Source organism: Silene latifolia, chromosome 1, assembly GCF_048544455.1.
Source record: "Silene latifolia isolate original U9 population chromosome 1, ASM4854445v1, whole genome shotgun sequence".
Classification (NCBI taxonomy): domain Eukaryota; kingdom Viridiplantae; phylum Streptophyta; class Magnoliopsida; order Caryophyllales; family Caryophyllaceae; genus Silene; species Silene latifolia.
In genome coordinates this window covers 139,011,370-139,083,458 of record NC_133526.1, presented here as the reverse complement: position 1 = coordinate 139,083,458, position 72,089 = coordinate 139,011,370, and positions in this window count along the sequence as shown.

Genomic DNA, 72,089 nt, shown 5'->3' with positions numbered 1-72,089 from the left:
CCTTTGTTCTTACTTTTTGGCGTCTACGTGCTTGAACATTCGACCACGTAAGCTCGGATCCTTCTGAGTACCAGCCTCGTTTGCATGACCGACCAATTTTACCAACTCCACAATCAATCAACTTAATTAATCTTAATCGTTTTCCTCTTACGAGGGCACTTTCGTCTACATTCGAGTCGAGCATCACTAATCGTAAACTTAGTTCATCTCGTTTCGTCAAACATGTAAGTCTGAGGGTGTAAATCTCTCTTTTATTATTGTTATTTACCTTTTTTGTATCATTAATGTAAGGTTTATGTCGAAAACACCTCTTAAAACCGATTTCTAAAACCTCGTTTAAAACCCCTTTTTTACGGATTTTCAGGAGACAAAGCGTCGAGAAAGGACGCAGCAACTGTTGTGCCTCTTCGAAGGAGCGCAGCGCCTGCTGCGCCTCTTCGTGAGGCTGCCGCAGTTCCTGCTTCCTTTCTTCTTCCTTCGTCCTCTGTAATTCGTCAACTTTTACTCGTTTTCATTTGTTTTCTTTAATTCTTTGATACAATAGCATAGTAATTTCACATGTATATAAATCATCATCACTAACACGTTCAATTCGTCATTAAAATTCGGCTTAAATCCCTTATAATCCAATATTTACGGGTTTTTGTCATTAAAATCAATCCGGGTTGTAGGAATTCGATTCGTTCATATCGGGTTTCTGGAATTCGATCTTTGATATATTTTCATCTGTCTATTGTCATATTCGTCATTAATTTGTCATTAATTCGTCATGTTTAACCTATTTTGTTCACCCATGTCACTAATCAATCGTTCGTTCATGTAAATAATTCGTCTTAAATCCGTCTCATCCATGTTTTATTGCTTTTATGACCATCACTCACATGTAAATAACCTGATAATCACTTCCATCCGAGTAAATATATTAATCAATCATTTAAATTCACCAATTAATAATTAACGATTTGCAGTTCCGGCTTCACAGCCAGAACTCACCTTGGAACAGACGCAGCAACTGTTGCGTCTCTTCCAAAGGGCGCAGTCCTGCTGCGCCTGTTCCAGGTTGATTTCTGCCTCTGAACTTCCGTTCTGCCTTGACTTAATTAATTAGTTTACGTATAATTGACTATTAACCGTATTATCGCCTACTGATCTGTTCGTTAATTCTTTCTTTTATTCTTTTTCTCAAATTATCCGTTTTAAAGGTATTTTAGACATAAATCAATGAACCCAATGTAATTATTGTAATTTTCATTATTGTAACTTTATTTATTGTATCATTTATATGCCTTCACATGTAATTGAGCCTTAAATCCTACTTCGACATTAATTGTATGCTAAATTACGTGTTAACCGACTTAGTCTAATTCTCACATGTTAGGATTAAAACTAGGATGTCGCATTGCATGCATATAATCGATGATATATCGAGTATAGATGATGTCCCTAATCATTAGTAGAGGTCGCTATCGAGGCGGGCGGGATTAGGTGTTCGATCAAAAGAGCTTCCTAATACGTACCCTCACCCCTTACTCAAGATCTCTGTGAACATCCGTGTTCATTGGCATCCACAAGAGTCATTCTAGACATAGAATGCTAAGGGTAACGATTGCTTGGTGTTCATGTCTCTACTTTGTGTCTTGACATGGCACGAGGTATTCGAACGGTTTCCAATTTTCCACAATAAATTGGTGGCGACTCCACAAAATACAAAAGCTTGTTCCTCCCCAAGCGCCCCCGTGGGCCCATTGTCCACAGTTTGGCGACTCCGCTGGGGATAATACACTTACGTGTAGCCAAAAGGGTGAAACTTGAACAAGGTTAGGGAATAGTTTGTACAAGACAATTGTCGGTTTTCATAACTCGGTCTTCCTAGACCGTTTTATTCGGCCTTCCTAGGCCCAACCCAACCCATTCGACCAATCGTCCCGTCTAAACGGTCCTAATTCATATTTGGGCCTAAGGATGGATAGCGATTGATGTCATGCATACCATGATGCTTACTCTTGTTTGTATCAAAGACCTTCACTACTTGAGGAAATGGACTAGGAATCGGCCTTACTCTTGTTTGGTACGAGCCTCTCCACAGACTTCGGGTTTGATTGTTCAGTATGGCAACCCACCCTTTAAGCCAAAACCTTTTTAAATGCACTCAGCATCCCGTTATAATGCTTGTATAAATGTTTGTACCTTACGTGATCACCATTTCTAAACGAAACCATGACGATTTTTGTAAAAATCAAAACCCATTTTTAAATGAAAATTTCGAAAAGGCCATCGATTAGCGCAAAACCCAGTCAAAACTCTGTCCGTTTGTCGAGTCAAATTTCGGGCCCAAGCCCATTTCAAAACCTCACTTCGAGTCCACTCCTACAACTACACTATAGTTGACTAGGATACACATTTTCAAAAACTTTGTCTTTTCTTCAAAACTCACTCAACACAAGTGGCACACACCCACTTTACGAGTCAAAAAATTTCTTCTCTTAGCAAGTGTGTTAGAATGGTCGATCTTGTTTTGATTCGTCATCGATCTCTTATCCAGTTTTTCAAGATGCCTGAAACAAGCGACGTGAAATTCAATCAACTTCAAGATGGTAATGATCGAATCCTAGCCGCGCTAGCCCAAATCCAAGTTACCCAAGACCAAGTGTATGATCGCCTTGACACCATCGAGGGACAGAGCTACGCCATAGAGGGGAGGTTGCCTCCTCAAGAAAGTGAAGTAGTGGGTGACTTCGCGAGTGACCTCAAGGACGAAAATCCTCCCATAGGAATGACTGTAGCCGAGAAGAGACTCCAATACTTGGAGGAGCAATTGATGTATCTTAAAGGGGATGACATTTATAGGGATAATAACCGCAAGTATGAGGCCGTAAATTCCAAATTGCCAACCAACTTCAACATGACGGATATCCCTAAATTCAAGGGGCACGAAAACCCCTTGAACCACATCCTTGCTTTTAAGGATTACATGTCTATCAAAGGCATCAAACCTGAGATGTTCTTAAGGATCTTTCCTTCATCTCTTGACACCATCCCAAAGCAATGGTTCTACTATTTAGAACACAAGAAGATCGCTACTTGGGAAGATGCCGCGATCGAGTTTGCTAAGCAATATGCGGATAATGCTGAGATCCAAGTTAAACTGCGCACCCTAGAGGTTCTTACCCAAAATGACAAAGAAGGATTCACCGACTTCCTAAGTAGGTGGAGGAAGACTAGTACCCAACTAGTTGAACGCCCGGATGAGGCTACCCTTGTGGAGAAGTTCGTGGACAATCTCAAACCCATCTATGCCAATCATTTGAGATACCAAAACATCAAAACTTTCAAGGACTTAACCGTACTAGGAACAAGGATTGAAGATGACATCCGTAAAGGGCTCTTGTCCAAAACGGTAGGTCGAGGATATCAAGGCTCAACAAGTCGTTCATACGGCTCCACTAGCAAGCCCGATGAGGTTAACCTTCTCGAGCCATCCAAGAAAATTACCCCACCAAGGAAATTCACCAATCTTGGGGACACTTACTCCAACGCTCTAAAGAGGTTAATGAAGCAAGGCAAACCCAACCCATAGGACCTACTCCCGAACCCGAAAAGAAATCCAAATTCTGGGACGAGAACTCGTACTGTGAATACCATAGGGGCAAGGGGCATGACACAGAAAAATGCTAGAAATTGAAAAATGTGCTTCAAGACATGATCGAGGACGGTCGACTACTAATACCGCCGGGAGGTAAACCCAACAACACTCAGAACCCTCTTGGGATTCTAGTGATCACAAGTGAAGAATCTACCTTAGATTGTTGACACCTCATTTCTCCAATTGAAGATGAGATTTACGCGATCGAGAATGAAGGGTTCTACTCTACTATCTCTCCTACCATTTCTGACTTCATCACATGGGCAAGGAGTGTGGATAGGCAAGTTTGGGAATTGGAAAATGTGGTGACAACTTTACATGACCCCAACGCGACACCTAAAGATCATGTGCCATTAATCTTCTCTCAAAATGCTACTATGCAAGAAATAGTTGCCGTGGTTGATAAACTAGTCGACCAAATCACGCAATTAGAAAACGAAATCATGAGAAGGAGAGAACTAGCTACAATCAATGGAGTATGGGCCGATGATGATGAAGACGAGTATCTCATTGAACACTCCCTAGTCAAGGAAATAGTTCAAAATGGTGAAGACCAAGATGTGGATCACCTAACTCGTTCGGGGCGTCCATATCAAAACACTACTCAAAACGGTCCAACCAACGTTGTCACACCAAATGATAACGAAGATGACTCCACTGATCATTTGCTCAAGCAATTACAGAAGACAAAGGCTGATCTTTCAGTCTGGCAACTAGTAGCAAGCTCATTCCCACATCGCCAAGCTTTACTGCAAGCCTTGGCCAAACTAAATGTAGCACATAACTCCACACCCGAAGATGTAGTCAACTTGGTCTTCCAAGAATCACCAAAGCTAAGTAATCCTATTACTTTCTCAGATGAAGATTTGCCACCTTTTGGCGCTAGTCACAACTTGGCTCTTTACATCACTGTCATTTGTCTAAACAAGAATGTGCCAATGACCTTGGTTGATGATGGCTCCACGGTCAACGTCATACCCCTCAAAACGGCATACAAATTAGGCATGAAAGAGTCGGATTGGACCCCTACCAATCAAGGTGTTCGCGCATAAGATGGTACACGACGAAAGGTAGTAGGACTCGTTAACCTAACCATAGCCACAGGGCCAATCGAGCGAAAGGTTAACTTCTAAATAGTGGACATTGAAGCTTCCTTCAACATACTCCTAGGAAGACCTTGGATTCACGCTTCCAAAGCAGTGACATCCACCCTTCATCAAAAGATCAAGATCCCACTAAATGGCAAAGTGGTGACGATCACTTCGTCACCCATCAAGGCAATAATCGAAAAGAAGTCGAACAATCAAGTCCTTGCAGATCCAGTATATGAACTTGGGGCTTCCAAAGCATAAGTGTCATAGAAAGCGAATTGGCACCCTTATACTACAATCCCTACTCCAACTTAGTGGTCAACCACATACTCAAATCCTAGGGATACTTCCCTGGAATGCCTTTAAACCCCATCCGAAGAAACACCTTCGCACCATACAAGGAAGGCAACTAAAAAAGGATACCACTTGGACTAGGGTACAAACCCACCAAAGAGGAAGTTCTCGAGATGCTTGCTCAAGTTCAAAACCGTAAGTACGTAGGAGTCCAAATGCGACCCTATCTCCCTACACTAAATGGATACTTTGTTAAGGAAGAAAGTCTAGAACTCTTTCACGGATTTCCCGAGCCTTGGCATTATCTCGAAAGGAAGCTAGCCGGAATCGAGATCTTTCACGATTGCTACTTCATCCCTCCAGAAACGGTTCATACCGTCAAAACCCGTCAAGCACCTTGCATTAGACGAATAAGCTGTTAGTCTATTGTTTGGAGAAGATCGATTTGTTAGAGCCGCGCAGGATGAGATCATTACCATGATACTTCAAGACGATCACTTCAACCCCACCGCGTTAATCACAGAAGCTAACGCGAATCAGCAGAAAGGATGGAGAAAATCAATCAAGTGGACAAATAATCAAGGAAGACTCTTCAAGCTCACCACTGGAGAAGGAGAGATGTTCAAAGGAGAACCAGAAGACGATGAATTCGAGTCAGAGTCAGAGTCGGAGTCAGAGTCGGAGTCTAGAGAAGTCACTAAGGAGTCTCCTCCTGTCGTCATCCCCATTCCCTTTGATTCTCCTAGCTTAGCCTTGAATAGTAATAGTAGTTCGGGAAATGTCCCAACCACCGTCCCTTTACCGCCACTGACCACAGATCAGATGGCTTCTTTGTTTCAACTTTTCTCAAACTTTAATATGAATAAATCAGGTTATGCTTACTCTTGGTATTATCTTAAGTGCAATTCTGTTTACGATGATACTGAGGATGACCAAGACCCAGACTCAATTGAAATACCTCCCTACGTAGCCAAAGAAATACTACAGGAAGGGGAAGGGGGACCAGTAATAGAGAACACCGAACCCATCAATGTAGGAACCGAATTAGAACCCCAAGAACTTAGGATAGGTTCTACCTTGAGCTCTACCGAAAGGGCCGACTTCATAGACCTCCTACGCGAGTTCAAAGACGTTTTCGCGTGGTCCTACAAAGACATGCCAGGGATCGACAGGGATATCACCGAACATAGAATCCCAATTAAGCCGGGTTTCAAGCCTGCAAAACAGAAGCTTCGTCGAATGAGAACGGAATGGGCTCTCAAGATTAAGGAAGAAGTCGATAAGCAATTCAAAGCCGGGTTCATCAAAGTTTCCGAGTATTCTGACTGGGTAGTCAACATAGTACCTGTACCCAAAAAGGATGGGAGAATCCGTGTTTGTGTTGATTTTAGAGACTTAAACAAAGCAAGTCCTAAAGATGACTTCCCTCTACCACACATTGACATATTGGTGGACAATACTGCAGACCACGCATTACTATCCTTCATGGATGGGTATGCAGGTTATAACCAAATCAAGATGGCCATAGAAGACATAAGACCGCCTTTGTCACTCAATGGGGAACCTATTGCTATACGGTAATGCCGTTCGGGTTAATCAACGCCAGAGCTACATATCAACGCACCGCGACTACACTCTTACATGACATGATGCACAAAGAAGTTGAGGTATACGTAGACGACATGATTATCAAGTCCAAGGATAGAGAGGGGCATATTGCGAACCTTCGCAAATTTTTCGCAAGGCTACGAAAGTACAACATGAGGCTCAATCCTCAGAAGTGCGCATTCGGAGTAACATCGGGTAAACTCCTGGGATACGTCATTAGCCAACGAGGTATAGAAATAGACCCTTCCAAGATCAAGGCTCTGGTCGAAATGCCACAACCTCAAACAGAAAAAGAAGTCAGAGGATTCCTGGGAAAAGTGCAATATATAAGTCGATTCATATCGAAACTCACCATGATTTGTGAGCCTATCTTCAAGAAGCTCAAGAAAACGGACCACACCATGTGGGATGATGATTGTCAAAAGGCATTTGACCGAATCAAAGAGATATTGGCTAAACCACCAGTGCTCATGCCACCTCAACGGGATCAACCTCTTGGTTTATATCTCACAGTAACCGAAACAGCCATGGGTGCCATGCTAGCTCAAACCGTAGGAAAGAAAGAAAGGGCTATCTACTACCTTGGTAAGAAGTTCCTGGAGTACGAGTGCAAATACTCACAACTCGAAAAAACATGCCTCGCTCTTGTGTGGGCAACGAAGAAGCTACGCCATTACATGCTTAGCTACTCCGTCAAAATATACTCCAAAATGGATCCAGTCAAATACCTCTTCGAAAAACCCGTCCTCAACGGACGCCTAGCAAGATGGACTTTGATGCTCTCAGAGTTCGATCTCAAATACGTGCCCCTGAAAGTTATAAAAGGGCGCGCCGTTACCGAATTATTTGTAGAGAATCCCATCAACGATGCACAAGCGATAGACACTTGGTCATTTCCAGACGAGGATATACTCCAAACTGACGTAGACTCCTGGGACCTTTACTTTGATGGGGCATCAAACTTAAGAGGATTTGGAATAGTAGTGTTGCTCATTTCTCCTGAAGGCGAGCATACACCAATCTCGGTCAAACTCGACTTCGAGGTGACAAATAATGCTGCAGAATACGAAGCTTGTCTCATTGGACTACAAGCGGCAGTGAGCCTAGGCATTAAAAACCTCCGAGTACATGGGGATTCATCCCTGATCATCAATCAAGTTACGGGATCTTGGAAAATCCGAAGCGAAAGCTTAGCACCTTATCAAGCCAGAATAGACCAAGTTGCCCAATTCTTTGATCACGTGACCTATCTACACCTACCTCGGGAAGAAAATCAATTTGCAGATGCTCTTGCAAAACTTGAATCTTTGATTAATATGCCAGATGACATGGTGGAAATTCCTTTATGTATCGAATGACGGTCAGAGCCAGCTTATGTCCACCAAATCACCGACGAAGAGGAAATCGCACAGGAACCCTGGTTCCAAGCAATCCTAAATTTCAAGCTCAACGGTACCTATCCACCGGATATGGACAAAAGGGGACAACGTGCTATACGCCTACTAGCTTCCCAATACGTTCTCATGCAAGGGGAGTTGTACAAAAGAACACCTCTTGGTGTAATCCTACGTTGCCTTGATCATTCATAGGCACGGAAAGTGATGGAAGAAGTCCACGATGGAGAATGCGGTCCTCACATGAGTGGGCCCATGATGGCAAAGAAGATCATACGTTTGGGGTATTATTGGACCACAATGGAATCCGATTGCATCAAATACGTAAGACATTGCCAGAATTGCCAAATCTTCGGGAATGTACAACATGTCCCTCCTTCATTACTCTATACGATGACATCTCCTTAGCCATTTTCTGCCTGGGGAATTGATATAATCGGGAAGATAACCCCAGCCGGAACAAGAGGTCAGTGTTTCATCCTATGTGGCAATCAACTATTTCACCAAATGGGTAGAAGCAGCTTCCTACACTAGTCTTACGGCCAAAAACGTGGCAAAGTTCATACAAAACAACATCATCTGTCGATACGGTTGCCCACATGAGATCATTAGTGATAATGGATCACATTTCCAAGCTGAGACTGAGCAATTGCTAGCCAAGTACAAAATTAGGCATCACCACTCTTCGCCCTATAGACCACAGACTAATGGCGCGGTAGAGGCAGCAAACAAAAACGTTGTCACAATTCTCAAGAAAATGATTGACAACTATCGAGATTGGCCGAGCAAGATACCCTTTGCTTTGTGGGGATATCGCACATCTGTTAGGACGCCCACTGGGGCCACTCCTTTCTATCTGACCTACGACATGGAAGCTGTACAGCCAGTCGAGCTAGAGATATCATCCTTGCGTATTTTACTCGAAAGTCAAATCCCGGAAGCTGATTAGAAGAGGGATAGATATGAAGAACTCATCCTCCTGGATGAACGTAGGCTACGCGCCTTGCATAATGTCCAAACATATCAAGCACGTATCAAACGAGCTTTCAACAAAAGGGTTAAGCCAAGAAATATCAAGGAAGGAGACTTAGTACTCTAGTAGGTTAGAGCTCTTTTACCTGCCGACCCACGGGGAAAATTCAAACCTAATTGGGCCGGGCCATTTCTAGTCAAGTCCATACTTCCAGGGGGTGCGGTTAGAATCATGGACCTAGATGGGAATGAGTTTTTCAACCCGACAAACCTCGACCAACTAAAACGATATTATGCCTAGAATAGGAACAAAAACGCGCCTCGCGTAACCTCACGCGTCGCTCTTGTGGCACTAAATAAACGGCCCCTGGCCAAGCTGAAATAAGCTAATGTCACTCTGCTCTTGCATTTTGACAAATTTGTCATCCTCATATCATCGAATAAACTAAACTGCACCTTCAGAGTAAGGAAAAAGCTCATGCTTATTTTCTAAGTTCATTACAAGCTCTTGCTTAGAACAATTATTATTTTACATTTACCCGAACTACGCACAAGGGTTTGATTTCATTTTCTTAATGAATACGTAGGCAATCCATCACAGGATACAACCCATTATTTCAAAATATAAATAGAAGGACATTTGCATCGCATTTGGAATTCGACAAGAATAATAAATAGAAAAATCACAACGGTTTCATAACCAATTAACCTTTTTTATTTCATTCATTTTCTAATAATAATACGCTACATAATAAAAATAAAAATAGGCTAGGATTCTAAAAACCCCACCTTTTTATTACAATAATAATAATAATAAATAATAATAAAGACTTGGGCTATTCCTCCATCTTCCCTTTGCCCTTGTCATTCTTGTCATATTTCTTGTAACGACCTCGAGCCGGACGCTCCTGCGCCACTTCGGACCTAATCACCAACGGTCTTTCTCGTGGCCTAGCCTTCCCATTCTTGTCAATCACTTTGCACGACAGGAGAGGTCTTCGGTTTCTTCGAAGGATGCACAACTCGAAACCCGGCTTCCTCCTCTCCCTCAGTCAAATGCTTATCTTTCTCCTTTTCCACCTCGCGCACCTTGTAGTCAACAGGCTCGCGCTTCCTCAACCTCTCGCGCTCTTCCAGAGTAGTAGCTTTCCTCCATCACAGATAAGAATCCGACACCCATAAGGCATTAACAGAAGTGTTCAAGAACCACACGTTTCTTTGGGCCCATTTAATGGCCCACTCCCTTCGACTCTCAGTAGTAAGTGCCACGGCAGTCTGCGAGACGGTGTCAAGCTTCGGGATCGTCTGCTTTAGTCCAACCTGTATAATCAGCCTTTTCGGGATGATGCACACCATGAATTCCAAGCCAGGAATGCGCACAGATCGAGTAGGATCCAAGGAAGACACTCCAGTGACAGATTTGAGGTGCCACCATGGTACGATCCACCTAATCAAAGGGCCATCATCACTCTTCAATTTATTCTCCCAATAATTGCAAACTCGAGTGAAGTCCACCATGTAAAGCCTGGTCCTCATTGCAATCGAACGACCATGATAAGAAGGAACATTCGCAATCCTTCGAGGTCACTAAACGGTCCACCTCAATTCTAGTCAATCCAAGCAAGTCTCTAAATTTGCTCTTATACCCTTGCGAAGTAGAAGGAATGGCAGACAAGTGTTCTGGATCGCACCCACCGATCGCAGCAATTTCTTCCGGAAACGGGCAAATGTCGCCTCCAAGGAAAGCAAAAACATGATAATTCGGGTCCCAGTAATCAAGACAAGCATCCAAGAATGGTTTGACAACCTTGATAAGCTTCAAACTCAACAAAGATCCAAGATTATAGGCGCCCATGTCGTGTTTCTCCATGCTGGAAAACTCGTTGGTCCACTCTTTTAGGCGAATCTCCAAAGTATTCATGATGAGTGATTATATTAAGAATTTTATGTAATAAGACGAAGAAGAGACGGGAGAATTGTGTGAATAAAAAACTCTATCGACGTCTCTATTTATACTAAACTTTGTTTCCTAAAAATCTGGCAGAGCAGACACACCTGGGAACAGGCGCAACACCAGTTGCGCCTCTTCAAAGGGACGCAGCTCATGCTGCGCCTCTTCCTCAGCAAGGTCTCTGTGATTTTCCGCGTTGGATCTTTCCTAAATTCCTTGACGAATAATTTCCTATTCCTACATGTTATTATTTTGGTAAATACGTGGAAATTACCATATTCCATGTTTCCTAATTCCGTGCGCACGCATTTCGAGGCAATATCGGCATTCCCGTCATTCTAACACACTTGTATATTTTCGTTTTAGGAAATAATTTTCGTTTTAATATTCATAATTTTCATTGTAATTTAATTCATTTCAAAACTTGTATATTTCACTTATACATTTCTTTTATTTCTTTTTTTAATCATTTCATTTCTAACTTATAGGTTTCTATTTTTTTTTTTCTTTTTTTAGGGGTAACCCTCCCTACCGTCCAGTCATTTCCATTTCCGGCAAATTTTTTGCATTTTTGCATTCTCTCTTGCATTTTCGCATTCTTTTGAGTCATTCGTTTTGCGCTAATTCAGGCCATGCGTATATACAAATGTATGTTCTACGTGATTTCTATGTAAATTTCGGCAGCATGACGACATAAATCGTCATCTACCAAACCTGTTCAAAGCTAACCTGCAGGTACAAGCAACGCAACCCAGCAGCAAAGGCACTTAGGCCATCATATATGCAACAAAAAAGGGAAATGTACAAAAAACTGGGGGCTCGAGCCCCAAGCAAAGTCCAAAATGTCCAAAATGAAGGTCCAAAATGTACAAATGTGCAAGATACAAACAACAAAGCAAAACTACCGCCGGTTGCCCTCCAGCTCCGCAACTCTTGCCGCGAGAGCAGCAACCTCGGCGTCGCGAATCTCGAGCTCCCTCAACAAGCGAGCTGTCTCCTCCCGAGACTGAGCCAACTCTCGCTCCAGCTTACGGTCCCCCTGTAAACAACAAAATTGGCTCATGTCAATCGTTTCAAGCAATTACAAGAGAAGTTGGAAAATCAAAATTCAAAAATGAAATATAAACAAGGTTCATACCTGACGACCTCGACCGCCGACAAGTGCCTCGACAACAGTAGCTCGCAGCCGGTTGGCCACCCTTCATAACGCCACGAACCGAGACGGCGCAACCTGCATTTTCAAAAGAGGTTCTCGATAATTGAATAAGTTCAACCAAATGTGTTCTTACACAAAAATCATGCAAATTAGAGGCTCACCCTCCGAATCAGATGCTGCCAATCGTCCAAGCCAGCATCCGTCACAGCCACGTCAAAGTCACGCAGCTCGGAGATCGTCGTCCTCCCAGTCGCATCAGTGTAGTGAAGGGTCTCGGGGTACTTTGGGGGCTCGATGCCCGCCGCCTCAACCTTCTGCAAAGTCAAATGTTTTCCATTAATTGACGATCTTTCATCATATTCTCAAAATCAAGGATAAAGGAGAGTAAAGATGCTCAACATAACCGGCCAGTACGCCAACCTCCCGTAAAGGAACGCCGAGTAGTCCTCACCAGGAAGAAGGAGGGCGTCACCACCAACGCCAACCAAGTCAGCATCCCTCTCAGCCTCAGAAGGCTCCGTGAAAATCGTCCTAGGAGGGTCGATGGGAACCGTCAACACATCCCGGGAGCACTGACGAGCCAAGCGCTCGCCCAAGTACAACACATGACCCATCGACGTCCTCAATAGCAGCCGGCTCGAGCTCCTAGGTCGAAGGACCTCAGCCACAAAAAGAGGAGCTCCAGCGTACTCCGCCCAAGGCCTGGGCACCCACTGGGACAAGACAAATAAGGAATCATTCTTTTGATCGATTAAAGGCAATATAGAAGCAAAATGAATATAAGTGAGATGCTCACGCTGTCCAGCTGAAGAGCGTTCACGTCCCGCCTGTAAACACCGTGAGAGGAACGCTTGCTCCTCGTCCTACACATCACCCAATCCCTCACGACGGGATAGGCCTGCTCCAGCGGCTCCGTCCTCTTGGGCGAGAGGCTCGGAAAGTAGGAGTACACCCACGCCTGTAAAGCGAGATAGTCAATGACGATTGATACCCGTCGTTGTGAGTACCAAAGATCAAATTTATAATTCCTATTAAGACTAACCTAGGCTAGTGGTAACAGGGTCGAACCACAAGGAGGCAGATGTAAATTCTAGTTGATTTATATTCAGTCTAAGGTAACAATTGTGGGGGTTGAGTTGAAATGGTCTATAGCTAAGAACAAATAAAGATAATAAACTAAAAAGACGGTTTAACAGATAAAGAAAGGGGTACTAGGATGATCGGTTCATTATAGCTTTGGCGGCAGCAAACTAAGTCGGTCTGAGTCAACACAGGTGAGGCGGGACATAAAGAGGTCCTCTCGGTCCACTCTTAACAAATAGCATCTTTCGATCTCGCTATAGGTCCCTAATATCACTAATAATAACTTTCGTTCTGAAAAGTGACTAACGGTCTAAACTATACCTATCTTCCGATCTTAGCACAGTTTAGTCGATTCAATTGATGGTCTAACAACATACCCTATCTTTCGATCTATTGGGTCAGTCATAAAAGGGTATCTAACTGGTCGCATGCATTCGATTCGTTAAATACAACAATTAAAATCAATTAAAATGAAATAAGCTCACGAGGTCAGTCGATCGACCGGGTAAGGTGATCGATCGACCAACACGCGGGTTCAGGCCGTGTCTAATCTAATGCCGCCTATGCTACAATTCGCCTACATCCTAGCACAAATTATTTAGCTACTCATGCTAAGGGTGAAAACAATAATAAGACTAATAAAGTAAACAGGGGAATTCATGCTTAAGACAGGAAAACAAATAATTAACATAAACAATGATAACGGTTGCGGGAATCTACTTAGCAGTTCTAAACTATTGATAAAATAAAGAGGAACTAAAATCAGGGCAGAAAAATACCGAATTGCAGAGGAAAGATTAGTTATTAAGAACCGAAAATCCAATGCTCAACAATCCCAAACCCTAACTATCTATCAAGAAACGTATCCGGAAACTTAATGAAAATTACTGAATAAAACTTAGGTAAAAACTTGGATGAAAACTGAATGCTAAACTAGGTATTCTCAGTTACGTTATATAGAAAGTGTACGTAACAATTATTCCAAAACCTAAACTTAATGGGCTTCAAGTTCCTCGGTCTTTTAATTTACGCCTGGAACAAGAAAGGTGTGGTCGATCGACTAAGGTAGGTGGTCGATCGACCGGTCCTCGATGTCTGAGTAGCTTCGGAACCGAACATTGGTCGATCGACTGAGGGTGATGGTCGATCGACTACTTGAGCTGCTACTTGACTTCCTAAAACTCGTGGACTTGTCTTTTGGGCCTTGAATTGCGCACCAAGCTCGTTCCTCGGGTGAATACTTCACGTCAAATGCAATGTAGGATACTTGGGGACGGATTTAGCTCGATTTCCGCTGGATTCTTCACATTTCTGCAATAATGTACAAAATACGGAAGTAGACGGAAATAGGGAGAAATGCAGCATAAACTACAAGAATGGGCTCTGAAATGCGTGTAAAATGGGATGTAAAACATCATATAAACGACACGCATCAAACTTCCCCAAACCAAATCCTTGCTTGTCCCCAAGCAAGAACTAGACTCGATCTAATAACCTAATGGAACGAGTTCAATCTCAGAGCGAAATGCAAACTGTTAAGCCTAAACCAAATTTAATGCACAACCAACAATCAACTAGCAAATGAAACATGCAAACGAGTTATGTAGTCGTTAAAAACATACTGAACCGCCAACTGTAGAGACTTATCAAATTGGACTCTCACGGGTCGCTCAAATCACTCAATAAATACAGGTGAATATATGTAAGATAGAAAGAATTAATTTTGTAGTGACTCTCACCTAACTACGACCTATGAAGACATGCCAGCAATAGAATATGAAAATGATCTCTATGACCGTACATATGCATTCCAACCAAACAGATGACCAATGACACATGCCGAGGTATATATGGGATATGTGAGGTATGGGTAAGAAGAGGCAAAATATTTTATGGTAAAGTGGAGGTACAGGTGATCAAGCTAGTACCAAAACGGAACCAAGTGGCAACATCCAACTTCTTGCTCATAATCAAACGAAACGGTGCTATAGCAAGCACAAAACTCACAGTCTCCAAAATATTAAATGAATAAACTCCCCATAAAATATAAATGGAACATGGGAGCAAAAATCGCCAAAAGATAAGGATTAAATTATGCGAATTGACTTTTTTCTCGGATCTTCAGTCGACGACCCAATTGGGCAGTCGATCGACTGCTTCGAACAGTACGTAACTCTTTTTCTTTTCTTTTTTTATGTTTCTTTCTTTCCTTTTTCATTTTCCAATCATCATCTCAACAGAGCATATGCCACCAAAAACAAGTAACAATCCCAAAAACTAAACTACTAGCTTGACAAAGGACAGGCTAAATGTAGGATGTAGTAAATGGGACAAAAAAGGGATATTTTTGGCAGTGTGGAGTTTATGGGCAAAATGAATAAAGGGAAACCTCTACCACATGTGTCAACAAACCACAAACCGAACGCATACAGGTATTAAGTAGATCAAATTCATATTTATGTAAATTAAGGAAACATGTCTCATAAGGAGTACTACTCACATTCTTAAATAAACCGGTCATAGATGTCACCAGTTATAGGCTCTAAATCTCAGAAATATGATGTAGCTTGCCAATTTTCTAAGTCAGGTCTCAAGTCCAGCAAGTAATTCAACGAGAACTCGTAGGTATGCATAAACGATTCTACTAATAACATGTTAATCTAGCAAGGGTCAGGCAAAACAGGTGCAATTGCAAAATCATCATAGAAATACTACCGTTCCGACTCGACCTATATGCTAAAATAAACGTGCATTTTATGGGAATTTTTTGAAATTTTTCAATTTTTTTGATTTTTGATGTATATGAAGAAATAAACAACAATGCAAGACAAAATGTAAACGTGAATGCAAGCAAATGATATGCGACGCAAAACCCTTCCCCAAACCAAATCGCACAATGTCCCCATTGTGCAAAATCATGTAATGAAGAAAAGAGAAATGGGAGTTTGCGAGAAATAAATAAATATGACATGAAGTAAAGAAATTAGGAACTCACAAGACTTTAAGCGCAAAGGAAACCTCCCCAAACCAGCGTGAGCTAGGAGGTTTCAGTAGCCAGCAGTGCTACTAATAAGTACCTGAAAAGACAGAAAAATACAACGCATAAGACTGAGAAAACAATTTTGAAGCGGTAAAATTGTGCATAAATGAGAGAACAGAAGAAATATATAAAATTTACGGAAGATAAAAGTGGAGTAGAAGACTCCCTTAAGTCCGCATATCGACCTAACACAGCAGGGGAGAGGTCGTGAACAAATACAGCAGCAGCAGTGGTCGATCGACCAAGAAGATCGGTCGATCGATCAAGTGGGCGTGAACAGTAGCTTCTGTAAACCTGCAAATTAGTCGATCGACCATATAGGCCAGTCGATCGACTGAAAACACTGCTGCGACATCTTAATTCTTCGTATTAGCTCAATAACCAGAGCTACCGAGGTCTAAAACCTGCAAATGCACAATAATACGCGCCCAAAATTGCGCAAAACCCAGAACAAAGTCTAAAGTACTTAAAAATCCTAAGCGAGCGAAATAAAATGCCAAGTTTTCGCGCACACAAAAAGCAATAAAAATTGGTTTAACAAAAGCAAATAAAATGAAGTTTATGACGAGCTCGATCAACTAATAGTTGATCAAGAAGGACCATGGTATGGCCCACTTCGTCGGCTTCTGGATACTAGAGGTAGCCTCAATGGTGCTCATCTTATCAGCTGCACCTTTCTCAGCTTCGACAGTCGGAGAGCTCAACGGATCAACTTCGTCATCTCCCCAATCAAGAGTCTCTTTGGGCTCATCGGAATCCAAGTCGGACTCCTTTGCTTTGACTGGCTCGTCATCAACTATCTCATCAATTCCATAGCTCAGGCAACCAAGACCTCCTCTTTGAATGATAGGCTTTGTCGCAGCTAGAGTGACCTGCAGCGCATCCTTCCCCAAACCAGCTCCTGCAATGTCTAAAACAACTGATCCTTCCTCTTTTTTGCTCCCAATCTGGGGCGGAGGGGTTAGCACAGGAGTAGTAATAGAGACAGGCAATTCAGGAAGCACAAAGTACGATTTCTTTTCAGAAACCGTATTACAAGTAACAGGCCACATGGGGTCCTTCTTTTTAGCAGGTTGGGCAAAAATGATAGAATGTTTCCCAACTTTGAAGGTCAAAGTTCCAGAGCCTACGTCAATAACTGCACCAGCAGTGTGCAAAAACGGCCTACCTTGGATGATCGGTATATGGGCATCCTCAGGCATGTCAAGGACAACAAAGTCAACAGGGAAGAAAAACTTCCCTATTTGGACGGGTATGTCCTCTAGGACTCCTATAGGCTCGACCGCAGATCGGTCGGCCATCTGAACTGTCATGTCTGTGATAGCAAACCGGGTCAACTTAAGCTTCCTAGCTAAACTCAAGGGCATGACGCTTATACTAGCCCCTAGGTCACATAATGCCTTCTCAATAGAGAAGGTACCTATTTTGCAAGGGACGGAAAAGCTACCCGGATCCTCTAACTTATGGGGCGCAGTGTGAGACAAATAGGAGCAAGACTCCTTAGTAAGTGCGACAGTGTGCACTGTTTCAAGTGACCGCTTTTTGGACAAAAGTTGTTTCATAAATTTAGTGTAAGCGGGCACTTGGTTTACTAACTCAAGGAAGGGGACTTGTACATTCAGACTACAGATAACTTTTTCAAATTTGCTGAAAGATACCTGTTCCTTGGTCGGCACTAGCCTCTCCGGGTAAGGGGCTGTAAGAAGTACCTTAGCCCTCTCCTCCAAATCACGCGCGCCGGCATCCTTGGACTTAGGCTGAAAGTCCGTCACCTTCTCTTTTTTGAAGCTAGACCCCTATTCAGACCGTCTTAAATGAGAACCATTAACCGTCATTGGGTCGAACTTCGGGACCGGGACTGACCCATCAGCACTCGGGTCTTGTCCTAATGTCTTCGGGACCGTGGTACCCCGAAACAAGTGGTCTCGCAGATTATTTGGCATCAAAGGACGAAATTCCTCAAGATCGTTAGCCGATCTCGGTCGATCGACCACTTGTCCTCGTCGATCGACCGAGATGTACTGATTCAAGCTCCTCAGTAACCCGTGCTTGATCGATCGACTAGGTATATCGATCGATCGACCGATATACCCTGGTAGACTACATTTGTTTCTTTGATTTATTCGTTGAAGCTTTCTTTTGACTTGTTTCCAGCTCATCTTTTTCAACAGCGTCCTCGACCATGGCAGGACCATCAATGGTGGACCCGCTCCTCAAAGTGATGGCATTTAGGGTCTCCTTTTGGTCAGTTTGGGTCGGCAAGTGTCCGGGAGCTCGAGTGTTGCTTTTGCTAGCCAATTGAGCAATTTGGCTCTCTAGTAGCTTCATCCCGGCCTCTCTTGCTTGGGACTCCTTTAGCAACAGGTTCTTAAGCTGGGAAAATTCAGAATTCTGCGATTGTTGCTGCTGCGGCACATAGGGAGGTCTCTGATATTTTTTGTTGCTTTTGATGAGGGGGCACATAGGGTTGCTGCTGCGGCGGAGCTTGAGTTGGATTCAGGACATTTTGGCTCCTCCAACTCAAGTTCGGATGGGTATTCGGCTCATAGTAGGTGTTGGTCTGCCTATAGTGTTGAAAGGCAGCACAAGATTCAAAGGGACTAGAGCAGTTTTTCGAGACATGGCCCTCACCTCCACACCTTTCACAGACGAAAGGATCGTCTGACACAGCATTTACCTGGTACATCCCACCTTTAGAAGCTCCTCCTAGCTCATACTTGTCAAATCTCGCAGTAAGAGCCTCAAGCGCAGCGACAGAGGAAGATTCGCCGCACTCTCCTCCGGTTCCCTCTAGAATTCCCATACTCGGCCTTGTGGGTAGCTAGATTGTCAATGATCTTCCACCCCTTGGTTGCTCCCAAATTTTCAGCGAATCGTCCATTGGCTGCAGCATCCAAGATGGCCCTCTGATTGTCGTACAACCCATTGTAGAAATGATTACACAAGCTCCACTTTTCGAACCCATGGTGCGGTATGGTTCGCACCAACTTCTTAAATCGGACCCATGCTTCGTGGAAATTCTCATCTGGCCCTTGTTTAAAGCCCGTGATTTGAGCTCTAATAGCAATCGTCCTTGAAGCAGAAAAGTACTTCTTGTAGAATGTCAATGCCAATGAATTCCAATCGGTGATCCCCTAAACGGTCCAGTCCAAATCTCTATACCACTCCCTTGCGGCATCACGAAGAGAGAAGATGAACATGGTCTCCTTGATCTGGTCTTGGGTCACGCCGGCTGGTGGGGGTATGGGAACAGCAAGATGAGTCAATAAAGGTCTCCATATGCTTAGCTGCATCTTCATTTGCAGCTCCCGAATCGGTTCTTCTCAACCATGCTAATGTATGAAGGCTTTGGTTCGAACTTCCCGGCATCTCCTGGTAATTCGAACCCCTTATATAAGTTTTTCATTTGTCGGCTCAGAATGACTAGCTATACTCGCTTCCTCGGCCATGACCGGAATTTGCAGTAAGTAATCGTCTCGGTGAAGAAGTGGAAACGGGTGAAGACTGTGGGTCTTCTTCGAACAGATTGTTTTCGTAATAGCTTGACAGAGTACTCGGCTCTTCCTCTGTCGGTAGTACTTTTTGTGTTCGTCTCAACTTGCGCAAGGATTTCTCTATCTCGGGGTCAAATGGCACTAGTTCACCACCTTGTGACCTGCGCATAAGAGGAAACTACAAAAAGAATATAAGAAAAGTTTAAGGAACAGAAGTCCCTTAAACTAAGAAAGACTAAAAATAAAACAACTAAAATTAGGACTATTACCTCCCCGGCAACGGCGCCAAAATTTGATACCCGTCGTTGTGAGTACCAAAGATAAAATTTATAATTCCTATTAAGACTAACCTAGGCTAGTGGTAACAGGGTCGAACCACAAGGAGGCAGATGTAAATTCTAGTTGATTTATATTCAGTCTAAGGTAACAATTGTGGGGGTTGAGTTGAAATGGTCTATAGCTAAGAACAAATAAAGATAATAAACTAAAAAGACGGTTTAACAGATAAAGAAAGGGGTACTAGGATGATCGGTTCATTATAGCTTTGGCGGCAGCAAACTAAGTCGGTCTGAGTCAACACAGGTGAGGCGGGAAATAAAGAGGTCCTCTCGGTCCACTCTTAACAAATAGCATCTTTCGATCTCGCTATAGGTCCCTAATATCACTAATACTAACTTTCGTTCTGAAAAGTGACTAACGGTCTAAACTATACCTATCTTTCGATCTTAGCACAGTTTAGTCGATTCAATTGATGGTCTAACAACATACCCTATCTTTCGATCTATTGGGTCAGTCATAAAAGGGTATCTAACTGGTCGCATGCATTCGATTCGTTAAATACAACAATTAAAATCAATTAAAACGAAATAAGCTCACGAGGTCAGTCGATCGACCGGGTAAGGTGGTCGATCGACCAACACGCGGGTTCAGGCCGTGTCTAATCTAATGCCGCCTATGCTACAATTCGCCTACATCCTAGCACAAATTATTTAGTTACTCATGCTAAGGGTGAAAACAATAATAAGACTAATAAAGTAAACATGGGAATTCATGCTTAAGACAGGAAAACAAATAATTAACATAAACAATGATAACGGTTGCGGGAATCTACTTAGCAGTTCTAAACTATTGATAAAATAAAGAGGAACTAAAATCAAGGCAGAAAAATACCGAATTGCAGAGGAAAGATTAGTTATTAAGAACCGAAAATCCAATGCTCAACAATCCCAAACCCTAACTATCTATCAAGAACCGTATGCGGAAACTTAATGAAAATTACTGAATAAAACTTAGGTAAAAACTTGGATGAAAACTGAATGCTAAACTAGGTATTCTCAGTTACGTTATATAGAAAGTGTACGTAACAATTATTCCAAAACCTAAACTTAACGGGCTTCAAGTTCCTCGGTCTTTTAATTCACGCCTGGAACAGCAGTGTGGTCGATCGACTAAGGTAGGTGGTCGATCGATCGATCGTCCTCGATGTCTGAGAGCTTCGGAACCGAACATTGGTCGATCGACTGAGGGTGATGGTCGATCGACTACTTGGGCTGCTACTTGACTTCTTAAAACTCGTGGACTTGTCTTTTGGGCCTTGAATTGCGCACCAAGCTCGTTCCTCGGGTGAATACTTCACGTCAAATGCAATGTAGGATACTTGGGGACGGATTTAGCTCGATTTCCGCTGGATTCTTCACATTTCTGCAATAATGTACAAAATACGGAAGTAGACGGAAATAGGGAGAAATGCAGCATAAACTACAAGAATGGGCTCTGAAATGCGTGTAAAATGGGATGTAAAACATCAACGATCTTTCGTAATTTGATAAGGAAAAGAATTGATTTTAATCCAAATGAAGGTTCATACCTCCAGCAGCAGTCCAGGGCCTACAGCACTAGGAGAAGTCCCCTTCTCCATCAACTCCGGACGAACCATGGCCCTCATGAAGCGGATGAGGACCGCAATACCAGCAGTGACCCAGTCCCAACGCCCTAGGGAGCTCAGGTCAGAAAGGAAGGGAAGAAGCTTCGTCGACAGGCTCTCACCCTTGTCTCCGAGGAAGATCGAAGACAGAAACCACCAAAGTCACAAACGAGCCCTCTGCTCAACTGTACAGGGAGGAGGAGTCGTCTCTCTCCCGCCAATCGTCACCAGCGCCGGGGTCTTCCCCGCAAAGTAGTCTCGGACATAGGAACTGGGCACCAAACCAGGCACTGTAACAGCCTTCGGCGATAAGTTCCAGCTGATCAACCTCCTAGCCTCGGCCGAGTCCACCCTCATGGCTGTCTCCGGCCACTCCACAGCCTCCGACCTACACGGCAGACCAGAAATCATGCCGTAGTCCTCCAACGTGACTCCCACCTCAGCAAAAGGCATGTGAAAAGTGGAAGTCGTGTCCCAGAATCGGTCCAAGAAAGCGCGGACCAGGCTAAGGTTAGCCCGCAGCTTCCTCTTCGCGATATCCCTCCAAGCCTGCACCAAGGCACCAAACGCTTCACGCTCGATCATGGCGCGCTCCTCCGCCGGCAGCCGCTCGTAGCACTCCATCGTCGTCGTGTAACCCGAGAACGACCTGATGTTCCCGGCCTCCTATTGTGATTTGAAACAAAAAAGCTATCTTTAGTTTCGAATGAAAGTTGGATAAGGTATGAGAAAATCGAATGAAAGAAGATGAGTGATGAGTAATGAATTCAAGATTACCAAGCTCTTCACCATCCTGTAGGACAGGTGACCCTCCGCAGCCCAAAGCAAGTGCCTGCTATCCCAGGTCTCAGCCCACGCGGGTGCTCCCCTCAGCTGACGACCTCCTCGTCCCACGTTGGCCCACCTCGGGGCCTCCTCCTCCTCAACAGCCTCCTTCTCGTGGACCTCGTCCCCACCAGCCATCACCGCAGTGGTGAAAGCCTCCTCCAAAGCCTCCTCGATGGCACGAGAAGGGTCAACAGCAATGTCTATCTCCATGGGAGTCCTCCCAGAAGTAGAAGCCTCATCACCTGCAACGTTAAAGTAAATGTAGGCCGCGTCACGTGACGACGAGCCTTAGTTAAGGGATTTTCGAGCTTTCGGAAGCCCTGAAATCGCTCTTTTCTCGCCATCTTTGGCCATATTCTCACAAACCCGATCACTCATGTGGTAATTAGGGTCAAGTCAAGCCTAAGTTGAAGCCTAGTCATGGGTTCAAGTCGAAATTTTGACAGCATTTCGTTATAACGGCGATTATGCCCTAGAAAAGTGTCCTGAAAAAGCCGTCACAAACCAAAATTCCGAGATGGTGTGGACATGGCCCACCTGCGTATGCCCAGCCGATCTGTGGACAATGGCAGCGGTCTTTTTTTGAAAGCCACGCTCGGCGGCGTAAAGGTGCTTTCGACCGGATCGTTTTAGATCGGTCGGTTTCGTCTCGGTAAGGGTCTCGAAACGATTAGAGATGTTCAGAGTCGCCACCAAGCATTTGTGGGATGCCTGGAACCCATTCGAATTCCACTTTATACCTCGGTCAAATCGAAGCACAAAGCAGCGTTTGACATAGGTACTAAAGATACGGAAATCGTCCCTCTTTAGCATCCTATCTCAAGAATGACTCTCGTACGCCCTGGATAAGGTCGTCCACTATCCAAAGTTTCTGAGTAAGAGGTAAAGGTACGTATTGGGAAGCCCTTTAATCAGACACTCAATCCCGCCCGCGTTTAGCGGCCTCTACTGATCGATCTTGGTTGGTTGAATGCAAAAGTTGATAAACCGGTTTAAATGCATGAATGCGCATCCAATGATTTAAACCTAACATGTGAGAGCTTTCTAAGTCGGTTGATTTAATCCAAGTATCAAGTATAAGATGTCGAGTTGGATTAATGGTTGATTTGCATGTAAGACGGAAATTAAACATCCATTTACCGTATCAGTTTTAGGGTGCATAACATGATCCATTTGTCTTAGTAAGGCATTTTGCAAATATGGTTTTGAATAATCGAATAGTCATCTGATCCGTCCTGTATCCGGGCTAACCGGAGTCGGGATCGTCCTAGACTAATGCTGGAATGGAACAGGCCCTGTACCAGACGGTTATAAGGGGCGCGAGCCAGCCGGCGGTGTAAGGGGCCTCCGTCTGGTTTTGAAAATGAGAAATGGAGAGCCAGTTTAGGCGCGGGTTAGCCCACGGTTTATGTGCCGTGTTCTAACCTTTTAGAAAACGTTATAAAACGTGTTTAAAATGGGTATTTGAACCCGGTTTGATTTGAAAGGGTCGTTTAGACCGTATTTGTTGATTTGAAGAACTAGACTCGAATAATCATCATTATTTGATAATATTCGGTGTCAGGTTCGATTTGACATTAATAGTTTTGAAAAATGATTATGGACTAATTGTTTTAAGTCCATTTTGAATGTAATTAGTCGATACACGTCATCGTACCCGGGTTAAAATCCGGCATGGTATGTAGAACCAAGGATGATTTTGTGTTGGTGACTAATATGTTTGTTTGGAAATGTAAAGAAATGAAATAAAAGGCTTTAAAATACCTTCTAAATGTCATTAACCAAATATTATCACCGAAACACGGATTTAACCGTCATGGTATGAAGAACCAAGGGTGAAAAATGCTTTATGGTTAAAACATGTGAAATGAAACCAAAAGGTTTCGAAAATACTTGAAATGGTAGAAACCGATTACAAATATGAAAAATGGATTAAGGGAAATGACGAGAACAAACACGGTTGATTTCTGGTCTGAATACCCCATTTAGGCGCGAGCTAGTTGGCGACCTAAGACGCTTCTGCCTCAGACCAAAAATCAGTTTTGACTCGTTTATTCCATGTTTTGGTTCATGTTATGCATGTTTTAGCATGTTAGAGTCATGAAACAAATGAAAACATAATAAAAGAGGATTTTACACCCTCATACTTACATGTTTGGTTATGGTGAGTGACCGACATAAGTGTAACAACTGTTTTGATCGGAAAAAACTCGGTTTAAAACCGTTTTGGTAAGTAAAAGAGTGTTTTAAAAGTTTAGTGATGGTGTAGTGGTCGAAGTGGTCGGTCAAGTGATTTAATGCACGATGACGGTACCAAAAAATGTGTAAGGCTCGTGTTTATGGTCGGTAGGTCGTAAATGCGCGTCGGATTGTGACTTTAGAAGACGAGTCGAGAATTTTAAGGGAGAAAAGAGGGGGCGGACACTCGCGTAAATCTCAAATGGGTGGTATTTGAGGGGTATTTATAGGAGAATGAGTAGTTGTGTGAGTTTTGAGCGACGTGGCCACCTGGGCTGCTCAAAGAGGCGCGAGCCACGTCGCGGGTCTTCGAGCTGTGTTGTCGCTTTCACAACAAACGCAATCATGATTTGTTCTATCCTAGGATTTTTAGTCATATGTTTGGTACTTGACCAAACATAAATCCGGGAAATCTTAGCATAGAAGGTTTGAAATGTTTGTTTTTTGTGGTTGACTCGGTTTGACTCGTTGTTGGAGTCGGGATTTGAATTTTTGAGTCGGTTTTTGGTCTGATGTTGGTTTTGACTCTAGTTAGTGTTATTGCGACCCCGTCGTCGTGCATTAAACACTCCAGGTATTTTTGAAATGTTTTGAAATGTATTAATTTCGAAATCGTTTTAAGTTTTCCGACGTAAAGTTGTACACATACTGTCAATCAAACGCTGCGATTCCAAAACATGTTGTAGTCCGATAATCATCGGGTGTTTGTTGGAGTCTCAGCAGATACCGGTATCTACAGAGCCACCACTTTGACTGAGGCTTGGACAGGGCGAAAGTCAAAGTAGAGCCCCCAGGTCAATCGAAGAATACAACCTGGAGACCCAAGCGACGTCGAGGCGGCTCGAAAAGATTCGGGCCAAGGACCTGCCATCGGGAAGGGCGACGCCAAGGCGACTCGAGGGTACGAGCCAAGGACCTGTCGTCGGGAACAGTTTAGAGTCTATCGACTATCCGTGCGGGTCGTTTAAAGTCCGTTAGACTGCGTACAAAGGCTCGCCAGCCATAGGAAGGAGTCATACCTGAGGCATCTTCGGATACGTCCTCGCTTGTTTGCAGACAAAGGCTCGCCATCTGTTGTAAGGAAACGTACCCGAGGCATCTTCGGGATCTGTCCTTGAATGTTTGCGGACAAAGGCTCGCCAGCCAAATGATATGGAAATGTACCCGAGGCATCTTCGGGATCTGTCCTTGAATGTTTGCGGACAAAGGCTCGCCAGCCAAATGATATGGAAATGTACCCGAGGCATCTTCGGGATGTGTCCTTGAATGTTTGCAGACAAAGGCTCGCCAGGCAAATGATAAGGAAATGTACCCGAGGCATCTTTGGGATGTGTCCTTGAATGTTTGCGGACAAAGGCTCGCCAGCCAATGATAAGGAAATGTACCCGAGGCATCTTCGGGATGTGTCGTTGAATGTTTGCGGACAAAGGCTCGCCAGCCAAATGATAAGGAAATGTACCCGAGGCATCTTCGGGATGTGTCCTTGAATGTTTGCGGACAAAGGCTCGCCAGCCAAATGATAGGGAAATGTACCCGAGGCATCTTCGGGATGTGTCCTTGAATGTTTGTGGACAAAGGCTCGCCAGCCAAATGATAAGGAAATGTACCCGAGGCATCTTCGGGATGTGTCCTTGAATGTTTGCGGACAAAGGCTCGCCAGCCAATGATAAAAACTGTACCCGAGGCATCTTCGGGATGTGTCCTTGAATGTTTGTAGATAAAGGCTCGCCAGCCAAATGATAAGGAAATGTACCCAAGGCATCTTCGGGATGTGTCCTTGAATGTTTGCGGACAAAGGCTCGCCAGCCATAGGTACGGTCGGTTAATGGACCATGGGAATAGCCGCGTCGAATGGGCTTGTTTTGAAAGTAGCGAACTCGTGATGTCGCTGGGGAAATAGTGAGTATGGATTCTCACTATCACTATTTTAGAATGAGTGGGTTTCGCGAGGAAGCCCCCTGCTGGTATTTGAGGGAATAGTGAATTTGGAATCTTCACCATTCGTTTGCTTGAATTTTTAGTGGCGGTTTTGATCGCCGTTTGTTTTAATTTTGAAGGAAAATAGCAAATTTGAGTTTGCTATTGCGCTTGAAGTGACGGTTTATATGCCGCCGCCGATATTTGATGGAAATAGTGAATTTGGAATCTTCACTATTGATTGAAGTGATGGTTTATGTGCCGTCGTTGACATGTGATGGAAATAGTGAATTTTGAATCTTCACTATTGATCAAAGTGACGGTTTATGTGCCGTCGTTGACATGTGATGGAAATAGTGAATTTGGAATCTTCACTATTGATCGAAGTGACGGTTTATGTGCCGCCGCTGACATGTGATGGAAATAGTGAATTTGGAATCTTCATTATTGAGCGAAGTGACGGTTTATGTGCCGCCGTTGACATATGTGGTGAAAATAGTGGAATTCAATTTCCAACTATTATTTTGAAATTGACGGTTTGTGTGCCACCGTTGCTTGAAATTTGGAGAAATAGCGGTTTTTGAATTTTCGCTATTATTTTTGAAATTGACGGTTTTAATTGCCGTCGTTTTGAGGAAATAGCGATTTTGAATTTTCGCTATTATTTTGAAATTGAAGGAAAACAGCGAATTTGATTTCACCATTATTTTTGAAGTTGGCGGTTTTGATCGCCGTTTGCTTGAAATTTTTTGAAAATAGCGAATTTAAATTTTCACTATTTGGTTTTGTTTGTTTTTGAGGAAATGACAACATTCAATATCGTCAACGAAAATCCGAATTTGTTGTGTGGAAATTGGGCCAAAGCCCAAATTTCGCTGAAAAAGCAAGGGACGCCTGATTGAGGCGCGAGCCACCTGGCGAACCAAAGGGGCTTCCCTTTTTTCTGTTAAAAAGACGCGAGGTTGAGCTGCGGATGATTCATTATTTATCTTCAACCTCAAAATCCCGCAAAATCGCCATTGAAGGACCTTCTAGCTTGCTCCTATTCGTGCCATTATCAACAATGTCATCTCAAGGTATGTATTTTCTCTTGAATCCTTTCAAATTTGTTGATCTTCAGCTTGATTAAATTAGGGCGAAATTTTGCCCTAAAAATCGAATTAGGCGTTTTTGATTGAGCCAATTTTGAGTGAAATTGATGTTTGCATTAGGTTAGAAACCTGTTTAGGAGTATAGGGGTGCTTTTAGTTTGCATTTTGGTCCCCGTTCCCGCTCCCTATGCTCGAAAAACGTGAGTGAGGCGAGAAACCGTCTCATTTTGCAATGCCAAGTTTATTTGCTTGGGTAGTGGGTCCCACTAGGTTGCATTGTAGTTGGGAAAACCCGTATTTGCCATCTAAGGACCTTCGTTGGATGTTTGTGGGCAAAATTGGATTTTTGCCTTTTGCGACGGTCTTACGTCTGACAAAATAAGCGCCTGTTTGGGCTTGAATTGAGTCAGTTTGCCTTGAAATGGACCTTATTGGTATATTAAGTCACCTTGAGGCGTGATAAAATCACGTTTGCCTTTTTGCGGTCGTTTTTGAATTTTGACCGATTTGGGCTCAAATTATCGTATGAATTGTCTTTTTGAGCCGTAGAAAAATACCCGTTGTGTCGGGAATGTAAAATCCCCATTGTGTCGGGAATGTATTTTGGGTTGTAGGCGGACCTTGTATGGGTCTTGAAATGCCGTTTTTGTGGTTTTGACTCGTCTTTTGCTTGAAAAGAGGGGCGAGTCGTTTTTGTGTTTTTTTTTGTGAATGGTTTGGGGCGGGATTGCCCCTTGTTTTTGTATTGCAGGTTGTGTTTTTTGTTTTTGGATTTATCCATTTCATGCCGTCGTAATGCCGAAATTTTACCGACGTTTTTTTGTTTGTAGGAGAGTGTTCGGGATGACCGGGTGCAGTCGGCCGCGACTCTAGAGGAGTTGTTCGGGTCGGGCCCGGTTAGTACTCCGGTTAGCACGCCCGCCGTGGTTGTGGAGGACGTTACTGAGGAGGAGAGACCTCCTTAGCAGACTGTTGGGGCCTCAGGGGCCATCGAGGAGCGTGAGGAGCCCGTTGTTGGGGCTGTTAGCACCGGTAGAGCTCAGACTGGGGCTGAGGCGAGTACCTCCGAAAGGAGGGTTTTTTCGAGGGAGCGACGTCCTCGGGCGACTAGGCGGTCGTTGCGGGACGTCAACAGGGTCGTTGAGTTAGGCCCTATCCACCACGTTGAGTCTCGCGGTCATAAGAGGCGGAGAGCGGAGACAGCCGAGGACGATGCTGACGTCGCGAGCTGGAGAGCCAGGCTAGTTACGACCCGCGGGGGTTGCTTTTACGGGCGGCGCCTGAGTGGGCCGAGGGTTTTGACAGTAGCCAGTTGTTGCTTCGACTGGACCGACACCTTTTCTACCGTGCTCACGAGGGCATGGTGAGTCGCATTCCCTAGTTGAATTTTGTCATTTTTGAAGTGTCGGGCCGGAAATAGGCATTCTGACGTTGTCTGTTTTTGATTTCAGGAGATCGGCACCGTGAGGACTTTCTCGGGCTTTTCTACCTGCTTGGGTCTCTACGACGTTCTCCGAGCCGGGTCGAGGGCGTTGATAGAGAAGTCGGGTTTTGGGCTGTTAGTGGCCGCTTAGCGGGACATTCACAGGTCCTCGATTAAGGCGAACCTGTGTTTGATCCGCGCCATGTTGGATCGGTACTGGGACACGACGTCGTCGTTCCACATGGAGTTTGGGGAGGTCGGCGTGACTTTAGAGGACTTCGCCATGGTATCCGGCCTTCCCTGCGGCGAGCTGCCCATTGAGTTTACCGCGACGCCGGAGAGAGTGTCCTCTCCTGCGGTCACTGCTTTAATTGGTACTGCTTTGCCGGATCCTTCCGACGTCACCCCGTACCTGATTGCGAGTTCGTATGTGAAGGACCACTTCGCTGAGAGGGTGGCAGGTGTTGCTCCGGCGCTGTTGGCGAGCCCGGAGGCAGAGGTTGAGGCCGACGCGACGGAGGCGCGGCTGTGGTTGTGGTACTTCTTGGGTGCCACGTACTTTGGTGACAAGGGTGAGCGCTTGTCGACCAACGTGCTTCCTCTTCTCACCGACCTTGACACTTTGGGTCGGTTTGACTGGGTTACGCCGGCTTTGGCGAGTTTCACCCGCTACTTGCACGCGGCGGTGCGTCCGGAGACAGTGGGAGCGGGTAGTGCTCCTGCTCTGGTTGGTCCCGGCCTTATCTTTGAGGTACGAGCGTTTTTTTTTGTGGCAGTTTTTTGAGTTTGATTTTGATTTTGGCAATTTTTAAGAAATTGGCTGATTTGTGTTTGTTGTGTTTGATTACAGGCTTGGTTGTATGCTTACTTCACTCCTCTACGTCCAGGGACTACAGACGGTATTCCCTCGGCTTACACTACTATGAGGGGTTGGACGGTGGCTCGGAAGAAGTCGACTAAGTCGACTTACGAGGACTGCAGGCATCGCGTGAACAAGCTTCGGATTGCTCATGTAAGTTCTTGCTCTCTTCCCCTTCTCCTTTATAGAGATAGGATGATTAGGTAGCTTATGAAGCCCCCAGTTAGCTGAGTAGCTTTGTTTCGAATGCAGTTTGTTGGGCGGCCTTGGGAGCACTACAAGGGTGTGCCGGGTGCCATCAGGGAGCGTTTGCGACCTCGCAGCTCCCTGCCTCTGTACTTGGAGACGGTGATTGAGCCGGTTTGGTACTTGGGCGAGCGTCTAGTTCGCCAGTGCTTTACCGAGACTTTCGTCGTGCCGGTTGACCCACCTAGGGTGTTGTTCCAGGAGTCGACTCCTGATGAGGTTGAGGAGCACCTTCACGGTCGGGGAGGTGAGGAGCAGTTGCTGCGGGACGCCGACTACGACACCTTCTGGTTGTCGAGGCTTTCTTGGTACCCGATTGAGGTATGTTTTCCTCTTTTCTTTTGTTTTCATTGCCTCTCTTGATAGGAGGGTTTGTCATCTTTCATGTGGATCCAAATGGCAGGGAGTCGACCCGCTGATGAGGACTCAGCCCCCAGCTTCCCGATGGAGACCACTTTTCAGGAGCCGGGTGGCGAGGAGCTTCAGTTGCGCTTACCGGAGCCCGCGGCGGCTGAGGTGACCGATGCCGGCATGGAGTGGAGGTTGATTGTTCTGAGGGTGCGTTTTTGACTTGAACACTTTCTCCAATTATACTTTGCCTTACATTGTATTGAAGGACATTTTTGTTTTGTAGGTGACGACTGTTAGTCACCAGAACTTGTGGCGGATGGCTAATCGCCGGAGGGCGCGCTTTGGTGACACGGCTACAAGGGAGGCTCGACTTTCTCAATTACGTTTTGTGTGTTGTTTTTGTGTATTTGGTGTTGTATTTCACGTTTTTAGATCTTGAGGACCCGTTATTGTGTTTTGTAGGGCACTGCGGATCCGGCGGAGCTTGCTCGGGTCCGTACTGAGTTGGAGGCAGCCAGGTCAATGATCGAGGCCCAGGGGTTGGGGATTACCCGTCGAGACCAGGAGTTGAGGCGTCACGAGGACGCGTTGCGGAGCCGAGACACGGAGATTGCCTCTCTGAAGGCTCAGTTGGCTGCAGTGGAGGAGCTTCATGTCGAGATGGAGCACGAGACACTGGAGAGTTCTCCGGAGAGGGAGCCTGAGCAGGTGGTAGTGTCTGCCTTGGTGGCGACTCCCCGTGAGACCGAGACTGGTCCGACGGTAGCTGCGGAGTAGTTTTGTAGTTTGTCCGTGTCTTTGACTCTTGTTTGTACACATTTACATTTTGCGTGAGGCGGTTTGTATATATGTGTTTTTGGATTGTGGTTTATTTTGTGATTTTTGGCTTTTTTGTGTTGTGTTTCGGAGGAGCGCTGTCGGCTGTTGATTCTCCTTTTGCTTTGCACCAGTTCCTGCATCGTTAGTGTAGAAACAGGCAACAGATAGCACATGTACACAAACGCAAACACGTAGAAGCATTTGATTGAAAAACAAAAATTAACCAAGATGACTTGAAGTTAAAATTGAAATTTTGAAAATTCCGTGACAAATCGTCGCGTTTGGAATTCAAAAGGAATTGATTTGAAAATTTGAGTAATTAACTCGTGTTGTGAATTAAATTGCATCGAAATTTTTGAAAATTGACTCGAAAAAATAAAACTCAAACCGTCAAGAAAGAATTTTAGAAAAGGATTTTGCGAGTATATTTGGCTTTTGAGGTCAAGACTCGAATTTGTGAGTGCTTGAATTTTTGAGGAAAATTGATGTCGTGTTATCAATTTTCAATTTTGATTTTTGCCGGAAAATTGCGAAAAAGCGAAAAATTTTCGGAATTTCGACTGACATGGAAACGATCCATCGCGGATCGGGGCGACTAGCCCTTCCCCCCTTTAAAAAAAGAAAGAAAAATCTGTATGTTTAAAGCTGCGTCATGGAAACCGTGTCGGATTTCGTAAAACGCGAAAACAAGGAAATGTGAGTGTGAGGAAACACAAAAGTTCCTGAATCATCCCGAAGAGGCGCGAGGTTCCTTGCGATGGAAGCCGGGTCTCCCCTTTTTCTGAAAAATGCGCTGATCATTTTGTATAAATGGGGACGTTTGCGCTTCATTGTTTCATCATCCGAAACACAAAATCATCTCTACAAAACCTCTTCTTTTTTCACAAGAATATTTCATGGATGCTTTGGAGAACGCATTGCGACAATGGTGCCGGGATTTGTCGCCTCCCGAGAAGTATCAACTCGCTTGCATGGGAGTTGGTCAATTGTTGGTGCTTCGTCAAGTCAAGGTGCAACCTTCATTCCTTGAAGCATGTTCTCGGTTTTGGGATTCGAAACATCACGTTTTCGTTTTCCCGAAAAGTGAAATTTGTCCTCTTGCCGAAGAAGTTGGAGTCATTGGTGGGTGGCCGGGTTGTGCTCCGGTGCTTCCTCCGACTCGGTTGTGCTACAAGGAGAAATTCCGTTCCATGTTGGGCTTGTCAACAAGCCAAACCAACTTTCTTATTGCTCCATATGGTGTGGATATGTTGGCTCTTATCAACATCTTTTCAAATCGATTAGATGCTAATGTCTCGGAGGTTACTAGGAGAAGGGCTCTTGCATTTTGCCTTGTCCATGTGTACCTCTTTGTTGATGTCTTGAAGAAGGAGGGGCCAAGATGTTATGGTAGCATGACCCTTATCCATGTGATTGAGCAAATCGAGCATGGTAGAGATCCATCATGGTTGGTGCTTGGAGAGATTATCCAAGCTTTGGACAAGTAAAGCTCTTGTGGAGAAGCTCCCTCTTTTGGATCGCCAAGGATCCTCCAAGTGTGGCTATTGGAGAGGCTAAGGTATGTAGAGCCTCCGGTTAATCCTTCTTCTTATTCCTTCCGTCATCTTACCATGAGGAAGAAGTTGTACCCGGATAGTTTTGCTTCCACCGAGGCCTATTGGGCCGCAAGATTGGCGGAGGAGGGTGGTCCTCATATCCGTTGGGTGGTGCCGTGGTGGCACTTGAGGTCCTTCACGGGGTTGCCCGCTTCGGGTGCTAGTCCTCGTTCTTTGATGGTGGTGGGCTTGAAGGTTGTTTCCTTCATTTATCCCAAACGGCTCATGAGGCAAAATGGGGCGTCAACAAAAGGTGCCCGCTCAAGATACTCTTGTCCAAGAGAATGTTTTCCGGAACTTCGAGCTTGTGGAATTCTTTGAAAGGTGGTGGGCCACTCGGCCGCTTTGGGAGGTGCCAAACCCCGTTGCCACGACATGGGTGACTCCCGCTTATGTCAAGTGGTCACGTGCTCCGTCCTTGGAAGAGAGATCCAAATTCCGTAAGAACGAGGTCGTCGATTTGAAGTACCGAGAGGTTGGCAAGGCCAACCGTGCCTTCTTTGAAGAGTATGTTGATGGAGCTACTCCCGATGTGATGAGACCACCGAAGAGGAGGAACTCCGGCCCCAAGAATATAGTGGGCCGTGCATTGGCTCATCTTGGGTCGAATATGGGGTCTTGTGCTAGACCGGAGGCCGTCGCCGTCTTAGATCCGTTGAGATCCGTTCCGAGGAGGAAGTCCATGCTAGGCGGACCAACAAGAAGAACAAGGGGAAGATGTGCCCCGAAGGAAAAGGCAAGGGTAGAATGGAAGAGTGAAGACCTCCATTACCCACCTTATTATTATGTTGTATTATTGTTGTGAGTTTTTATTATGTTGTATTAGCTAGTTATTGTGTGTTTTGTGCTAGTTATACCATGTGAGGTGTGTTAGTTGACACCTTAGCTTTGACAAGTTGTAGACTCGTCGAGCTTTATTTGTTGTTGAAATTGTAATACCTCCCATTATTAATTAAATAAGAGGATTGCTCGTGTAGAAAATTGTGAACGCTTGTTTCTTCCATCCATTTGGTAAAGGCAATTCGATTTGAATCGTCCAAAACATTTGCACTTGGGAAAGTGGTATTTTGTGGAAAGGGAGAAAGGCTCATTTTTGTATTTTGTGGGGAAAGGGAATGGTTTTCTCTTTTCCTTTTTTTTGGGATGTTTTTTTGTATGTGGGGAATGGTTGTATTTGATTGTGGGAATGGTTGTATCCTTCTTGCGTAAGAAAGGACTGCCTACGTATCCACCTGAAGAGGTGAAATCAAACCATGATCGTAGTTCGAAATGTTTTGTGAATTTGAATTGGGTTTTGTGGTTGTATCCCTCAGGCATAAGAGGGACTGCCTACGTATCCACCTGAAGAGGTGAAATCAAACCATGCTCGTAGTTCAGGGTGTTTGTTTTTGTAGTGCAAATGGACGTTGCCTTTGACGGATCAAAGGACATTCGAAACGGGCAAGGTGCCGCAGCTTAGACTCGATAAAACATGCAATTTCAAATCAGAACATATTGAGGAACTTGACTTGAAAAGGGTTGAGGTCGTTGCTAGTTGCAAAACTAGGCTAGGTTGTTGGTTGATAGAGTTCAAGGGTAGTATTTCTTGTGTTGGTCTAGGTTGGTCGGGTTTGTAAAGTCGTCCCCGTCTAGGTCACTCAGTCTCACTGCGCCCCCCGAAAGTATTTTCTTGACCAGGTATGGCCCAGCCCAGTTGGGTTTGAATTTTCCCCTCGGATCGACGGGTAATGGTGCTCGAACTGACTTGAGGACCAAGTCGCCCTCCTGGATGTTTCTAGGTTTGACCTTCTTGTTGAATGCCCGTTGTATACGTCGTTGGTATAACTGGACGTTGTGCAAGGCGTTGAGTCGCCGTTCGTCTAGAAGAGTGAGTTGTTCGTACCTTCGACGGGTCCATTCCGCCTCAGGGAGTTGACTCTCTAGTAGGATGCGTAGAGAAGGGACCTCTAACTCTACCAGTTGAACCGCTTCCATACCGTATGCTAGGTAGAAGGGTGTGGCGCCTGTCGGTGTTCGAATGGAGGTTCGGTATCCCCAGAGTGCGAATGGGAGTTTGCTCGGCCAATCGCGGTAGTTGTCTTGCATTTTCTTGATAATGGTAACAAGAGTTTTGTTCGGTGTCTCCACCGCTCCGTTAGTTTGGGGACGGTAGGGGGATGATCGATGTCTTTTGATCTTGTATTTGTCCAGCAAGGCTTGAGTTTCCGCCCGGAAGTGAGAGCCTTGATCGCTGATGATTTCATGGGGTACTCCATATCGGCAGATGATGTTGTTTTGAATGAACTTGGCCACTTGTTTGGCGGTCAAGACTGCATATGACTGTGCTTCCACCCATTTGGTGAAGTAGTCGATGGCGACGAGGACGAAGCAATGCCCTTGGTGCCTACCGGGTTGACTTTCCCGATGATGTCAATGCCCCAGGTTGAGAAAGGCCACGGTGATGTCATGGTGTATAAAAGGGATGGTGGTATATGTTGTATGTTGGCGAAGATTTGGCAATTGTGGCAATGTTTGACGTAGTTGCGGCAATCGGCTTCCATGGTGGTCCAGTAGTAACCTAGCCGCATGATTTTCCGTGTAAGCATCATTGCACTCATGTGAGGGCCACATTCTCCGTCGTGAACCTCTCCCATGTCTTTCTTGGCTTTGTGATGGTCAATGCAAAGGAGGAGAATTCCTTGGGGTGTTCTTTTGTTGAGTTGATTTTGGTTTATCACGAATTGTTATGCGAGTAAACGGATGGCTCTTTGTCCTCTTTGATCAGAGGTGGGAGGAAATTTGTTTTTGGTTTTGTAATTGAGGATGGCTTGGTACCAAGGTTCATCATGGCTTTCCTCGTCGTCGATAATGGCACAAATGTGAGCTGGCTCGCTCCTTCTCTCGACACATAGGGACATCGATGTCATGTCGTCAGGTATGTTGACGAGCGCGGCAAGTTTTGCCTGGGCATCAGCAAATTGATTTTCCTCTCGCGGCAAGTGGAAGTAGTCGACTTGGTCGAAGAACTCGACCTCTTGATTGATCTTTGCTCAGTAGGGAGCTAAGCTGTCAGATCGGATTTTCCATGATCCGGATACCTGATTGATGATGAGTGAGGAATCGCCATGGACCCTCAATCTCTTGATGGCAAGTGTGATGGCTGCTTGTAGGCCAATGAGACATGCTTCATATTCAGCGACATTGTTGGTGATCGGAACATGTTCTCCCTCTGGTGATATTAGAAGGATTCCTACCCCGAAGCCTTTCAGATTAGATGCACCATCAAAGTATAGGTCCCATGCGGCAGAGTCGACACAAAGGATGTCTTCGTTAGGAAGTGACCATGTGTCGGTCATTGGATCCTTGTTGACGGGATTTTCTGCTAGGAAATCAGCGACTGCTCTTCCTTTGATAACCTTGAGGGTTACAAACTTGAGATCAAATTCGGACAGCATGAGTGTCCATCTAGACAGCCTTCCGTTTAGTACGGGTTTTTCGAAGATGTATTTAACCGGGTCCATCTTGGAGTAGATGTGGAGCGAGTAGCTGAGCATGTAATGCCGCAGCTTCTTTGTTGACCATATTAGGGCAAGGCATGTCTTTTCTAGTTGGGTATACCTCGTCTCGTACTCAATGAACTTTTTGCTGATGTAGTAGATGGCTCGCTCTTCGTTGCCAACTGTTTGTGCTAGCATTGCTCCCATGGTTTTTTTGGTAACAGTCAGGTATAGGGAGAGAGGAATCCCCGGTTGAGGTGGCATAAGGACAGGAGGTTTGGATAGGATTTCCTTTATCCTGTCGAATGCCTTCTGACAGTCGTCGTCCCAATCGGTGTGATCGGAGGCACGAAGCTTCTTGAATATCGGTTCACAGATCATAGTGAGCTTGGCAATAAATCGGCTGGTGTATTGAACCTGACCGAGAAATCCCCGAATCTCCTTCTCGTTCCTAGGCCAAGGCATTTGTTGAAGGGCTTTGATTTTGGTTGGATCAATCTCAATGCCTCTTTTGCTGACGACATGTCCCAAGAGTTTTCCGGAGGTGACCCCGAATGCACACTTCCGAGGATTTAGTCTCATGTTATATTTCCGCAGACGAGCGAAGAATTTGCGGAGGGCATTGATGTGGCCGTCCCGTTCTTTTGATTTGACGATCATGTCATCGACATATACCTCTACCTCCTTGTGCATCATATCATGTAGGAGAGTGGTAGCGGTTCTTTGGTAGGTTGATCCGGCGTTGATGAGGCCGAAAGGCATGACCGTGTAGCAATATGTACCCCACTGTGTAGTGAACGCAGTTTTGTGCATGTATTCCTCAGCCATTTTAATCTGGTTGTACCCGGCATACCCGTCCATGAATGAAAGGAGAGCATGTTCGGCAGTGTTGTCCACCAGAATGTCAACATGTGGCAAAGGGAAGTCGTCCTTTGGACTTGCCTTGTTCAGATCCCTGAAGTCGACGCAAACCCGAATTCTTCCGTCTTTCTTTGGTACGGGCACAATGTTGGCCACCCAATCCGAGTATTCAGACACTTTGATGAACCCAGCCTTGAACTGTTTGTCCACCTCTTCCTTGATTTTTAGGGCCCATTCAGGACGCATCCGGCGTAGCTTCTGCATCACAGGTTTTTGCCCCGGGTTTAATGGGTATCCGGTGCTCTGCAATTTCTCTGTCAATCCCAGGCATGTCTCTGTAAGACCAGGCGAACACGTCTTTGTATTCGTGGAGGAGGTCAGTGAACTGTTGTTTTTCCGAGGGGTCCAGGGTTGTCCCTATCCTAAGTTCTTGAGGTGTATTGTCAGTTCCTACGTTAATAGGCTCGGTTTACTCAAAGATGGGGGTTCTGGTTTCCCGCTTGTCAAGTTCTTTGGGTAAGGGAGGTGGGTAGTCACTCAAGTCAAATTCCTCATAATCATTCAGAATCGCATTGCAGTTAAATTGAGACGAGTCATAAGCAAAATTAGCGTTCATTAAGTTGACACGAGCGAAAAGCTCGGAAAGGATAAACATCTCGTGGTCAGTCAAAGGCGACACAACAGAAGAAGTGGCCCCTGGAACAGGCTCCAGGTTGTCACCTTTCATGGGAGTGGAGGTGATCTTAGTAGACTCAGCCTTTGAATCAGCCACGACTTTGGGATAAAACAGTGGGAAGGGGACCTTGACTGGGACATCCGGAGTGTTAGGAGCTATGACAGAATCTGACTCTGACTCAGACTCAGACTCAAATCCTTCTTCACTTCCCTCCTTGAACATAGGGCCTTCTCCAGTTGTTATCTTGAGAATGCGGCGTTGGTGATCGACCCACTTGACAGTCTTCCTCCAGCCCTGGGTAGCTTTCTCCGGGTCAGTATCGGAGATCAAGGTGGTTGGGTCAAATTGGTTGTCTTTCAGGGCGATGTTGATGATGTCCTCATAGTCGAGGCGTTTGATCTTATCTTCCCCAAAGAGTAGTGTGACAGCTTGTCCGTCAAGGCATGGTGACGGTTTGGACTCAGTTGATGCAGCTTCGATGTTGTCGGGGATAAAGTAGCAGTCCTGGAAGACTTCCACTCCCGGGTATCTAGCCCTGGCCACAGAGTCATAGATTGGCTTCGGAAAGCCGTGGTAGAGCTCGGACTCTCCCTCAGGGACAAAGTATCCGTTGAGAGTCAGATGGTAGGGACGGAGGGTGACTCCGTGCTTCTTGCGTTTTCGGATTAGGAGGTTCATCTCTCGGATATCTTGGTCAGTAGGCTCGTACCCCAGTCCAAAGGGAATGTTGGGGACCTTAGCCTGTTTCAAAAGAGGCAATGGGTCCTTTAGTGGATTGAGCGGCAAACCCGGGAAATAACCTTGATGCATCATGATACGGTTGATCGTGAGGTTGGTGAACGGGTCACCCTCAGAGGTTGTCAATTCATCAGTTATGGCGTTCACGGCTTGGAAACCCCACATTTCATTGTCGTCCTCCCCAAGCTTGGGAGGCTACCGCTCTTCTCATAACTGCTTTGATTGGGGAAGCGGGGATCGTGATCGTTTTCCCGTTGAAGGGGACCCTGATCTTGTGGTGGAGCGTTGATGTGACCCCCTTGACGGCGTGAATCCAAGGACGTCCCAGGAGCATGTTGAAGGACGCGTCGATGTCGACCACTTGAAAACTGGTTTGTCTTTCTAGTGGCCCGGTTGCGACGGTCAAAGTGACTAGCCCAGTGACCTTGCGACGAGTGTCGTCGTAGGCGCGTACTCCTTGATTCATTGGGATCAAATCAGATTCCTTGACACCCAGCCTGTGGGCAGTTTTGAGAGGAATTACATTCACGGTGGAACCGTCATTCACGACGACCATTGGTATATTTTTCTGGAGGCATTGTACGGTGATGTACAGGGCTAGGTTATGATTGGCTCCAAATGGAGGGATATCCTCGTCGGAGAAGACGACCGGGTAACTCAAATCAGAGGCGTCTCTCGTCATGTGCGCCACTATTTCTTCTGGGGAAGAGGTGGAGGGCACGGTTAATTTTCCCAAAGCCTGCAGCAAGGCCTGTCGATGCTCAAAAGACGTGGTGATCAGCTGCCAAATTTAGATCTCGGCTTTTGCTTTCTGGAGCTGTTTCAGGATTGAGTTCTCGGGAGCCTTTGGTTGAGTGTCCACTTCCGGGACGACTTGGTCATTCATTGTTAGAACGACCGCTGGGTTGCTCGGATTCTGATAGGGACGTCCGGATCGGGTGAGATGTCCGATTTCTTTTGGCCGCTTCTCCTTCCCCGGGAGGATATAGACATCCTCAACATCATCCCGCCATATGCCATTAATTTCAGGGTCTCGAGGATACCTTGGAGGGGTATTCCTCGGTGGGTAGTTCTTGTGGGGAATATTTTTGTGAGGGCGATTTTTATGGGGGTAGTTATTTTGAGGGTAGTTATTTTGAGGGTGATTTTCGTGAGGTCTATGCTAGAATGGTCGCGGGAGCAATCCATCCTGGGGCGGGTATTTTTGAATGCTTGGGGAATTCTCCTTCTGACGCGGTGTCGGTGGATTGAAGATGAGTCGACGGTAGGCGTCGTCGAGTCGGGTGATTCTCTTAGAGAGGCTGGCTATGGCCTCTCCAACTTGCTGAAACATAGTGAGCATGGTGGCAGCACTGAACACAAACACTCCGTCTGAAGGATCCTTTTCCAGAACATTCACCTCGTCGTCAATCGGCAAGATGAGATGAGAGCAGTCTAGGGTCAGCTCATCGTCAGAGATGGCGTGAATTCCCAGGGGATTTATCTTATTGTTCGGCTTAGTTGGTGGGGGTATAGGCAAATCTCCCTTCTCAATCATGTCTTGAATGAGGTGCTTGAGTTTGAAGCAATTTTCGGTATCATGCCCTTTCCCTCGATGATACTGACAGTAGGCGTTAGGGTTCCAAAATCAAGACTTCTTGGCGTCGGCCGGGTCCGAGGTGGGCCCGATCGGTTGTAACATCCCTTGGTCCATGAGCCTTTTCAAGGCACTTGCATAAGTCGACCCTATGTTGGTGAACACTCTCTGGGGGCGTTCAGTTTTCTTGGCAGATGGTTCGACGAGGTTAACCTCATCAATCTTGTTTGTCTGACCGTAAGGAGGAGATCCGGTTGAGGTGGATCCATGATAACCCCTGCCAGTGGTCTTTTCTAAGACACCCTTTCGGAGGTCGTCCTCAATACGCGTCCCCAGAATCTGCAGATCTTGAAAAGTTTTGATATTTTGATACCTCAGTAGGTTGGCATAAACCGGGCGGAGGTTGTTGACAAATTTTTCCACCAAAGTTGATTCACTCGGCTTACTGACCAACTGAGTACTCACCCTCCTCCAGCGGGTTAGGAACTTAGTGAATACTTCCTTGTCGTTCTGGGTTAGCACCTCGAGAGTACGGGTGTTGGCCTGGATCTCGACATTGTCGGCATACTGTTTGGCAAACTCAACTGCGATCTCATCCCAAGTGGTAAGTTTTTTCGGGTCCAAGGAGTAGTACCATTGGCGAGGAATCGGCTCCAAAGAGGATGGGAAGATCCTGGTAAAAAGCTTCTGTTTGACCCCCTTAATGGCCATGTAGTCTTTGAAAGCACGGATGTGGTTGAGTGGGTCCTCCACTCCCTTGAACTTAAGCACATCAGTCAGGGTGAAGTTTTCAGGTAACTGGTTCCCAACAGGTTCGAACCTTCGGTTATTTTCAAGGTGGATATTTGTTACCCCGGGCTAGGAGCTTTTCTTCCAAGAGCTTCAGCCTCTTCTCAGTTTCAGTCAGAGGTGGGGTATTATGTTCCCCAATTTCCTTATTCTCGAGGGCGTCGATGCGGGTCTCGACGCGATCCAGGGTGACCTTAACAGCGGTAAGCAGGCTGGCTAGCTGATCAGTTGTGACATCTCTGTTGTTATAATTGTTGTTGTGGTTGACAGACGAAGTTGAAGACGGGGCCATGACTCTGAGGCAGAAAAACGGCTCACATTACAACTCAATCCGACACGATTCCAAGACTGAACGCAAACAACACAGAGGACGAAACAAAGATCGACTCAACAAGACGGGGTGACCGTGTGTGGTCCTCGGTGCTGACTCGATTTATGACGTGACGGTGTTTGACCGAACCTTTGACACGAGTCAAATCATGATGGCGCGACGCCATTGGACGGGTCTCGTGGTGAGACGACTCATAAGTAAAGACCCATAAGTACGTTTGCTTTGACTCGATAGACACGAGGCGGAATTGGAATGGTGGACTGAAGTTTTCGAAAATAGGAATTTCCAAAATGATTCATTTGTCGCTTTAATGGGCGGCTTTCGGAGATAAAGATCTCCGCAAGTCGATCGGTTGAAAATGGTTGTCTTAAGTTTATTTGCAAAAGACGGTTTGAGTTTGAGTTGGCTCGGAAAACATTGTGTTGCTTCCCAAGACGGTTTTAAAATTCAAAATTGTATGTTTTGAAAATCGAGTTTGAAATGTTTGAAAAGGTCTCGGGGACGGTGCATGGTCCTCGGGATCCCGAAAGTGTCTCGAGAAAAGGGTGTGTGCTTTTCTCGGGTTTTGAAAGAAATCCACTGTCGGCGCGAAACGGGTTAAAATCCGTGTCTAGACGCGGCGATTGTAACGACGTAAAAAGGTGACTTGAAATGGTTATGCAAAACCGGGTTTGAAAAATCGTCATTACGACGGCCTAAAAAGGCGTGTTGAAATGGTTATACATAACCGGGTTTGAAAATCGTCATTACGACGGCCTAGAAAGGCATGTTGAAATGGTTATACAAAACCGGGTTTGAAAAATCGTCATTTCATTGGCCTAGAAAGGCATGCATCGGTCGGCGAAAGACCGAGGTTTGAAATGGCCATTATAACGGCGCGAAAAGGGTGTTTTTGAAAGTTTGAAAATTGACACGGAAGGACTTATGATCAGATAGCACATAAGCACTCACAGTTCATTATATTATGCATTATGCTGACACGAGTTTTGGCTTTAAAGGGTGGGTTACACAACAAGTAATCTAACCCCGATTTGTGAGAGGGATACCAATCCAAACAAAATGTGTAAGGAGGGTGCCCTAGCCTCGTGCTCGAAAGTGATGAAAGCTCTTTGACGAAACAGAAATGTGTAACGTCAATGGTATGCTTGACTCAATCGGTATTCGAAATGCGGGGATGAGAAAACTCACGCCGACGAAACGAGTCAATTGGTCGAAAAGGGTTAGGTTGTGGGCCCGGACAAGGAAACCCGACCGTGACCGTAATATCAATCAATGCATTCCAACCAAGACCTCGTTCGAGTCTCACCATCTAGGGATCACAAAGACGTAAGCGTCCTAGTTTTCCCCAGCGGAGTCTCCAATCTGTGGACATGGCCCACCTGCGTATGCCCAGCCGATCTGTGGACAATGGCAGCGGTCTTTTTTTGAAAGAAACGCTCGGCGGCGTAAAGGTGCTTTCGACCAGATCATTTTAGATCGGTCGGTTTCGTCTCGGTAAGGGTCTCGAAACGATTAGAGATGTTCGGAGTCGCCACCAAGCATTTGTGGGATTCCTGGAACCCGTTCGAATTCCACTTTATACCTCGGTCAAATCGAAGCATAAAGCAACGTTTGACATAGGTACTAAAGATAAGGAAATCGTCCCTCTTTAGCATCCTATCTCTAGAATGACTCTCGTACGCCCTGGATAAGGTCGTCCACTATCCAAAGTTTCTGAGTAAGAGGTGAAGGTACGTATTGGGAAGCCCTTTAATCAGACACCCAATCCCGCCCGCGTTTAGCGGCTTCTACTGATCGATCTTGGTTGGTTGAATGCAAAAGTTGATAAAACGGTTTAAATGCATGAATGCGCATCCAATGATTTAAACCTAACACGCGAGAGCTTTCTGAGTTGGTTGATTTAATCCAAGTATCAAGTATAAGATGTCGAGTTGGATTAATGGTTGATTTGCATGCAAGACGAAAATTAGACATCCATTTACCGTATTAGGTTTAGGGTGCATAACATGATCCATTTGTCTTAGTAAGGCATTTTGCAAATATGGTTTTGAATAATCGAATAGTCATCTGATCCGTCCTGTATCCGGGCTAACCGGAGTCGGGATCGTCCTAGACTAATACTGGAAGGGAACATGCCCTATACCAGGCGGCTATAAGGGGCGCGAGCCAGCCGGCGGTGTAAGGGGCCTCCCTCTGGTTTTTAAAATGAGAAATGGAGAGCCTGTTTAGGCGCGGGTTAGCCCACGGTTTATGTACCGTGTTCTGACCTTTTAGAAAACGTTATAAAACGTGTTGAAAATGGGTATTTGAACCCGGTTTGATTTGAAAGGGTCGTTTAGACCATATTTGTTTATTTGACGAACTAGACTCGAATAATCATCATTATTTGATAATATTCGGTGTCGGGTTCGATTTGACAAACTTGACATGAATAGTTTTGAAAAATGATTATGGACTAATTGTTTTAAGTCCATTTTGAATGTAATTAGTCGATACTCGTCATCGTACCTGGGTTAAAATCCGGCATGGTATGTAGAACCAAGGATGATTTTGTGTTGGTGACTAATATTATTGTTTGGAAATGTAAAGAAATGAAATAAAAGGCTTTAAAATACCATCTAAATGTCATTAACCAAATATTATCACCGAAACACGGATTTAACCGTCATGGTATGAAGAACCAAGGGTGAAAAATGCTTTATGGTTAAAACATGTGAAAGGAAACAAAAAGGTTTCGAAAATACTTGAAATGGTAGAAACCGATTACAAATATGAAAAATGGAATAAGAGAAATGACGAGAACAAACACGGTTGATTTCTGGTCTGAATACCCCATTTAGACGCGAGCCAGTTGGCGACCTAAAGGGCTTCTGCCTCAGACCAAAAATCAGTTTTGGCTCGTTTATTCCATGTTTTGGTTCATGTCATGCATGTTTTAGCATGTTAGAGTCATGAAACAAATGAAAACATAATAAAAGAGGATTTTTACACCCTCATACTTACATGTTTTGTTATGGCGAGTGACCGACGTAAGTGTAACAACTCGTTTGATCGGAAAAAACTCGGTTTAAACCCGTTTTGATAAGTAAAAGAGTGTTTTAAAAGTTTAGTGATGGTGTAGTGGTCGAAGTGGTCGGTCAAGTGATTTAATGCACGATGACGGTACCAAACAATGTGTAAGGCTCGTGTTTACGATCGGTAGGTCGTAAATACGCGTCGGATTGTGACTTTAGAAGTCGAGTCGAGAATTTTAAGGGAGAAAAGAAGGGCGGACACTCGCGTAAATCTCAAATGGGTGGCATTTGAGGAGTATTTATATGAGAATGAGTGGTTGTGTGAGTTTTGAGCGACGTGGCCACCTGGGCTGCTCAAAGAGGCATGAGCCACGTCGCGTGTCTTCGAGCTGTGTTGTCGCTTTCACAACAAACGCAATCATGATTTGTTCTATCCTAGGATTTGTAGTCATATGTTTGGTACTTGACCACACATAAATCCGGGAAATCCTAGCATAGAAGGTTTGAAATGTTTGTTTTTTGTGGTTGACTCGGTTTGACTCGTTGTTGGAGTCGGGATTTGAATTTTTGAGTCGGTTTTTGGTCTGGTGTCGGTTTTGACTCTAGTTAGTGTCATTGCGACCCCGTCGTCGTGCATTAAACACTCCAGGAATTTTTGAAATGTTTTGAAATGTTTTTTTTCGAAATCGTTTTAAGTTTTCCGACGTAAAGTTGTACACAAACTGTCGATCAAACGCTGCGATTCCAAAACATGTTGTAGTCCGATAATCATCGGGTGTTTGTTGGAGTCTCAACAGATATTGGGTATCTACAGATGGTAGGAAGTTTACCCATCATCCAAGGATTCCAAATACCAAGTTTCGTCGCAAATGGGCAATCCTAAGGCTATTTTCGAAGCAATTTGCGGTTTAGCTGTGAAACCGTCTCAATTTCACTCAAATGCTCAAAACTCAACGAAAATTCGAAACAAATACATGGTTATGTTCCTTATATTACCAATTATCCGTTTCTAATACCAATATTACAAGGTAAATCCATTTGGAGGAAAAGCCCCAAATTTTCTAATTAATTGGGGTGAAAACCCTAATTTTTTTCGATCCAAATTAAGCAAAATATAAAAGATTGATGCAAGAATGATATACATACCTCGATTAGTCATGATGAATGCAAGCTTTTTGGATCAAATTTTGGCGGAAATGGTTAAGATTTGAGAGAGAAATTGGGGAATTTGTGTTTCGAACAAATGAATTAAAACCTTCTGTTTATCGCGTTTTTACGCAGAATAGACACCTCCAGGAACAGACGCAGCAGGCGCTGCGCCTCTTCCAAGAGACGCAGCTCTTGCTGCGCCTCTTCCTGGTGTTCCCTCCATACGAGTTTTCAAAAATTCGTTATGAGCTCGTTATTTGTGGGCTCATCTTTGGTGCGCCTCTTCCTCGATGCCATTTTATCTTTTTTGGTCCGTTTGACGATTATCTTTCGTTCAGACCCGCATTTCTAAGCCAACAACAGACTATCATGTGTTATTTATCGCTTCCAAGACTTTTCTTGTCACAACGAGCGGGTATTCCTTCACAGGTGTTTCGACACGCCTTCATTATTTACCCCCAGCGAGAGTAAGCGGATCGACAATCCCTCTCGAGACATGGAAAAAAGTTCCTTCATTATTATCCCCCAGCGAGAGTAAGCGGATCGACAATCCCTCTCGAGACATGGAGATAAGTTCCTGATAAGGTTTTCCGACACGAGAGTTCGCGATATACAATCGTCCTTCTCAAGTTCTTCCGAAGTTTGTTTGAAGACAATCCCAAGCAGATTTCTCCCAGCAGTTCCCGCCTGTGTCCTGCTACTCACGATATTTCTTGTTTTCCCGCGGAGTGCGATAAAGGTGTCGTTCTCCAGAAGTTTCCAAACCCGTAGAGTTCCTACACTCGAGCCTTAGTTACCCCCTTAGTTTGAACTTATATTCGGGCCTCCTTCCCATTGATGCTTTCCTTTAGGGCCCCACACCCTAGAACCAATCCTTACATATCTTTTAGGTCTTAACCTTAGCTCCTACGCTTAACCTTAGCTCCTATGCACCTCCAGAAGCATCTCGAGAATAAGTCTCAGGTATGATCTCTTCTTATGACTAGCGAGCCTCCTTACGTAGTCTAATGGACTTTAAACGACCCTCTCCAGAAGTCGACAGACTCTAAAATGTTCCCGACGACAGGTCCTTGGCTCAGACCCCTTGAGTCGCCTCGCGTCGCCATAGTCGTCAGGTTGTAATCTTCAATTGACCTGATGGCCATACTCTTTCGCCTTGTCCAAGCCTCAGTCAAAGTGGGGGCTCTGTAGATACCTCATTTCTGCACCCCTCGCAAACCACCCGGTGATGATTGGGCCGCATGTTCGGTACGCCGAATGATTTGTGACAGTTCGTAAGTTTATCATCAAGTGATTGCTCAAACACTAATGTCTACCTCTTAGTTGTCATCTACGCGCCGATACGGTCGTTTTGACAGTAATTAGAGTACATTTGGAGTCCGGGCCTAAAATCGTCTTCATTTTCTGATAACCGTTAAATCCCGAGTCAGAATGTTCTGGAATGTTCCGGATATTTCTATTCCATATTTTATAAATATTTCACAATCTTTAATCTTTGGTAAACAATTTCCCGTAATATTCATACAAAATATTAAGGAAAACCAAATTATCCCGTCATTCCATAAACTAAACACGGAAATCTTTCTTCCGCAGGAGGAAACCACCAGGGAACAGACGCAGCAAGTGCTGCGCCTCTTCCAAGAGACGCAGTGATTGCTGCGCCTCTTCCCATGTCCTTTTCTGCGTATTTTTCGTATCTTTTTCATATCTCTCCGAGATTCACTTCCAAAGTTTCTCCGAAAACCCTATTCCTTCACGTGATTAGTATAAATAGGAGCCTTCGCTCTATTTCTCACGCGAGTGTCCGCCTTTCTCTTCTCCCTTTGCATTCTAGACCTTTGTTCTTACTTTTTGGCGTCTACGTGCTTGAACATTCGACCACGTAAGCTCGGATCCTTCTGAGTACCAGCCTCGTTTGCATGACCAACCAATTTGACCAACTCCACAATCAATCAACTTAATTAATCTTAATCGTTTTCCTCTTACGAGGGCACTTTCGTCTACATTCGAGTCGAGCATCACTAATCGTAAACTTAGTTCATCTCGTTTCGTCAAACATGTAAGTCTGAGGGTGTAAATCTCTCTTTATTATTGTTATTTACCTTTTTTGTATCATTAATGTAAGGTTTATGTCGAAAACACTTCTTAAAACCGATTTATAAAACCTCGTTTGAAACCCTTTTTTTACGGATTTCCAAGAGACAAACCGTCGAGAAAGGACGCAGCAACTGATGCGCCTCTTCGAAGGAGCGCAGCGCCTGTTACGCCTCTTCGTGAGGCTGTCGCAGTTCCTGCTTCCTTTCTTCTTCCTTCGTCCTCTATAATTCGTCAACTTTTACTCGTTTTCATTTGTTTTCTTTAATTCTTTGATACAATAGCATAGTAATTTCACATGTATATAAATCATCATCATTAACACGTTCAATTCGTGATTAAAATTCGGCTTAAATCCCTTATAATCCAATATTTGCTGGTTTTTGTCATTAAAATCAATCCGGGTTGTAGGAATTCGATTCGTTCATATCAGGTTTCTGGAATTCGATCTTTGATATATTTTCATCTGTCTATTGTCATATTCGTCATTAATTTGTCATTAATTTGTCATCTTTAACCTATTTTGTTCACCCATGTCACTAATCAATCATTCGTTCATGTAAATAATTCGTCTTAAATCCGTCTCATCCATGTTTTATTGCTTTTATGACCATCACTCACATGTAAATATCCTGATAATCACTTCCATCCGAGTAAATATATTAATAAATCATTTAAATTCACCAATTAACAATTAACGATTTGCAGTTCCGGCTTCACAGCCAGAACTCACCCTTGGAACAGACGCAACAACTGCTGCGCCTCTTCCAAAGGGCGCAGTCCGTCTGCGCCTGTTCCAGGTTGATTTCTGCCTCTGAACTTTTGTTCTGCCCTGACCTGATTAATTAGTTTACGTATAATTGACTATTAATCGTATTATCGCCTACTGATCTGTTCGTTAATTCTTTCTTTTATTCTTTTTCTCAAATTATCCGTTTTAAAGGTATTTTTGACATAAATCAATGAACCCAATGTAATTATTGTAATTTTCATTATTGTAACTTTATTTATTGTATCATTTGTATGCCTTCACATGTAATTGAGCCTTAAATCCTACTTCGACATTATTTGTATGCTAAATTACGTGTTAACCGATTTAGTCTAATTCTCACATGTTAGGATTAAAACTTGGATGTCGCATTGCATGCATATAATCGACGATTTATCGAGTATAGATGATGTCCCTAATCATTAGTAGAGGCCGCTATGGAGGCGGGCGGGATTAGGTGTTCGATGAAAAGAGCTTCCTAATACGTTTCCTCACCCCTTACTCCAGATCTCTGTGAACATCCGTGTTCATTAGCATCCACGAGAGTCATTCTAGACATAGAATGCTAAGGGTAACGATTGTTTGGTGTTCATGTCTCTACTTTGTGTCTTGACATGGCACGAGGTATTCGAACGGTTTCCAATTTTCCACAATAAATTGGTGGCGACTCCACAAAATGTAAACGCTTGTTCCTCCCCAAGCGCCCCCGTGGGCCCATTGTCCACAATAATGTTACTACAACATTGAATCCAAATCATGGTGTAGAGTCTGAGGTTATATTCGGCTCTAATACAACACCCGGATTGGATTCAGGGGGAACTTCCACCAATTCCGAGTCAAATGAAGCTGGGTCAAGCTCAAATAACGATGAAGAACCAAGCACTTCAACAAAGTGGAAATACAAGAGCTCACACCCCATGTACAATATTCTTGGGAATATTAAGAAGGGTGTTCAAACAAGACATTCCTTAAACAACTTCTACTCTTTCTACTCTTTCCTATCCATGATCGAACCAAAGAATATAAATGAAGCTCTTGCTGAATCTGATTGGATTATGGCTATGCAAGAAGAGCTACAACAGTTCGAAAGAAACAAGGTTTGGCATTTAGTTCCTAGACCAAAAGATCGTTCAGTCATTGGAACAAGGTGGGTCTTTAGGAACAAACTAGATGATGCCGGAGTCATTTTCAGAAACAAAGCGAGATTGGTGGTCCAGGGTTATAATCAACAAGAAGGAATAGATTATGATGAGACATTCGCACCTGTCGCTCGTCTTGAGGCTATTAGACTTCTAATAGCCTTCGCTGCACACAAAGGGATGAAGCTCTTCCAGATGGACGTAAAGACAGCATTCTTAAATGGATATTTACAAGAAGAAGTCTTCGTTGAACAACCTCCCGGTTTTAAGAATATCAAATTTGAGGATCACGTTTTCAAATTAGATAAAGCCCTATACGGATTGAAGCAAGCACCTAGAGCATGGTACGATAGATTATCTAAATTTCTACTTGACAATTGATTTAGTAGAGGATCTGTCGACAAAACCCTATTTCTAAAAACTGAGGGTTCTGACCTTTTGGTTGTTCAAATTTACGTCGATGACATTATCTTTGGATCGACCAATCAAAGCCTATGTAAATATTTTTCCGTGTTGATGACTTCCGAGTTCGAGATGAGTATGATGGGAGAACTGAAATTCTTTTTAGGTCTGCAAATACAACAAACTGAAGAAGGCATTAAAATCCATCAACAGAAATATATTAAAGAGTTAATTCGGAAATTTGGGATGGAAAACTCTATGCAATGCCTACTCCAATGGTCGGGAACAAGAAATTGACATTGGATGAAAATGGTAAATCAGTTGATGAAACTACTTACCGTGGGATGATTGGGCCATTGTTATATTTGACCGCAAGTAGACCCGATATTATGTTTAGTGTATGCGTTTGTGCGAGATATCAATCATCTCCCAAAGAATCGCATATGACGGCTGTAAAACGAATTTTACGATACTTGATTGGAACGGCCAACTTATATCTATGGTATCCAATGGAGTGTAATTTTGATCTAGTCGGTTATTCTGATGCCGACTACGCAGGATGTTCTCTAGACAGAAAAAAGCACATCGGGTGTCGCCAAATTTGTCGGACGATTTGTCGGACCATGTATAATTACGTGGGGTTTGAAGAAACAAAATTCGGTTGCTCTCACAACTGCTGAAGCCGAATATATTGCTGCAGGACTGGTATGTACTCAACTTTTATGGCTGAAGCAACAATTACGTGATTATGGTATTGATGTAGGATGTATTCCTATTTTATGTGATAATACAAGGCAATTATTATTTCTAAAAATCCCGCACAACATTCTGTAGATACCCGTATCCGTCGATATTGGAATTTATAGAGAACCCGACAAACACCCAATGATGATAGGACACATGTATTCTTTAGTTGTCATTGTCATTATTTGGGTTCGTTTTACGATGTAGAATGAGCGTTGTCGACGGAGTATTTTATTAATTTAAATGATATTTAAATTAAATGTTTTTTTTAAGTAAATTCATTTTATTGCTTTATTTTGAATTTATTTTCTCAAGTTTATTTTATTGAAAATAAAATAAATAATTGATTTGAAAAATCATTTTATGAGTGTATTTGATTTGAAAAATCATTTATTTTAATGTGTTAATCGATTTAAAAAATCGATTTAAAAATCGAAAAAAAAATTCGTTTTAAACACGCGTTTTGGAGCTCGATTATAGCTCGGTTTTTGAGCCCGTTTTCTTTACAAGTTGGCCGGAATCTCGAGTACACTAACCAACCTAAGCCTCTACCTATCCAACCCCAGTTCAAACCCCATAACCACGGCCCAAATCCCGTCCCAAACACTCCCCAACAGCCGCATAAAACACGAGCAGCCCCCCTGTTTTGCGTGCCAAATCCCGAGCACAAAACCCGCTCCAAATACCACCAAAACCCGTGCCCATTAACCCTAACCTATACCCTAGTATCCTACCCATATTACCCTAGCTTAACCACCAAGAAAACCTCTCACAAAGCCTCTCAAACCCTCACAAAAGCTGCTGGACAGCAGCTATGCGCAAAGGAGCCCGTCTGTCTCTCCCCTCTAAAACCCTACCTTAACTCCTTATAAATACTTCCCCTTCACCATACATTCATCCCTCTAAGTTATCCATAAATACAACCGTCATTCACAAGCTTTAAACTCCAGAAACAAACCCTAATTGCCTCTCAAAAACCCTCTAAGTTCTCCATACATCAGTTTGTGTGTCCTCTTTGAAACCCTTCGTTCTCCCTTCAAACCTCCATCAAAACTCGAGTTTCTTGTTCCAAATTAACCATACAACATCCATCTACACATTAGACAAAGACTTAAGAGCCAAATTGCCCTTGAGAGTACACGAATTCCCTCGAAAAACAGAGTGTTATACACTCTGTTTTCGCGGCCTTTCCTGTCTGTCCAGTTCTGTTTGTGCTCATTTTTTCGTGCCCAATAACTCAAAACGAGCAGGTATTGTTTTAATATCTCCGTTCTCATCTCTTTCTAGTTTTCAAAATATCTTTTAAATCGAATTTTCACCGTGAAACGAGAGAGAAATCGCAGTTTGAAAGTTGCTGTCCAGATTTGCAAAAAAACGTGTTGTTTGCTTTGTTTCTTCGTCGACGACGGCCTCTCGAGATAAAATCTACCATCGATTACGACCCAAGACGGTGTCAACGATACATGTAGGTTGAGGGTGCATCAAATGCTCCTCTTTCTCCCATTTATTTCATTTTTTATGTTTGTTTTCTTATAGTTCGTTTTTGTTTGTTTATCGTTTTTGTTTATCGATTGTTGTCATTAACTATGAAACTAGTTTAGTCCGAGTATGAGTTAAAGTACCACCATGAACACCCGCGTTGACTTGATATGGGAAAGAAACCGCTACATCAGTCGGTCGTAACCCCCGTCTCATTTACATATCCTCGTGTTCAAGGTAGGGCATTAATAAAACGAATTCTAACTTCGCTCTTCGCTTTTGACCCCTCTTTTGTTTCGTGTGATTCGACCCACCTTAAGACCATTCACATGTTAGTTCGACCTCTGATTGTTAACATATAACTCGTTTAGATGACATTAGATCAATTTAATAACCTAATTAGACATGTTAGGGTACATCGACATAGCTTTAAAAATAAACTAACAATTCTATAACCTAATTGAACGCATCACGAGGAGTGACCCAAGGCCGTGAGTCATGTAAGCCGTGGGCCACCCCTTTGTGCACGGTTTCCTAGGCTGAATGGCCGTGTAATGCGTCATGTACGGTTTTGTGTATAGCGTTGTATTTTAGATCGAGTTGTATCTTTAATTTATCGTTGCGTCGGCATGAAATGCCTGGGTTGTAATAGGGTAGATCCCAACGGCTCCCCCATTCCCCTCAAGCCTTGTTTGTTTCGTTTATATGTTGTTAGATCAATCAACCCACATGCTAAATTACAACTTTGACAAAGTTAGTTTAGTTGCATCTAAATCGACATAGAAACTTCACATGTTAGGGTTTTGAAAATGATGTTTGCATATCATATATCGTAGTAGCTATGACCTTGTTTGAAATCCGATACTTGACTTAGTAGAGGCCGTTATTGACGGGCGGGGTTAGGTGTCCTTATGGGCTTCCTAACACGTACCCTCACCCCTTACTCAAGATCTATGGTTTGTGGATCCGTCTAAATACCATTGGATTACGAGAGTCATTCAAATCGAGTGATATAGGGTACAAGTCTTTATCTTTAATCACTCGTAGTCGATTGGCTTTATGCTTTTCGATGAAAGGTGTAAAGTTGACTTGAACGGTTCCAAGTTCCCAAAAAACTTGGTGGCGACTCTAATTTGTCTTAATTCGATTCGAAGGAACCTCGAGTCGATTATGCTTAGTGTGGATCCCGGGGACGATTCGAGGGCCTTGTCTGATTTGGCGACTCATTTGGGGAAAAGAGGACTAGTTACACTTTGTTTCTAGGGTCTTTTCCTCCGAGGTGAAACTTGAAAAGAAAGTATTGGAAAGTAAAACATTACTCATAGTACTACGATTCATGCATAAACCCTTAAGGACTTTCCCGGGCCGTCCCAGCGTTTCTTTGTGATGCGTGGGGGGTGACGTCCCACTATGTCAGGAACTTGCACATTGCTTGCTTCCGCTCCTCCTCGTCGTGGTTCTTGATGGTGGGGATGCTCTTCTAGGTACTCTACCTAAAGGCCCTTGCTCTATAAGACCCAAAAAGGATGGAGGGCATAGACCTTCTTGTAGAAGACTTGCCGAGACTTAGAGATGTCTAGGAGCATACATCCTTATAACATGTGAATGACAATGTGCGAAATGAATTTCCCGAGTCTTTTCAAAATTTTCCATATCAATTTCAAAACCGAATTTTTGAACAACTTACTTTCAAAATAGCATGGTTTTAAAAACGCGGAATGCTGCCCAAATAGGACTAGATTTTTCGGCCCAAAATAAGCTTTTATACCCGGCATGCTGCCCATTTCAAATCTCATTTTTCAAATTAATTATTCGTTTTTTCAAATTCAATCCAAAATGTTTCTCGAACCTCAACCAAGCATGAAATGCGTCGAGTCGTGTCCCGGTCCTGGAGTGTTAGGCCAGGCGTGTTTCGTTCTAAGAGTCTAGAACACGACCTTGTTGGGTCACCCAAGCTCACCTCTTGGGCTTTGAGTCATGTGGGTCGACCAATTGGTCTAGGATAGTCCACAGAAACGCCCAAGCTAGGCCATTTAGGGCGTTTCACTCAAACCTAAGGACTATGTTAGTCCAATCACGGGTTTAGTCACACCGAGTCCAGTTTAGAATCGTGCTATGACAACTTGAGTCATGTCGTCTTGTCGAGTCTAAAATGAATCAAGGTCTAAATCCAACCGTGAGTCGAACCTTTGGTTAGTCAGTCTCAAGTCGATTCTTTGCTTGGGTCAAGGTTGTGTCGTGTCCTTAAGTGTGCAGGGGCTCTTACTTTAAATATTGACTCGGTTCGGGGTTTTCTTGTAGAAAGGCCGCCAAAAAACCGACGTCACGCAATGGAAGATGCTGTTAACAAGCTCACTGAGGCCGTGAACCTCATGATGACTAGAATGGATACGATCGAATCTAAGCTGGGTGAAGATTCCTCTTCATCTACCCCACCTCTGACTGATCTGGAGAAACGGTTCAAGTTCATTGAAGACCGTCTGAAGCTCTCCCAGGGGAAGAACATCCACTATGAAAATGCTAGGGCCTATGCCCCAGTTCAGGATAAGTTGCCCGCGAACATGGTACTCACTGACATCCCAAAGTTCAAGGGCACCGAAGATCCAGTCCACCATGTTAAGGCCTATAAAGGGTACTTTAGCATGAAGGGAGTACTGCCGACATGCTCTCTGAAATTTTTGCCCAATCTCTGGATGAACACCCGAAGGCGTGGTTCTATAATCTTTACCTTAAGAATTTCCCCACTTTCGAAGATATTACGGTGGAGTTCTGTAAGCACTATGCTGACAATGTCGAGATTCAAACCAACATAAGGACTTTGGAGGTAATGACACAGAAGGAAAAAGAGGGCTTTACTGAATTCCTCGCAAGATGGCGCGCTGAAAGCGTGAAACTAGCCAAGAAGCCTGATGAAGTTGAAATGGTAGATAAGTTCGTAAAGAATCTACGACCTATTTACCGCAATGCTCTGAAATACCAGAATTTTGGCTCTTTCAAAGAATTGATAAGAATCGGGATAAAGGTAGAAGATGATGTCATAAGGGCAGAGGCTGAAAAGCCGAAAGGGTACCAAGGGGCCTCATCGTCTAAGTCCAAGGCCCCAGTAACCACCCATATTGATGAAGCCATCAATCTCTTAGAATGGCAATCGAAAAAACCGCAGCGCCAAGCTCCAAGGGCATTCACCGATATCGGATGCACTTATACATACGCTCTGCAAAGGCTCATAGCCCAAGGAAAGCTGAAGCCTATTGGTCCAACTCCGGACCCTCCCGCTGATCAACAAGGTAAATGGTATAAACCAAATACCTACTGTGCCTTTCATCGAGGGAAAGGCCATGATACTGAAAGGTGCTATCGACTGAAGCACGAAATCCAAGTCATGATTGAGAGTGGAACACTCCCGATCCCAACTGTTAAACCCAATAACATCACCAATCCATTCGGCGATCACACTAACTTTGTTTCTGTCGAAGACAGTGTCGACTATTCTCATCTTATCCGCCCATATCACTGGAAAGGAGTGTTTGTGGATTGCTTTGAATTCTTGCCGAACCCGAAGAATGAAATTCAAGTCGGGAGTCTTGCTCTAGAATGTTCTCCTCTCATTAACGAAGTTAATAAAAGACAATTTGATTCACCAACCTTCATCGCTGGCGTAAATCCGCAGAGGACTACCTCGGGATGGAGGCAGACCATCATAGGGATCGAGGATCAGAGCCGAGCATCTAAGCTGACAGCTGAACAGGAGAAAGCTCAAGACCAGATTTGAAAATTATGAGTCGGGATCTATTTTCTTATTTTAGTCGAGTCGAGTCTAGGACTTTCTTTTCTTAAAGTTGAGTCATTTGTTCCGCGATGACCTAGGGTGTCCTAGGAATCGTTCCTTCGAGTCTGTTAAGCATTTGCCTTTCCAATAAAAAGTTGCAGTTTCATTTCCAAATATGTCTTGTTTCCAATCCTCAATCATTCCGAAACATGATAAAATGCACAACACACTCAAAGACATCCCTGGGGTGGAAGTATGTCCCGTTTCAAAATGTAAGGATACTTTAGGATCCCGTGTCTATTTCCTTTACCTATTCCATGTTTGGTGGTAGAAAACCACCATCAGAACCAATGCTCAAGAAAAGCTTTTAGATGATTCTTTGACGAACCCGGACTAGCTCCTTGTTTCCCTATCGATGACGGAAGGCAAGCCCATTCCAACAAAATCATCCCATCTCGAAGAGAGAAGATATCAATCCGTTCTAAGAAGGAATTGTTAATTCTAACCCAATTTAGTTGGCGACGCCCAGTTTTTAAGGTGTATCCATTTGTGACTAAGGGAATGAATAGAAGACCATTTTCAAGAAGAGAAGAAAAAAAAAAAGATGAAAAAGAATGACAAGATGAGGAAAAAAAAAGGACAAAAAAAAAGCAAAAGAAAAAAATAAAAAATGAAAAAAGAGAAGAGGTGAAAAAGAAGAAGAAAAAGGGAAAGAAAAAAAAAGAAAAGAAGAAGAAGAAAAGAAAAGAAAAAAAGAAAAAGAAATGTCAAAATGTTGATCGAAGTTCAAAGGCGAAGCCAAAATGGTCAGGTAGTGCCATCAGCAGTCATCCATACCTCTAAGTCCTTCCCGAGGCATTTACGAGGGAATAGTTAGGGATTCTGAGAATCAGTCTGCTTGTGTTAGTACACCCAAGCCTTTAGGGTCCAGACATGAAAATTTGAACCCACATTGTTTTTCAACCCATTTGCACTCGTGGTTCATCAAACCCGAGACATCCATTCCAACCACATCAGCAGCCATAGCCCTTGGCCTTAGCACCACAAAACGAACCTTCAGAATGATGGTTTACCTTGCGAACCTATTTTTACCAAGCTCCACATCCCAAAGAATCACAACCTTTTGTACCAACCCTAGACACGGGATATAACGGTACCTTACAGGCTAGAATGGGATACGACATGATACCTTAGGTGAAACCTTTGAGTGTGTAAACACAATTAAAATGCCAAGTTTATGCACCTTGATCGAACTACGTCGGATTTGATTTCGCTCCACGCGAATACGTAGGCAGTCTTTCAGAATAAGGGATTCAATCCACCCATCATCCAAGTTGTCATCTTGTCGATTTCTTACGGGTCTTAACCAAGTCCAAATGAAGCCACCTTTGTTTGAGTCGGTCTTAGCACTCGATGTAGGCTAGGATAAGGATATAGATTCAGATGAGTAGTATCAAGTCTCAGAATGAGCTTTATCTAACGGTTTAGGCAAAGATGCTGAGTTGCATAGATGTGGGTTTGTGTTGAGAACAGAAAATATGAAAAACCCGCTGAAAAGAAAGAAGGCGTGGAAGAAAAATAGTAAAAGCCCGCTGAAAAGAAAGAAGGCGGTGGCAAGAAATGATGAAAACTCGCTGAAAAGAAAGGAGGCGCGGAGAAGAGTGACAGAATGTTCCCAACAAGAGTGATGTGTGATGTCTAAGTGTTCTCATAAAATCAGTCTGTGTTTAGTGTCTGGGCGAAGCCAACGTTGTCGCTCCGTGAGTTTAATCCACCTTGTCAATGCCAAGTCATCTTGATTCCCATGTGCCCTCGGGAGCACGCCCATGCCATACGATATCTCTGTCTCAAGTTCGACGACCTTGTGATTCCCATTTGCCATCTTTTGGCGCCGGAATGGCCAATTTACATTTCTACCCCCAACAAGTCAATAATTGAATTAAAACCCGGGCACACTTAGGGATTTATTTTCCTTTTTGTTTTACGGTAGTGGGCTACGCCCACGTTATTTACGGGTCATACAGAGTGTCTGAGTCGTATTTTCTGCTCACCCGTCAAGGTTCGATTTCCAAATGCCAAATATTTCAGAATTCCGAAATTTCAAAAACTTTTGCGAATTATGGATAGATGATCCAAGTAGTGGTACATTTCAAGTCAAGGTTCAAATGTCAAAGTTCAAAATCAAATTTTGGGTCGACGACCCAACATCCAAGTGATTCATTTCATATTCAAAATTTTCAACATGTTCGGTTTTTGGGTCGATGACCCAGTCTTTCAAATTCAAATTTCGGGTCGATGGCCCAACATTTCTAAGTGATGATAAATTCAAAATTCGGGTCGATGACCCAATTATTCAAAATTTTCAAATTCAATTTTCGGGTCGGTGACCCAATCTTTCAAATGATCTAATTTTAGGATCGATGATCCAAATGTGCTTATGTGATGATTATTGCTAGTACGTTTTTGTGTTTCAAATGTAGCAGGATATGCTTCAACTGGGGGCTCTAAAGTCTTCGACTTTAGAGCCATTGCAAACTGGGAGCTCTGAAGCCGTTGGCTTCAGAGACCATTATCAAGATGTAAAGGATGACTTCTACCAATAATTCAATTCAATACAAGAGTATGAAATGGAAGAATTCGGTAGGTGAAAGCAAATGATGAAAGCGGCGATAACCTCCTCGGAAAGTCCCGTCCCATTTTGGCACCTGCCAGCAGATGATAAACTTTGGGCAAGTGTCAACAGATGATGAATTTTGGACAAACGCCAGCAGATGATAAACTTTGGGCATGTGTCAGCAGTTGCCGAACTACGACGCGGGTTTGATTCCGTCAGAAACGGATACGTAGGCGCCCGAGGATAAGGCTCAATCCACCATAAATGCAATTTTATGGGTCGATGACCAACAATGACAATTCGACGGAACAGAAGCAAGAGTTAATCCCCAACGAAGTTTCAAGTATGATCTCTTCTTATGGTTGGCGAGCTTACATACGCAAGTCTAATGGACTATAAACGACCCGCAGAATCCTCAGGTCGAGAGGGACCTGGGGTATACTTTGACTTTCGCCTTCTCCAAGTCTCAGTCAAAGTGGGGGCTCTGTAGATACCCGTATCCGTCGATATTGGAATTTATAGAGAACCCGACAAACACCCAATGATGATAGGACACATGTATTCTTTAGATGTCATTGTCATTATTTGGGTTCGTTTTACGATGTAGAATGAGCGTTGTCGACGGAGTATTTTATTAATTTAAATATTTAAATTAAATGTTTTTTTAAGTAAATTCATTTTATTGCTTTATTTTGAATTTATTTTCTCAAGTTTATTTTATTGAAAATAAAATAAATAATTGATTTGAAAAATCATTTTATGAGTGTATTTGATTTGATTAATCATTTATTTTAATGTGTTAATCGATTTGAAAAATCTATTTAAAAATCGAAAAAACAACTCGTTTTAAACACGCGTTTTGGAGCTCGATTATAGCTCGGTTTTTGAGCCCGTTTTCTTTACGAGTTGGCACGAATCTCGAGTATACTAACCAACCTAAGCCTCTACCCATCCAACCCCAGTTCGAACCCCATAACCACGTCCCAAATCCCGTCCCAAACACTCCCCAACAGCCCGCATAAAACACGAGCAGCCCCCCTGTTTTGCGTGCCAAATCCCGTGCCCAAAACCCGCTCCAAATACCACCAAAACCCGTGCCCATTAACCCTAATCCATACCCTAGTACCCTACCCATATTACCCTAGCTTAACCACCAAGAAAACCCCTCAGAAAGCCTCTCAAACCCTCACAAAAGCTGCTGGACAGCAGCTATGCGCAAAGGAGCCCGTCTGCCTCTCCCCTCTAAAACCCTACCTTAACTCCTTATAAATACCTCCCCTTCACCATACATTCATCCCTCTAAGTTCTCCATACATACAACCGTCATTCACAAGCTTTAAACTCCAGAAACAAACCCTAATTGCCTCTCAAAAACCCTCGACAAAACAGACTTACAAACTGAGAATCAGTTTGTGTGTCCTCTTTGAAACCCTTCGTTCTCCCTTCAAACCTCCATCAAAACTCGAGTTTCTTGTTCCAAATTAACCATACAACATCCATCTACACATTAGAAAAAGATTTACGAGCCAAATTGCCCTTGAGAGTACACGAATTCCCTCGAAAAACAGAGTGTTATACACTCTGTTTTCGCGGCCTTTCCTGTCTGTCCAGTTCTGTTTGTGCTCATTTTTCGTGCTCAATAACTCAAAACGAGCAGGGATTGTTTTAAGATCACTGTTCTCCTCTCTTTCTAGTTTTCAAAACATCTTTTAAATCGAATTTTCACCGTGAAATGAGAGAGAAATCGCAGTTTGAAAGTTGTTGTCCAGATTTGCAAAAAAACGTGTTGTTTGCTTTGTTTCTTCGTCGACGACGGCCTCTCGAGATAAAATCTACCATCGATTACGACGCAAGACGGTGTCAACGATACATGTAGGTTGAGGGTGCATCAAATCCTCCTCTTTCTCCCTTTTATTTCGTTTTTTATGTTTGTTTTCTTATAGTTCGTTTTTGTTTGTTTATCGTTTTTGTTTATCGATTGTTGTCATTAACTATGAAACTAGTTTAGTCCGAGTATGAGTTAATGTACCACCATGAACACCCGCGTTGACTTGAGATGGGAAAGAAACCGCTACATCAGTCGGTCGTAACCCCCGTCTCATTTACATATCCTCGTGTTCAAGGTAGGGCATTAATAAAACGAATTCTAACTTCGCTCTTCGCTTTTGACCGCTCTTTTGTTTCGTGTGATTCGACCCACCTTAGGACCATTCACATGTTAGTTCGACCTCTGATTGTTAACATATAACTCGTTTAGATGACATTAGATCAATTTAATAACCTAATTAGACACGTTAGGGTACATCGACATAGCTTTAAAAATCAACTAACAATTCTATAACCTAATTGAACGCATCTCTCTTTTCACTCGATTTCTCGCTAACATAGGAGTGCGTGATTAGCACCTTCCTATTAACACTCGATGAGTAGCATTAATATCGTAACTCCTTGACCTAATTTGACCCCTTTAGGCCGTGTAGAATACACATTCGCAAGACATCTTTTCAATCGATCAACGTCGTTTCTAACTTGTTTTCTAGCCCGCTTTCGAACTTGTCTCGCAATAAATTAATCTAACTAATGAACTTGACCTAGGACCTAGGGTAGCCGTGTATAGAGTGGTCGTGGCTTGGCCGTGTCCTTCGGTCTTTCTTGCTTCGTTTTTTTATGAATCGTTTGTTCTTTATTGTTTTGTCGCTTGTAATTTACCGTTTGTTCATCGAGTTGTAATTTTCAAGTTAGCTTTCTTTTATCGAGTCAAAACCTCTTCCAAAAACCTTAGTCTTGTTTCGTTAGATGGTTGTGCCCCAATGCATGTAAGAGCGTAGTAAATCGCATGTTGTTTAAAGCAACATGGCCCGATTTATGCTAATGCATGCTTTGGTGCGTAGCCCTATGTCTAATTCGATGAGATTAAGTGAAAGCACACATCACGAGGAGTGACCCAAGGCCGTGAGTCATGTAAGCCGTGGGCCACCCCTTTGTGCAGGTTTCCTAGGCCGAATGGCCGTGTAATGCGTCATGTACGGTTTTGTGTATAGCGTTGTATTTTAGATCGAGTTGTATCTTTAATTTATCGTTGCGTCGGCATGAAATGCCTGGGTTGTAATAGGGTAGATCCCAACGGCTCCCCCATTCCCCTCAAGCCTTGTTTGTTTCGTTTATATGTTGTTAGATCAATCAACCCACATGCTAAATTACAACTTTAACAAAGTTAGTTTAGTTGCATCTAAATCGACATAGAAACTTCACATGTTAGGGTTTTGAAAACGATGTTTGCATATCATATATCGTAATAGCTATGACCTTGTTTGAAATCCGATACTTGACTTAGTAGAGGCCGTTATTGACGGGCGGGGTTAGGTGTCCTTATGGGCTTCCTAACACGTACCCTCACCCCTTACTCAAGATCTATGGTTTGTGGATCCGTCTAAATACCATTGGATTACGAGAGTCATTCAAATCGAGTGATATAGGGTACAAGTCTTTATCTTTAATCACTCGTAGTCGATTGGCTTTATGCTTTTCGATGAAAGGTGTAAAGTTGACTTGAACGGTTCCAAGTTCCAAAAAAACTTGGTGGCGACTCTAATTTGTCTTAATTCGATTCGAAGGAACCTCGAGTCGATTATGCCTAGTGTGGATCCCGCGGACGTAGTTCCCGACGGCCTTGTCCACACATTCACGTACCAAACACATTGAAATAAGACATCATTTTATTCGAGACCATGTTGAGAAGGGGAATATAAAACTTTAATTTTGTAGTACTGAAAAATAATGGGCAGACATTTTGACAAAATCATTAGCTAGAGAATGATTTGAGACTTTACGGTTGGAAATTGGTTTAATCAGTGGTACCTAAGTTTCTATACACGTTCAATTTCCCTATGACTGACTAGTTAAGATAAGATTGTATGACTGTGTCCGTATATTGCGTTGCATGAATAATTTCGTTATTGAATATATATTTGTTATATATTTCTAATTGTTATTTAGAGTTTTATTATTTATACAAACTTAATTCCTTGTAATATACATATGGCACACCATATCTTTTATTTTTCCAATTCACAAAAATCTTTCCTAAATTGCTACTCATTGTATACGCCTAAAATATACTCCACATACAATCCTATTTCCTAATTCTTATCTTTTACCTTATTAAATCTATCACTTAAATTCCTATACCTACCAAAACTCTTATTCCTTATTAATACTTACCATAATTGCTTTCCACTTGTTAAACCTAGACCTAGACTACATTTATATCTACCCCTCCCTTACGTGTAACCCGTCCAAACACCCCCACTTGCATACTTTTTATCCTCTCAAAATTTTACCATCATCACAAATATCCTTCTTTACACAACCATCACCATCACCTCCTTTTTCAACTATCACCATCATCATGAATCCAACCCATGCAAAAACCACCCGATCATCAACCCGTCACCACCAAAACCGCCACTCTCATAATCAAACATCACCTCTACCACCACATGATCCCAATTCTACTAACTTTCCTTCATCTCAACAAAACCCAACTACGCCCCTGTTTCGTGGTCGGGACGAGTCGATGTCCGAAGGTAAAAGACGCCGTCTTTTCAAAGGGAAAAATAACGTAGTTGTCGATGCATGTGAAGATGTGGAGGAACCCGAGGTTATAGTTCGGAATGGTGTTGCTCGTACCTTGCTTCGGGATGTTTCGAAAGCCGCGACCAAGGAAGGGTTAAATTATGTTCGGCTTACTCATGACGAAAGCATCCTAGTTAATCGAGTTTTACGGTATTCGATTCATGGTGGAAGGTACTATCCGAAATCTTGGTTGGTTAATGTTCCCGCTCCTAAATTCTTTGTTGATATTCTTGATTTTCAAGGGTGGAGTCACATTAGTCAGTTTTCGGGTCCTATTTATCCAGTTGAGGTGGTTCAATTCTTTGCTAGTGTATCGATTAAGAAAGGAGTCTTGCATGCGGTTGTTATTGGGGTTGATGTGACGGTCTCTGTTTCGGATTTTGCTCTGCTTTTTCGGTTCCCGATGACGGAATCGAAGTAAATCCGAGTCTTGAATGGTCTAATGTGGTGAGCGAAAAAGAGTTGTTAATTAAAAGGTATTTTGAGGAGGTTGGGACGGATGAAGGTAATATTGTGGTTCGTCCTCTCTCGGCAAAAGTCAAGTTCCTCTTGAACTTTTTGTGGAACACAGTTGTGCAGAGGAGAGGAGGTCGTGATAAGGTGTCGAGTTATGAAACTATCATGGTCTATTCTTGGTTGGAGGGACATAAAGTGAATTTGGGTAATGTCGTGTTGCACCGTATAATCCAAACAAGTCTCACGGTAACAAAAGAGAAGTTGAGTACAACAATCGACTTACCATATGGGATGTGGGTGTCTCGGTTATTGAAGATCAAGCGAGTGGTGGGACAAGATAGTTACGGTGTTAGTGCACGAGATTGTATGTGTGATAGGTTGATCAAGCTTATGGGTCTTGTTGTTGATGGACCCGAGTTACTTCTTGTTAAGGATGTTGAGAAAACCCCGGGTGATTCGGGTTTGGGAGCTATGGAGGCGAAATTGGAAGGTTTTATGAGTGGTTTAATGGAGACGTTTGAGGAGCATTCAACAAATTTGGCTACAGTATTGTCACGGGTTGGACCATCTTCGTCTTTAGACTCGGGTTTGGATGCTTCTCGGGTGTATTCTTGGATGGAGGAAGTGGATAAAAGGTTAGCGGGTTTTGAAAGGGAATTGAAGGCAATTCGTGGGGAAGTGTTTCCACACGGTGATCGTCTTTCTTTCCTTACAAGTCAAGGTGGAGCGTTGGTCATGCACGGGAAAGCTATGGCAAGTGATCAATCGCTTACATTAGAGGCCACGAAAGCTCTTTCCCTGAAAGTGCTCAACTTTGAAAGGAGTATTCAGACTCTTTCTCAGCTTGTGCGGAGTTCTTTCGATCGACTTGATGCTTTAGAGCATCGTACTCGGCCCGACTATGTGAACCCGTACCGTACCCGCAAAATTTGATCTCCCTCTGCCTTTCCATATTTAGCCCCTTCTATTTTAGTTTTCCTTTTCATTTTCTTTTGGTGTGTTTAACAAACTTGTCATTCGGCCCTATTATGGCAATGCACTTGTGGTTATGGCCCAAGTGTTTCTTTAAACATGCATGTTATTCGGCCCATCGGCTTTATGCGTGTTTTCTTAAGTTTGTTTAATAATTAAACTTCTGGATGCTTTTAGTTATGTTTAATAATATTAATTTTTATGACGTTTTATCTCTTGTCTCGTCTTATATTATTCTAGTCATTTTTGATTTGTTCTTAACTTTTCGATGATGTCAATAGGGGGAAAGAACGTCTATAGTAAGCATCTACCTAAGCTTGCTCCTTGTCAAGACCAATTGTCTCTTAAAGTCCTTAAAGTTTCGGTTTTCGAAAAATCGTTTTGATCTTGCGTTGATCTTTAATATTAAGATGACGGTATTACATTGAGGGGGAACTACATACTTAGTCACAATTTTAGGAGGCTTGCCATCATTAAAAAGGGGGAATTTGTTGAATCATATAGCTTATATGTTTATGTTTTGATGATGTCAAGGTGTTTTGTATTTTATATACTTGTTGCGTGTAATCACTTGTCAAAGTGTTTTAGAATCAACTTATTACAAACGAGCAACAAAGAAGAGTGTGACAATTGTATGAAAAGTTCAAGCCTTCATTCAAAGATCAAGCGGTTTAATGATTTATTAAAGATTTATGTGAAGACGAAGTCCGTCTAAAGATTAATCAAGCTTGGATGATGACGTAGCCTATACTCGAAGATCTCCTTGAATATTAGAATAGTATAGGTGATTATCTTGTATCGGTAATCAAGAACGAGTTTCTTGATTTGGTAAAGTTATAGCTTTGCAGCTATAACATTACTAGTAAAAGAGCTCAATGTTATAGCTCTCCTACTATAACATTGAGATGCTGAGTTTTATACACGACTTTTATTGTTTCGAAAATTGTTTTGAAAATTGTTTAAAGTTTATTTTAAATGTTTTAATTAAAGTATTTATATAATAAAGCTCGGTTTAGTGCGGAGTTTGGTTTTATGTTGGACGTTGACTAGTAGCTATTTTGGACCAACTTATGAGTTGGACCATGCTACTAATTAGGGTTTCAACATAGCTTCTCTTAAAGCCTAAATTCTAACCCATATGTTAAGACTAGGGTTTGCACGAGTCACGAGGCATATGAGCCGTGACATCTCGTGTTACCTAGGGTATACTTGGTAAAGATTTTATTCTATATTAAAATCTTTACATATCTTATATATCCTACTTAATATATTTGTTTATGATAAAAGATATTCTTGTTTTAGGAAATCTTATCATAATCTTGGAATTTATAGTAAAGATAATATTTGAATAGATTATATTCTATCTTTTGGAATATTCTTTATTATCTTTTAAGGCTTTTAGGAAAGAGATAATAAGAAGATATGATTTGTTTACATATCTTATTATTTCGGCTATTAGGGTTTGTGCAAAAACCGTGTGGCCTACTCTTTTCTTTCCTATGAATACTTTGCTATTTACAACATCTAAAATAGAGACCTTAAGCATAAAAATTGATTTTTATTTTACAAAGCAAACCGTGTGTTTTCAAGCAGAAAAACCGATTTGTTATTTTGAAAGGTCGTGTGTTTTTAAAAGCTCGCATACTTGTTCTTATTTTATCGTTATAAGATAATAGTGCTTAGTTGATTTCTTACTTGTTCATTAACGTGAACCATTGTTAGAATCATTAGTGCTTTCTTATTAGCGTAAGTTAGTCACTCGAGTATTTAACGGTACTCATTGAGTTACAGCTAGAGTTAGTTGTACGAGTTGGGTTAGTAAATTTGTAATCCGTAGAAAGGTACTAAATTTATTAATCGAGAATAGTGGACGTAGGTTTCGACTTGTGAAACTGAACCACTTCAAAAACCGTGTGTCTCTTCGTTCTTTCGTTTGTTTCGTTTATTCTTATTTACTTTCATTAGTTGATTAGTTAAAGTTTAATCAATAAACTTTAAATAATCAATTACATACGCATAATCGAAAAAGCTTTAAAAAGTTTTAAATCCTCAATTCACCCCCCCCCCCCTTGAGTATTTTGGATCAATAGACTCTTCAACGACAATGCCGATCCTTTAAGTGTCGTAGTAAGGAGGCTATAACGAGGCCCTTACCACTACCATCACGACACCCATGAAGACCAACAAAAGGGCAGTGATATCGAACCAAAGCAGGTATGGCGCGAAAGATGCAAAGCTATCAAAAAAAGCGAACAACTCACACGCATACCCGAGACACAAGAAGCCACCACCCTACAACAAAACAGCCACCACAACGGAGGCCTGAACCGAGCAAGGAGCAGCAACCCACAACCGGTGAAAATCCAACAGAGGCAGGCCAAACATGACAGCAAGACACGAAAAAAAAGGCAGCAAGACACGAAAAAAAGAAGCCCCTACCAACAATCCAAAATGCAGCAATCCGACGACGGAAAACCAGTGACAAAGACCAAAGGTAGCTTCAAAGACTGAGAGCAACAAGGGCAGAAAACAGCACCACTGCAAACCACCACAACAAGGGCAGCCGTGGGTGACAAACAGTAGAAAATGCAACAAAATTAACGCAAAAATACACCACTGCAAACCACCACATCAAAACACCACAACCTGGCCACCATTAGCAACACCATAACATGGCAACACGGCAGAAATAGTAGCAGCAATGGTATAAACAGTAGCAACAAAAACAGCAGCGAGACCTAGAAAAACCCTACGCAAAACCTAGGTAAAAACGAGAAAAGCCTACCCCTGAAAAGAAGCTTCTCCGACGACGTCAGACGGCAACCGAAGAGCGGCAAAACATCACGGACGGGTAGAAGGCAGCAGATAACAACCAAGGTCAGACTCAACAAAAACCGATACGAAAAATCGAAACGGAACCCTAATCAGTAAAAGAACCACCATAGGCCGCAACCGACCGACGACGTGAGGTGTAAGGGTCAACGTTGGCGGTGGTAGACGAAAAGGGTGGCCGACGGGTGGCAGGTCGACGACAGCAGCTCTCTCCTCAAAATCGCTCAATCGCCTCTCCTCTCCTCTTCGTTTTTTTTTATATTGATATTATTATTATTATTGTTATTTGGTGAAATGTGAGAAATTATATATATCAAAAAAAGGATAATTACATATGACTATATATGGCAATCAAACAAATAACAAAATATCATTCTACTAGACGCATTCTTTTTAGCCAATCTATCTCAGCAATTGTCATTGTTGCTCTATCCCGGCCTCGAACTCGTGATCTCATCTCCTCCATGATAAGCTTTGCCACACACTCAGGACGTATCAAAACATTCTCATTCTTGCTTTTGTTTCTCTAATGCCATACCTGATACAGTGTACCCAACATCATAGTAGTTTGTACTCCCCTTTGCAACAATATTCCCGTCCTTTGCACACACCAAGTCAACACATCCCTCATGAGATAATCCCACCTAGTCTGCCTATTCAATTCCCTAATGACCCTTTTTCTGTTTATACATTAATAGAACAAATGTTCAGTAGTTTCTGCAGCTAAACCACACATATAACATTTATCCTCAATGTCCAACCCAAAGCTGGCTAATCTAGCAGCAGTGTTCAGAGCTTCATGAGCAATAAGCCACCCCAGAAATTGATGCTTTGGTAAAGCCCACCCATTCCAGATTGCTTTAAACCAGTTGACTTGGGGCCTAGTTCTTTTGAACCATTCATAACAACCAGCTGGTGTAAAGCCATCTGGTTGAACATCCCATTTACCATTGATGTAACCAGCACTCATTTCCTCCTTGACCTTGCACATTCTCCTCCAGAACCAGCTTGAATTTGTACTAGGTTTATAGTCCATCTACTCCTGACCCTTGAGATAATTATTTTGTACCCAATGCACCCAAATTGAGTCCCTTTTTGCAGCTACCCAGTCAATTAGCCTACCAACTATGGCCTTGTTCCATGCTTCCTGATCTTTGAGCCCTAGTCCTCCTTCATCTTTAGGTCTGCAGATAGTATCCTATCCCACAAGTGGTGTTCTTCTATAGTCTGCACTATTATCCCAAAGAAAATTCCTACACACTGCCTCAATTCTCTTGATAATTCCCTTGGGAATGATGAACATTGAAGCCCAGTATGAGTGCAAAGAATATTGGAATTAGTGTCCTCCACAATAGTACGTTTAAATAATAAATCTCATTAAAGGAATATCATCAGATATTTAATTATTTGATCCTCGTCAGTTGATTAACGTAAATCAATAACGGTTGGCTGATTAGAGTTTGACGTTATTGTCATGAGACGGCGGTGATCAACTGACCCCTTTTGGTCACACCTAAAGGAACGAACCCCAATAGACAACTAATTAATTGTATGAGATACTATTTATTTAGTCCTTTGATTTATAGACTAAAAGGTTAATCGATTATTTTAGAGAGATCTCGAGTTGCGAACTCGAGGAGCGGCAGTTATTATTTAATTACGCGATAATTAAATAATAAATTTTATGAGACGGGTTTTAGTAAATTAATTGTTAATTCACTAAAATTGTACTAATTGATTAATGTGATTAATATTAGTACGTAAATAATATGTGTAATGGTACACGTATATTTACGGAGTGATTTGGACGAAATTAATTGGAAGCATTTAAACATGAAACGATGTTTAAATAAAATTTACACGTATTTGTGCGCCAAATATAAGAACCAATATGGACCCGTAAATGGGACATTGGACCGTGTAAATGAAGTTAGTGGATGATCATAATCATTTCACTTTTACTTATTTTTTCTTCCATAAGTTGTCATAACATCTTTGTGCATGTGACAAAAGATTGGACAATATTAAAACAAATTGACTCCTATACACTACCCTTCCACCCACCACTTTCCCCAAATACTCTCCAAATTGTTGTTCATTTTTTTACCACTTCACTTGTACATTTTTTGCATGTGAACAACAATTTATCTTCTCTCTAAAATAAACATCATTTCTTACTAAGATTGTTAGTATACAAAATATATTATTACTAAGATTGTTAGTAATATTAACATATTATCAAGGGTAAGTTTTACAAATATCTAGTTAATATTTGTGAGAGAATTGTGGGTGTAGTTCTTGGGTGCTACTTGAAGGAGGCTTTCTTCTTGAAGGTTTTTCTAGGAGGATCATCCTTTTATTATAAGCTCAAGAACAATCAAGGTAGAAGATCTTGATTGTGCCCAAATTACCATTATAATCTATGTAAGGAAATTGTTTTTCCTTAACTTTCATTTTATGCTTTTATATTTGCATGCATGTTACATAGATCACTAAATGAACATATTATGAGATAATTTGTTTTTAATTAGAGAGTCTAATTTGGATCTATGATCTTTCAGAAAGATCATAGATCCAAATTAGACTCTCTAATTAAAAGCAAATTATCTCATAATATGTTCATTTAGTGACCTATGTAACATACATGCAATATAAAAGCATAAAAATGAAAGTTTAAGGAAAAAACAATTTCCTTACATTGATTTTATGGTAAAATGGGCACAAACTAGTTCATCTTACTAGCTTGTTCTTGAGCTTATACCAAATGGATGATCCTCCTTACAAATCTTCAAAGAGAAGATCTCCTTCTTGTTGCACCCAAGAACTTACCCAAATAATTTTACAAGTATTAACTAGATACTAGTAAAATTTAACCCTTGATAATATGTTAATAATACTAACTTTCTTAGTATTAAATTTTTGTTTTACTAACAACTTAGTAAAATGATGCTTATTATTTTTAGAGAGATGTACCAAATTTTTATTCACATGCATGAGTGAAAATGAGCTAGCTTACAAAAATGAACAAACAATATGGAGTATATAGTGGAGAAGTGGCGGGTGGAGTGTATCTAGTGAGGGAGTCCACTTGTTTTATTTTTTGTCCAATATTATATCACATGCAAGTGATCATAAGATGACTTATGGAAGAAACAAAAAGTAAAGTGAAATGATTATGTCTATAATCATCCACTACACTCCATTTACACGGTCTAATGTCCCATTTACGGGTTCATTTTGGTTCTTATATTTGTCGCACAAATACGTGTAAATTTTATTTAAACATCGTATCATGCTTAAATACATCCAATTAAATTCGTCTAAATCACTCCGTAAATATATGTGTACCGCTACACATATAGTTTACGTACCAATACTAATCACATTAGTCAACTAGTACCAATTTAATAATTAACTGTTTAATCATTAATTCCCGTCTCAAATAATTTATTATTCAATTATCGCATAATTAAATAATAATTTCCATACCTCGAGTTCACAACTCGAAATCTCTCTTAAAATAATTGACTAACCTTTTAGTCTACAAATCAAGGGACTAAATAAATTGTATCTCATACAATTAATTAGTTGTCTATTGGGGTTCGTTCCTTTAGGTGTGACCGAAAGGGGTCAGTTGATCACCGCCGTCTCACGACAATAACGTCAAACTCTAGTCAGCCAACCGTTATCAATTTACGTTAATCAACTGACGAGGATCAAATAATTAAATATCTGATGATATTCCATTAATGAGATTTATTATGTTAACGCACTATTGTGGAGGACACTAACTCCAACAATCTCCCACTTGTCCGACACAAGGTGTGCGCTACCAATTCTCTTGTCCGTATTAATCTCCCACTCAATGCAAGGTGTCTTTCAGGTCGCACTTGCACATGAACACATCGCGAGTGGTTTTCTCGATCGGGAGTGTGACTACCTGACCGGAAAAATCTCTCACAGATTACTTCCGAGCGTGGCCACGTATTTGTAGTCATTAACTCCTCGAGTGGCCTTGAGATACAGTTACCGAACGTGGGTGGACAATTCCTGTATGCCCAATCTATCCTATTGCACAATACAGCTCACCATGACCTAGTAAATGCCCTTTTGGCCTCCTTTCACGGCACGACCTAGGACAAAAACCAAAGTCACTCGAAAACTGCACTTGCTCAAATATTAGTCTCCAGTCAAAAGAATCGACTCATTAGAACATCTTAGAGATCCCCGCCACGACCAGGCATCTATAATAGAACTTAGGGACTCTCTAAATGGTCACTGTCCGGCAAAGTGTCACACACTCTGCCTATGTAATCGACTAGTCATCATGCATGACCTTATGGTGTTGAACAACCATCAATCGACTTACAATCTAGTCACTCCGAGACGTCACCTCATTAAGTGACTAGGGACTAAATGCAATGTTCATCTTATTCACTTGAATATTGTTCAACATTGTCTCCACAACTTATTCAGATAAACAAGGTATTCAATTTTTTCAGTCAAACTGAATAATTGAGTTCTTAAAGAAACTCTAACAATGAATGCAATCATCAC